General features: G+C 40.6%; 2 protein-coding genes across 7 annotated transcripts; one reads left to right on the top strand and one right to left on the bottom strand.

The window, feature by feature from the left end:
• The first annotated feature begins 15,493 nt into the window (after positions 1–15,493).
• On the top strand, positions 15,494–56,210 carry LOC128458566 (protein TANC2). 5 transcript variants are annotated; one of them, XM_053443452.1, is made up of 28 exons: positions 15,494–15,754; positions 27,319–27,423; positions 27,593–27,700; positions 34,861–35,000; positions 35,600–35,768; positions 35,858–36,178; positions 37,786–37,911; positions 37,993–38,259; positions 38,764–38,903; positions 39,690–39,921; positions 40,014–40,186; positions 40,914–40,994; positions 41,077–41,277; positions 41,454–41,588; positions 42,025–42,330; positions 43,575–43,697; positions 44,241–44,378; positions 44,517–44,615; positions 45,239–45,430; positions 45,810–45,903; positions 46,680–46,813; positions 46,906–47,029; positions 47,254–47,429; positions 47,574–47,706; positions 48,564–48,655; positions 48,808–48,942; positions 49,157–49,257; positions 51,679–56,210. In XM_053443452.1, the coding sequence occupies exons 2-28, from the start codon at positions 27,366–27,368 to the stop codon at positions 53,552–53,554; spliced, it is 5,874 nt and encodes a 1,957-aa protein (XP_053299427.1). In that variant the 5' UTR covers positions 15,494–15,754; positions 27,319–27,365; the 3' UTR covers positions 53,555–56,210. The 5 variants fall into 5 exon arrangements, with proteins under 5 accessions (XP_053299427.1, XP_053299426.1, XP_053299425.1 ...); XM_053443451.1 differs by having other exon boundaries at positions 37,786–38,259; XM_053443450.1 differs by lacking the exons at positions 15,494–15,754; positions 27,319–27,423; positions 27,593–27,700 and adding an exon at positions 30,661–31,641.
• Positions 56,211–57,383: 1,173 nt separating this feature from the next.
• Positions 57,384–65,030, bottom strand: LOC128459075 (transmembrane ascorbate-dependent reductase CYB561). 2 transcript variants are annotated; one of them, XM_053444185.1, is made up of 6 exons: positions 64,947–65,030; positions 63,831–64,038; positions 59,844–59,942; positions 59,643–59,746; positions 59,074–59,231; positions 57,384–58,941 (listed from the first exon to the last, which is right to left on the bottom strand). In XM_053444185.1, exons 2-6 carry the CDS (start codon positions 64,033–64,035, stop codon positions 58,749–58,751), a joined length of 759 nt encoding a protein of 252 aa, XP_053300160.1. In that variant the 5' UTR covers positions 64,036–64,038; positions 64,947–65,030; the 3' UTR covers positions 57,384–58,748. The 2 variants fall into 2 exon arrangements, with proteins under 2 accessions (XP_053300160.1, XP_053300159.1); XM_053444184.1 differs by lacking the exon at positions 64,947–65,030 and adding an exon at positions 64,608–64,940.
• Between the last annotated feature and the right edge of the window lie 7,059 nt (positions 65,031–72,089).

Below are 72,089 nucleotides of genomic sequence, written 5' to 3'. Positions count from 1 at the left end.
ACTATTGCACAACAAAAACCTATATGATACATGTTGATGAACTTCCAACATATAAAACCATGTGATTGATGCTAGCTGAAGATTAGCCTGAATCGCTAAGAGATGTTGTTTTTTCTAAAACGGTGGCTGTGGGGTAAAGTGAGACATATGCTGTACATATGAAGCACAAGTTAAGTTTAGTCTTAAACATATTTTAGTGTTATATTACATTATATATGTTTTATTTTGAATGTCATAAACATTGTAGAAAAGGAAGACAACCTGGGGCCAAACACCCCTCGCAGAGATGGAGAGTGCAGCCGCTGAGGTCATGCCAGGAAAGAAGTCCTTAAGAAAAGCTGGGAGGGATAGAAATATTGAGAAGACAACCCTCAAAAGATTCATAAAGCAAAAAGAGAAAGGGAAAGTTAAATCAGTAGCCTGGGGTGCAGTAGCTGAGGTAAAGAGAACATTCACAGATGAGATGGAGGAGGAGCTTGCTGACCAGTTCCATGGCCTTGCTCCAGTTAAGTGCCGTGAACTGGCATTTGAATATGAAGAAAAAAAAATATCCCTGTCCCTGCCAATTGGACAGATAAACAATGTGCAGGTAAGCTAGGGTGTGCAAGAGATCACATGAATCATAATAATCATAAATGTGCTTAATTGACCAATCCTCATGATCCTGTTACTAGTCCGACATTAGTTTTGGAATGTGTGGTTGTCAATCTAGCTGTTGGGATTTTAACTATTACAACATGTGTTGTTATGGTAGTTTTAAAGTGGAAAAAGTAAGTGGACCACTTTACCCCGTAGCTGGGGTAAAGTGGGACACAAGACCACTTTTTTTAAAACAACCATATTTTGACTGCCCTTTGTCCTGAAGACATTCTTATCATTTCCATTGCTAGAAAACATCCTGAATTAATGGGAAATGTGAAAATTTTACTGATATATATCATTTTTGCTCGCCTTGAGTGGAGCAAATGTAAAAAATCTCCCACATTATCCCGCTCTCCCCTACTGGAGCTGTTCCTGATCACATTCATAAGGCATAAATGTGTTTTGTGAGGCCACCGCTACTTTGACCTTTGACCTTTGACCACCAAAATGTAATAATTTCAACCTTTTGGTCAACTGTCCGTGTTTTTACAAAATGTGAAGAAATTCCCTCAAGGCCTTCTTGAGATATAGTTTTCACAATAATGGAACTGAAGTTGGAACAATACGAAACATTATGTTTCCAGCCACTGGCTAAGAGGCATAAAAATACATATACATATTAAAAAAAATAGAAAATAGATATGGTAATAAATTGTGCAAATATAAATCGGGATGTGCTCTATTTTCTCTTCTAGTCCGCTTTCTCTTGATCACATCTTCACCTGCTTCAGGTCAGTCCATTCACCTGTATACATGATACATATAACTCCTGTACTTTTACAAACATGTTCTGTATATAATATGATGTTTGTTACACTGCTGATAGGTTTTGAAGTCAGATTAGCTGGTTCTGGATCCAATCGGTGCTCTGGAAGAGTTGAAATCTCTCACAACGATACCTGGGGAACGGTCTGCGATGACAGCTGGGACTTAAAGGATGCGATGGTGGTTTGCAGACAGTTGAACTGTGGCACAGCAGTGAGTGCGCCTCAGCGTGCTCACTTTGGCGAAGGAGTTGGATCCATTTGGCTCGATGAGTTGGACTGTTAAGGAAGTGAACCTTCTTTGACCACCTGTCCTCACAGACCATTTGGGCAATATGACTGTAGACACTATGAGGATGCTGGTGTCATCTGCTCAGGTGAGAAGAGAATATCAATATCAATTCATCAAACCCCTGAGTTGCTGGGCCACGGACCGAGGCTGAATTCACTATTTGCTAGTGTGTCAGGGCCCAGAACCTCAGGGCCTTTCAAGGGACAGGTTGAATCTGTGGTAATTACTAAGGTTATCATTATTATTATTATTATTAATTATTAGAATAATAATAAACCCAAAATTTCACAAGCCAACAAATGAATTAGATCCAGATCTTATTTATTACCAGTAGATCAGTGATTTTCAACCAGTGTGCCGCGGCACACAAGTGTGCTGTGAGAGATCGTCAGGTGTGCCGTGGAAAATTATCTAATATCTAGTGTTGCACCGACGTATCGGCCGAACATCGGTAGCGGCAGATATTTGCCTCGTTTACCGACATCTGCACATCGGTAATAAACTTGACTTTCACCGATATCATTGGTATTTGTGGTTAAACCGCTTGGCAGGTGCTGCGGCTGGGGGAGCAGTCGCCCTCCTCTCACGCCGCCGGAGACTCGGCGTTTTTTTGGGGGGGGAGGTCCTATTCCGCTGTGCCTCAAGGCGTCAGTGGTGCGGGGTGCTTTCTTTCTAATGGACCGTGGGGCGGTGTCCGTCGCCGGTGCGGAAGGCGGGCCGTTGGAGGGGACCGGGTACGGCGGTCGGTGGCAGCGACTCTGGACGCGTGTCGGGCCCTTCTCGCGGATCACCTCAGCTACGGCGCCCGTTAGGGGAACCCTCCGTTCGCGCGGGGGGGCCCTTCTGGCGATGCGCCTCGGCTGGCGCCTAGCAGCCAGAACTGGTGCGGACCAGGGGAATCCGACTGTTTAATTAAAACAAAGCATCGCGAAGGCCCACGGTGGGTGTTGACGCGATGTGATTTCTGCCCAGTGCTCTGAATGTCAAAGTGAAGAAATTCAATGAAGCGCGGGTAAACGGCGGGAGTAACTATTGGCACTCAAAACAGGTCAATCTGTTTTAGACAGGGTTAAAAGGTCCTGTTTTAAATGATCCTCCCAAAATATGTTACAGACATTTCAATAAGACCCCAAGGAACCATATCAAATGTGATAAAATGGGTATAATATGTCTCCGTTAAATAAAGTTTAGTTAAATCAAAGATTGTTACATAAATCTGATTCAATTTGTGCTCATTAAAAGGTAAGAGTAAGAAAGGGCTGAAATAATTTAAAATAGTGCTTTTTAATACATTTAGAAATTATATTACTAACTATATGTATCAAGGGAGTAGGTTTGATTTGGACATTGGTGGGGTCCGTGGGATATGAAAGTGCTTCCTAAAGTTGATAGGTTTTTTTTGTATTCGCAATGATAATTGAAAAAAAAATCAATAAATCGGCTTAATTAACATGTTTATAATGCATATCTGAATATCAAAAGAGAATATGCATTCTGTAATGTTATAGGTTAAAGCAACTTATGAAAGAAAATGAGTCAACTTAGAAGAGTTTTCAACTTTACTCTGGTGCAACTGTAAACAACATCAACAACATTGTAAATAAATATTTTTGAAATAATACAACAACAGGTGTATCACTAAATGTACAGGTCAGTATAATTTCCTGCTGGGCATTTCTTCCTCCAGTGCCCATGAGCCAGCTGCAGGGTCATCAGCCAGGAATCACTAATACTAACATATACACAGATTAGTGTCCATTGTGCTCTTCCTATTTGAAAGAACCAAACACATGCCTACGTCTTTCTGTAACAGAAATGAACTGCTGATAGATTTCTTGAAGGTCAATGTTGTCCAGTGTCTCCTGATGGACATGGCACACTGCAAGATTGTTCAATCTGACTTGAGTCATGGTGGTTCTCAGCCATGTTTTAAGCCTCCTGAGAGCACTGAAACTTCTTTCAGCCTCAGCTGATGCAACTGGTATGACTAAAAGCAGCCTGATAAGGGACTCAACCTGATCAAACAGACCTCTCACTTCAACTGTCAATCCTCTCATTATTTCTGCCACTTCAACACTAGATTTGACAGTGTATTTGGACCTAAACATGGCTAGTTGGACCTTTAGTATGTCCCTGTTCAGCTCTGGGTACTGATCTACAATGTCATTCACTTCTCCAGTAAGGAGAGTTTCCTCCAGCTTTTGCAAGACATTTAGATCTGGTTGGTTGAACCTCTCCTCAAACTGAATGTGCACACTATCAAGCATTTTATAGAACTCTGTTCTATAATGCTCCTCTGCTGAATTGGGGATGTGCTGGCTTGCTTCACTCGTGAATCGTTTTGGTGGCTTTCTTTGGTGAGGAATCTGAATGGGCTCAATCCCAAGGGAGTCAACCATAGCCACTGCTTTCTCAAAAACCTCATGAAAGCTCTCCTTATTTCTTTTGGCATGTACAGTAGATTCCACACACTGTATGGCACTTCTCATACCTGCAACAGTTTCAGTCCTTTTTTGAAGGGATGTGTTCAGACACTCCAGCTCCTCTATCACTTCTAATGCCAGACAAAGACCAAGTACCATTTTCCCTTTCTCAAACCTCTCACGCAGACCATTTGCTCTCATGCCTGTGTTTGACCCACTTGATGCCATCTCCTCCAAGCTAGACAAAACACGTTCATACTGAGACAGCACCGCTCTGATAGCTTTGCCCCGCACTGTCCACCTGGTTGGACAAAGTGGTCTGAGTGATTTTAATGGTACCTCTGAACTTATGGCTTTGGAAAATATGTTCTTGAATTTTCCTGATTGCTTGTTTAATGTGCCAAGCTCATGCACCCACTGTAAGGAATCATTGATCAAGGGACTGGCTCTGCATGCAGACTGCGTAATCAGGTTAAGACAGTGTGCCCCACAATGCACATACAACGCTAACGGTTGCTGTCTCTTCAGTTCTGCTTGTGCTCCAGTATATTTGCCTGACATATTAGCAGCACCATCATATGTCTGGCCTCTTAACCCAGAAATGGGAATATTGAGCCTCAAGAGGACATCCTCAGCCATTCTTGCAATCTCCACTCCAGTAGTACCAGGGACCTCATACAAACCAATGAAAACCTCCCGTGGTACCAGGTCATGGTCCACATATCTAAAACAAATAGCCTCTTGTTCTGTTCCTGTGACATCTTGTGTGCCATCAATGATGAGTGAATACTGCAAAACTGGTAGCATCTGGATGGATTGTGCAATACTCCTGACAATACAGTTTCCTAGCATCTGCAAAACCTCGTTTTGCACTTGAGGAGAGGTATAGTCATGACAGCGAGCTAACCAAGTACTGAGACGTACATCATCCCTGGCTTTAAATTTCAGAAGTTGAAATAGATTGCCATCTTTTGTCTCATGGCCTCGCAGTGCTATGCCCTGCCTGGCAAGGTACTGTATTGATCCTACAATATTTTGTAGGCAGTACCTAGCATCCTCTTGTTGCTGTGCCCATGCACTTGAGAGCTGTGAATCTATTGGGCTTCCCTCTTGAGCACTAACTGTCATGGCATGATGGTGGGATTTGGTATTTTGATGCCGCTGAAAACTGGCAAGTGCATTCTTCCAATTATTAAATCCCTTTGACGAAAAGGCAGGGTCTACCTTTTTATATAGTGTGCTTTTCTTTATAGTGTATGTTTTCACACAGTGAAAACAGAGAACCCCTTTGATGGAGGGGCTATAGTGCAGCCATGGATACTGCTTGAACCAACTCTCTTGAAAATGGAGGAGCTTGTGTGGCAGCTGTTGAACTGGAATGTAATTTGGGTGAGGTTGGTTTGGTTTGTCCAGAATATCTTCTTGAATGCTGACACTCTCCCTGACCCTATCCTTGGCACTCTCCCTGCTGCTCTCTCCATTTGGATCAGTTTCCTAAGAAATCACAGTATACATTTGACCACGCTGTAGCAACTACTGCAAACACACTATTAATATAGGCCTATTGTTATTCAGGTCATAATCAGACTAATATTTGACACAATGCTGAATCTCATGACTAACATATTAATCATTATTGAACCTCACCTGTGATTTTCCAGCCTCTCTTGCATCTCCTCCAGCCTCTCCTTCTCTAGCCTCTCCTTCATCTTCTACAGCATCTCCTCCTCTGTCTCCTTCTCTATCCTCTCCTCCAGTCTCTCCTTCTCTATCCTCTCCTCCAGTCTCTCCTTCTCTATCCTCTCCTCCAGTCTCTCCTTCTCTATCCTCTCCTCCTCTATCTCCTCCAGTCTCTCCTCCTCCAGTCTCTCCTCCTCTATCTCCTCCAGTCTCTCCACTGTCTGTCACCTGACAGAAGTATGTTGATGCATGACATATGAACAGATATATTAGGGTACATACATGGGTAGACAAAATGTTCACACAATTATTATGTTTTATTCCCCCAAAATATATATGTATAAAATCACATGAGCATCTGCAATGTGCTTGTTGTTACTGTAAATGAGAGGGAAACCTTGAAGGAAAATAAAGGTTATTAAATTTAATTAATGTTTATTTATCCCAAAATTTTTTTTTAAACCATTGCTCCCTTTCCACACAAATAAAACATGAAAATAATGGTAGGCCTATACCTTAAAATGCGGATCTCTTTGGCATTATAGCCTATGCTGACTAATAATCAATATCAGTATTGTTATGGCTCTAAAATATATAACCTTTTAATTAACTTACACGTTGACTTCTAAAGAAGTCTCTTATGTCCAGTTTTCGTTTCTTCGACATCCTACACACACACACACACACACGCACACATGCACGCACAGCGCGCACACGCACAAGCATAAAACACACACAAATTTAAGTGTTACTGCAAATGACATCACTGATATTAAAATCCGTCTCGCTGACGTGACCGAAGGCAGAACTTACACTCGCAGATGCAGATATTAGCTATGCACTGAGGCGTCCTGTTGCTCCTCCTGTCTGGGACTAGCAAATTGCCGGTAGCTTTTTTTTTTTTTAACAAGCAGATGGAGTGACAGCAGGGACGGCCAATCAGGTTGAATATAGGTTTGCGGGAAACCGCTACAGCCAATCAAAGCGCGATAGTTGTTTAGAGGCGGGACTTCTATCAGAGACTTCTATGATTTTTAACCCTTTGTGTACTATAATTATTGCCTAAACAATACGGACAGCGGGTGTATTATTGGTAGGGACTACACAGTAGAGGCTGGATTTTGGTAGGGTCGGGACCCTACCGTCCCTATATAATCCTACGCCCTTGATATGTATTATATGTACTGTGTTAGTCCATAGAGTGTCATTTTGGTTGGTGGTGTGCCCCAGGATTTTGTAAATATAAAAAATGTGCCGCGGCTCAAAAAAGGTTGAAATTCACTGCAGTAGATGATAGCAGGTGTTAGCAGCCCCCAGCAACAGGATGTTAGGGACATAACCTCAGTTGTGCATCATGTGTTTTGGCCTTGTGATCAACGATACAGGCTGAACTTGAGGGTACGCTGAGGCTAAAGGTAAATCTGACGGTTTACTGGCTTGTATGGCACCACTATGAAAGCCATGCGGCCAGCTCAGTAGATCAGTCACCATTACCTCTATGCCAGATAACCCTAGTATACTATAGGAGTTCCATCTGGTTTCTGAAGCACAAGTAATTAAATATTTCACATGGAGTAGTAGGAATGGAGAGAGTCAGAGGGAGCCACATAGTTGTATAATAATAATAGCAAAAATTTACTCTGAAACTCAGTGCGAACCATTGAAGGAAGACAAGAATAGCCATATAATAGCTATAATTTGAAGGCACAGTGTATATAATTAAGCATACAGCAAAAACATTATTAATTTACAAGTTACAAATACACGGTATATCTGTGACAAACAACTAAATAAAGAAGTTAACTCATAATTTAACCTTTCTACCATGTTACCTCATTACTGCATCATTATATCCTCTTGTGAATTGCTTTTAAAAACGTTTTTATACACTTTTACTGGATTTGAGGTTTTAAATTACTTTTAAAGTAGTTTATCACCTTGTAACCCTTACTTTATTGAATGGCATTAGTTTAACCCCATTTCATTGGATTGTTTTGTTATTATTATTATTGTTATTATTATTACTGTTATTATTGATAATACTCATTTTTCAACAGCCCTTCTGAAGCCCAACATCTCCATGAATCCTCCTGTTGTAGTGACCTGGGGTCAGGACATCGGCATCACCTGTTTAATCGCAGCTAACCATTTAGATCAGGGGTGTCCAAACTACGGCCCGCGGGCCATCTGCGGCCCGCCATCCATTTTAAATTGGCCCGCCTCCAAAAAAAAATTATTAAAGAAAAATGTAAGAAAAATTAAATTAAAAAGAAAATTATAATTTGTTTATTTTCAGACTATCAGACTATTTAATTTTAATGGCACTTACTTATAGCACTTTGTAGTTAAGATCTATTTTTGAATATATTGTACTTTCTTGATTCTTGTTGTTCTGGGTTTGTACCCTTGAATGCACTTATTGTAAGTTGCTAAAGGTAATGTGATGGACTATGGCCCACTGTATTGCGCTAAACTGTCAACAGTCCGCTCCAGGGCAGGGGGGCGTGGCGCCATGAGTGGCCCGGACCTTCGTATTTTTTTCTATATGTGGCCCTCGGGATAAAAAGTTTGGACACCCCTGATTTAGGTGGAAGGTTCCTCTTCACACACACACCCAGTCGGATGGCAAAATTCAACTCAACATCAAATTCTTCCTCTGCTACCTTTAATATGGCTCAAGTGACCTTCAATGATGAGGGAGAGTACCAGTGCAAATTTCAAACAGAGGCTTCGGGTCAACTCTTCGAGTCCCTCTTCAGTGATCATGTCAGTCTCTCTGTCACTGGTAAAGAAAATTATCGTTTTTGATCTCTTTTATTTTGTTGAAATTCTCATTTTAAGTTCAAATGTAGAGATTTACATTAATTTCATCTCAATGGTACTATCTACTGTTCTTTTACAGTGAGCAGGGGTGGACTGGCCATCTGGCATACCGGGCAGTCCCGGTGGGCCGTTGACCCAATGTGGGCCGGTCTGGTCCGCTATTTTTTTTTTTTCTCTTCTTCCTCTCTAAATTCCCTCCAATTGGGCCGGCCAATTGGCTGCAGATGGCTAGCAGTGTGTTGCCAGCATCGACACATATTATTGTTCTATTGTTTGTCATTGTCAATCAATCATGGGCTGACAGGCTCAGAGAGCCCTGACAGTGCTGTCAATCACAACACAAACCAGGGTGGGGCGGGACCTCATGGCATTGGCGGGGGGTGTCGCGGGACGGGCTGCTGCTGAGACAGAAACTTAAAATGGATAATAAGAGTAAAAAACGCCCGGGTGGCACTGAGAAGCAACGGAAAAAAAAGCTGAAGTCTCTGGAGGTGGAGGCTGCTAAATGTGCTGAACTGATGGACCTATTTGGTGCCGGGTTCACCAGCCCAGCAGCAGCAGGTGCGCCGGGAGACGAGCGAGGAGGACTCGACAATGATGAGCGAGTGGATGCAGACATGGTAAGTAATGTTGGCCTGGGGCTGGCTAGGCTACATTTTTTAGACATGTCCAAAAAAAAGTAGAAAACGTTTTTGATTTTGTTTTAATATGCCGAAATGTGATATTATGGGTTATTATTGTTCAGATGATTTAGCTAAGCTAGCTAAGAGCTGCTAACGTCGTTTACTGTTGCCATAGCAACAGTAAACTTTCTGAGCTGTAAATAGAGATGAGAGTGCTTATGTGATGATCCTTAATGGTGTGATTATGTACACTAAATGATCAATTATTCTCCATGACAGGTTGTTGTGATATATTTGAGGAGTCGTTCTCCTTCTGTTTTATATGTGGACATTTGGGACCACTGTTAGAATTTGGTAAGTTTATCATGAATTTTTTAATGTATAAATTCATACTTCATAATTATAATAATTTTCAAAAGGTTTTAAAAGAAACACATCCAAAAAGTTCTCAACTCTAGGTGCAGGACGGAGGAAAACATTTTCTTTATTTTTCAGACATTATAATGTATCCATGTCCTTCTCAGGTTGACCACTTGACATGTGAAAGCCTGAGGAGTTGTTTTCCAGACACAGGTAGAGCTGGCAGGGGCGTCACCCTGGGCCAGGGTTGCAATATCCTGACAAAGCCAGTCCAGTGCCAATAGATAATTGCATTAAAATTCTCACGTAGCTTTTGCCTTCAACTGCTCCCTTTGCGAGTCTCTGTGCTCAACACGTCCTCTTTCCCTTCTGGACTATTTTGGTTACCTAATATCATCCTTATCAACCATTTCTCCAAAAGAGCTCAAGATGAGACAAACATCACAAAAACGCCTGTAGAGGCCGGTAGCCTATTACCCTTTTTAGTTCTGGATCTTAGGACATTTTCTTTCTTTCATGGATACCTACACAGACTTGCCAACTCCTCTAAGAACGAGGATACTCATTAATATGAGTATACAGAATAGTTGTGTGCAGCAACACCTGTCTCAAAGACAGAAGAAGGGAGAAGCAGGGTCATATTTCACTGACCCCCAGAGAGCAACCATTTCCAGGTCTTGTTTGGCACCGTAGTTCTCCTAATGGGTATCATCAGTTCCTGATGGGACCCATGCCATCGCGAGGCCAGTCCCAAGAGACACTTGTAAACTTCAAATTCCCTGTTGGTTTCTTTTCCAATCACATTGCTCACAGCATCGACATCCCTTTATGCACATTGCTGCCGAGGTCACTCTCTGAACCCCAAGAAGAGGCTACCGTAAATGCATCCAAAGCTTGTTAGCAGCTTGCACCAAAGGAACTTTCTTACATCCAAGTAAAAAAACAGGTTCTATTGTCAACTCGTTGTCTTTGCTTTTGAGTATCTTGAAAATGCTACCATTTCCCTACACTCCTATACTTGACCTTAGAAATGACTATCATTTGGTTAAATACCAGCAGACATTTGCCATGCCGTTTGGTTTATCTCATGGTCTAATTGTCTTCCTAGGTGCTATGCTGGTTCCTCATGAACCAACTGTCTGTAAAAGCACACACTCTTGCACCCAGTATCATCCTCCCAGATTCTACTGAGCAGTTTGTTGTCAAGGTTGATGCTTTCTTATGAAGAGTTGGGGACTGTGTCCCCCCAGTGCTCTGCAATCTACCAAAAAGTCCACATATGTACATACTTCCATGCAACATACAATATCTCTAACAGCATGCAACTATTACATTTGCAACTAGGTACTGCTTGCTAGTTGGCAGTGCTTGAGTCCACTTTATTTGTAATAGACTATACGTACAATGACAAAGTCATTTCTGTCTGCCTTCGATTCAACCAAGGTTTTCTGTATAAAACAACATTTCACCTTCTAAGAAAGGATGTTTTCAATGAATACAGAGGAAACATTTAACCATCACTTACTTATGGCATGTAACAAAAAAAGATATGATTTTAAATTAAAAAAGATAAGCAAAAAAAAGGACTGTTGTCACTTTTGAGTGTCCCCTAGAAACACTTCCATTGTGTTGTGAGTATTTGCAGTGCAATCTCTTTTTTGCGAGCACCTGTTGTCAAATTGATGAAAATATTTTCTCCGTTGGCTTGTGTTGTGTCTATTTACATGTGCAGTACATAAAAAAAAAAATTGCTTTAATAGGGAAAATAAATATACAGAAAAGACACGTCACAGTCATTATTTTCTCTCCTAGCGTCTATGTTGCTGCTGGTCTCCTCGGTAGCTACTGGGAGCCTGGTGCTGCTCCTGCTGGTCCAGGTGGTGATCTGTCTGGTCTGCAAGAGAAGACCGCAAGCGATGCCACATGGAGTCCCTCAATGTATGTGCTCACCAGGACACACTTTACATTATGTGAAACTGTTGTAATTTATTTAGCCTACTTTCAAGTCACACTTAAATATCTCAGTATCTGTGTTCCTGACTGTACAAATAACTATGTGATTTCTAGTTAGCTCTCATATTCATGGCAGATCTTCCTTGAGGATGAGGTGGAGCAGCTCTGAGAACTTTGAACTAGTGGAGTGCAAGAAGATGCAGTTGGAGCAAACCAGTGGATGCAGAGAGTGAATATATTTGCGTTCGGTGGATTTATGTATTTGTTATATGGGGAAGACAAAATCCAAGAGCAGCTCAAAATCGGGAAGAACAGGAGATGGGGCACAAGAAATGTGTCCAAGCAGAAAATATCTGAGTGCAAGTGCACAGTTTGAGCACAAGCAGGGGCTATTTGAGGGCATATGTAGGGTTTTGTTTGTAAGCATTATGAAATCTAAATGTGAAATCAATAAAGTCTGCTCTCAAATGAAAGGGACACTCTTGAATAAGTAAAGGAATGATTTTTCAAATTTTTATGAGTTTGAGTTGAAAGAAGGGGCGATTTGGATTTCAACATTGTTTTGACAAGGTTCCCTGTCCGTTTGTTGGTTTAATTTCATATGCAAAAACTACTATACCTATTTCCACCAAACTTGCAGGATGGATGGATCTTTTATATTTCCTCTATAACAACTAAACAATCATTGTATTGTTTCGTTATGGCAGAGGTATGCGATCTACTGAGTGCCATTCTAGTCTATCAAGCATTTCAAAAGATCAATTTGTTTTTTTCAATACCTGATCCAGTGTTTTTAGCCAAAATCAGACCACTTCTCATCCACATCATATTTTATTCTTTGGTTCTGCCAACACACAATTAAGACACACTTAAGTATCTATTTATCTTTGTTCTTGAATATGCAAATAACTATGTGATATCTAGTGGGCTCTCATATTCATGGCAGATCCTCTTTCCCTGCTCATGTTCTAGTCGCTGTCAGGAATCACGATGAAGACCCTGAGGATGAGGTGGTGCAGCTCTGTGAGAACTTTGAACAAGTGGAGTGCAAGAAGAGGCAGTTGGAGCAAGCCAGCGGACTGGTGGATGAAGATCATGATGAGAGAGAGAAGAACAATACAGGCCGTGGTTGTGTACAAAGCCAGGTGACCAATGCTACTGACCACTATAATACTGTAAATCTGCCCTTTGTTGAAGACTGGCTGGACATTTATGGAGAAGTAGAAGATGTTTATCAAAACATTTAGTTTTCCACTGCTGAACAAAAGCACAGGTATTAATTGACCCATTATGTATTTCAAAATAATGCAATGTGCTAGTCCTGAAGAGGTTTAAGTAAGATGTTTTTAGTGTGCCAACGATGGGCAATATAGTGCCACAATGCAGTGTGTAAAAAAACTTCCAGAAAGATCTTTTAAATTAACGAGGATAGAATGTTTAGATAAGCATTTATTTTTTCCTTTCTCTTTGTAAAGTTTAATCGGTAACGGTGGATTATCCAACATTGCACCTATGGAATGACTTCTTGATTGTAAAAATCTATAAGAATAACACTATTTTCACAATCTACAACATAACATTATGTATATTACTATAGAATAAGTCCAATAGCCTTAGTATATTTCTAGCATTTCTAACTTATGTGCGTGTGCTTTTGTTTGTGTGTGTGTTTTCTCAGCTACTCTCAAATTTGTTCAGAGTATTTATACAAGAAGGTAATGTAGTGGAAATTTATCTTGAGAAGAGAAATAAAGAGGTCCCTTAGACCGGAGTCGTCTATGAATTTGAATTATTAGCTCTGCGGAGGGTTACACAGTCAACAACAAGGCTACAGAGGGCAGTTTTGAGTGTGCCGTTCTCTCGTTCCACAGCTGCACCACCGGCTGGATGATATGCACAGTGTGTTCGCACATCCATATGAAGATGAGAATCAAGTTGTTTGACATCTTCGTTTACGAAGTGTCTGCCATTCACTGGATATTTGGCTAGGAATTCCCCATAGTGGAATAATGTCACTTAACCATACTTTGGTGACCACACTTGCAGTTTGTTTTGAGGCAGGAAAGGCTTCAACCCATTTGACCACATGTCGACCATCACTAAACAGTGAGATTTACCTTCTGATGGTGATAGCTCTATGAAGTCCATTACCAGATGTTCAAAAGGTTGAGTAGGTGGTTGGTGTGCTGCCTGGCTGGTTACAGCCACTGGCCTGCTGACATTGTGTGTGGCGCAGACTACGCATGCGTGACAGTATTATTGAGCATAGGTGGAGAAACCTTTTGTAAACCAATGTTCTGTGATCATAGATAGCATCCACATTTTACATGTATGATCGTTGCCGTAAGCTAACTTTGCATAATGAGGAAAGAAATGTTTTGGCAAACTGGGTTTGTTGTCAGGACCATACCACACACTAGTTCAGAACATATCCCCAGAGGTCTTCCATTGGGAGATCTCAGGAGGAGTGACAGTGGACTGTACTGCGGAGAGATAGGAGGACATATCAGAAATGATAAATACTGTTTGTGTATGAAAAAAAAGGAAGTGACATGTCAGATATGAGTGTGATAGCATGTTGTTTGAAAGAGGAAGTGGTAGGTGAGCCGCAGCTTTAACAGCAGCATCAGCCTTGGCATTCCTCCGAGACACCGCATCCGTAGCACATGTATGTGCAGTACATGTGCATACAGCAACAGTCTTTGGGAGCAAAATGGCAGACCTCAATAAAGGTAGAAGTAGAGGCAGAAGATTTTTCTCTTCCGGATGGCCAACGAACGAGTTCTTCTCGGATCCATACGATCTCACAAGGGATCCTGTTTGTGACGCCAAGTTTCTAATGGAAATTTATCTCAAGATGTGAAATCTAAGATCGGAGTTGTCTTGGAGTTTTAATTATTAGCTCGGCAGAGGGTTACACAGTCAGCAACAAGGCTTCAGAGTGAAACCACAAGTAGTTAAAAAGACAGAAAGCAGACAGGAATTGTTTTTAAATACCCCATATGATAATATCTGTCTTAAAGGGGATAATTAATAAAAAAATGAAAATCCACTCTCACGGTGGATGAGGTGTTTGAGTCCACAAAACACTTTTTGAGTCTCAGGGGTAAACAGCATTGCAGCCAAATCCAATACAATTTAATTGACAGGGGATTACTTCAAACAGAAAAAAACAACAGAAAAAAATTATAAAAAGCCTCTATATGTCTTCAAGCCTCGACATTAAATTTGACTCGAAACGTCGTCCTTTACATCATGTTTTTAACCTAAATGTCCCCTACCGGAAGTAACGGCGCTAGCGGTAGTATCGATGCTACCTGGCACCCTGCACGTGACCTTGGGCGAGAGCTTGTGCGGATATCAGAGGACATTTAGGCTGAATGACCTTGTTTAGAGTCATTCAAATGTTGGACTTACACTCACACTTGGATGACACCAAAGGAGCAGTATGGAGGCATATTTTTTTTTTATACGTTTGAATAAGGCGTACCCATTTACTTTAATTGTATTGGATTCGGCTGAAACGCTGTTTAACCCTGATACTCCTAAAGTGTTTGTAAACTCAAACACTTCAACCACCCCTCCATCGGCATAATGGTGAGTAGATAGTGAGGGAATTTTATTTTTCGGTGAACTATCCCTTTAACCCACCTTTTTCCCAGTCACTCTTACCATGAGTCAATGTGATTTGATTTCTTTAATCTTCAGTGGGGTCACTTGTGGCCTCTGAGCTGAGACCCTTTCAGTGGAAAGCACCGGTGCACGTTAGCCTTTGACCACTAGATGTCCTCCTCCTCATCATGACAGCTGCTGGCTCAACTGTCGCCGGGGATCCTGTTGTTGTCTGTCGCGCGCGCACACACGCACACGTACAAGCAAACTGCGCTTCCTGGCCACGCCCCTCTCGTGAATAATTCATCAGCTACCGGAGGAGGAGGCTCGTGCCCCCGGAGCTTCTCTGCTCGTGTGAGGGTTAATAATGGTCACCACATCAGCAGAGACACAGACACACAGAGACCCGGGTGAACGGTAATGAATGGAGAATCTGCCGCACGCACAACGACCCCGCTGGTTTGCACCAGAGATTTACAAAGGAGCGGCCGAAGGTCTGATATTAACCCGACCCCAACCTGTTATCTGCCGGCCTCACATTTTCCTCACCGCCGCGGGTCTGCGGGGAAACAAACACTCACGGTAAGCACACTGAGCGTCCGTGGGTTTGTCTGTGTGTGTCCCTGTGTCCCTGTGAGCAAAGGAAGTCGAGATGTATATTGTAGTAAGATGGCTGGTGTGCGATGTGCGTGTGCATGTGTGTGTGTCGGTGTGCATGTGTGTGTGTCTGTGTGTGTGTCCTCACCTCTCCCACCAGTGCAGCCATTGTAAAAAAATCAACAACCTAATATTGATAATGATTTAATTATGATAAACAATTACAATTGCACTCATTATCATTGTTGTTGTTTAGTAGTGGTTGTAGCATGGCCCCTGGTAATGGATGAAATCATGTAATAATCTACTGGACTCTGAGTCACTGCAGAGATGTTGTAATGACAGTGTAAATCCTACTTCATTAGCACAGAAGCACATCTACATTGTGCTATGATGATGTTACAACCTCTACAATGTAAAACACAAACTGTGGCTTACCAGTTAGACACCAGGACACTGCTGTGGCTGTAATGGAGGAGCAAAGAAAAGTCCAAAGGAACAATTTAAGATGGGAACGACCGGGACATATCAACTGTGTGAATGTGTTCGTTAATTATTTTACTTTGTCCCGTTGTCATTTCTCCTGCATGTTGGACAGGATTCCATTTCCAGTTGGTTTTGAGCCAACTGGTAGAGAACAGTAGTTGAAACAGAAATGATTTAATTAACATAGTTTTTTTCAGGCCGATGACTCTTTGGTGATGGTATGACCTACTTACCTATACCTACCTACCTACCTACCTATACCAATTAACATACCTACCTACCTACCTACCTACCTACCTACCTACCTACCTACCTACCTATACCTACTAACCTACCTACCTGCATCCATCCAACTGGAGCGTGTGGGTCTAGGAGACGGGGAGGTGTAGCTGGGTGAAAAGTGAACATTTGAGGAGGTCTGCTGAGGGTGGGAGTTTGAATAATGAGACACAGTTTGGACATTTGTTTGGTTAAGGTGTTTTAGATAATGCTCCCAAAATGCTAAATGTTGCTCCTTTTAGAGATTGTTCAAAGCATTTGTATATAAAGGGAGGCCATTTGGTTCAGGACCCCTGAAGACCATATGCTGCTGATGATGTTGAAGGCTCATGATATGATATATCATGATATTTTCTCATCATAACATGAAAATAAACTTTCTTAATGACATCTATATGCATCAGGAAAAATTAATCTAGAGATAGACGGGACGTGAGGGAGGGAGTATGACTTTGAACCATGAATATTGAATGTGCCTTGCAGATCAATTTTGATGATTAAATCAATTCAGATAAAAATTATGTAGGTGTGCTTTACCATCCTGTAGCTAACAGAGGATGAAATGAGTAGTTGATATCCTTGATCGGACAGGCTTTTCAGGAATGGTGTGCGACCAGGGGTAGGCAGTCAAGGCAAGGAGTACTTTTTTTTAGTTGATGGGATGGAGGGTGCAACAGTGGATAGAACCCAGATGGCATGACCCCATTTATTATCCTAGATTTTCACAGTCTACCTCAAATATGTTTTCATATAATTATATGGCTTAAGAACCACAGCAAAAATACAGACACACTATTCAGCAATGGAAGCATACCTTCTCATATCAAAGTCACTTTTATATCGCAACTAGACATGAAAGTGTTCTCAAATATATCTGAAATTGGACTTAAAAATGTGTAAATGAAATCTAGTTACACTGGTGCCTATGAACAAAAACACACTTTCTGTGAAATTACCAGAAAACACATTAGACGGATGAAAGCAACTCTTGACATTGGCAGCCAATAGTAACAGACTCAGAAAGCATCTACATAGCTACATAGCTTTTTAGTTGTCGAGCTATAATATTATTGAATATCGCTAGCTACTTTTGCATCTTGCTATAGCAGCTATTTGAATGCAGAAACATTGCTCTGACCAAGATGCATCTCACTGGCTTCTTTTCCTAGATAGTGGTGGTGCAATTGGCTGTAATCTCATGTTAATCTGCCTAACCCTGTAGTTCGTAGTCTGGGTTTAACACTGCCCCCCGCCATGTCAGTCATTCGTTTAATGTGATCACTCAAACTGCATCATTAGTGCTAATTAAAAGTATACAAAACGTTGCCAGGAAATGTAATGTGCATTTCCCCCGTAGTTTTTTAAAAGTTTTATAAATTCCATAATGACTGTAGCACATTCTTGCCAAAATCTTCAAAATATTTTCTCAAACGTGCCTAGCAGACTCCATCTGGTCTCATCTTAAACCCAGTACACTAAATTTGAGTTTATAAGCAGGATATCTATTAAAAACTAGTGATAACTATTAGAAAAAAATCCATGATACCAGTGTGCAGTGCCTTTGTATGAGCGCAGTTTATCACTTGGGCTTCCTGTGGTCTTGGAAATGGAAAGCACATGATTTAGTGTACTGGTATCATATTCCATATGGCAAGGACGAGTGAGTGTGGACCACCTGGCCCGTGTCCTTGATGTTCTTTTGATCTTTCAATAGTGTGAATAATTTGTGTGTGAATAATTTTTGAGACTGTCCTTTAGCAGTTTGCAGTCCCAAGCAGTTTAGTTGCCATACTCTCTTTGTGGTAGTGAAGGTTACAAACACATATAAATATAGAAATATATATACTATAATCTGTAAGCAGCAGTCAGATGCTAACTTTTTGGGACTTTCAAGTTTTAAAAAGCTAGGAGGCAGATGTGTTAAATAACCCTTGAACACATTTTCTTATTGAGGTTTTTAATGATTCTTTTTGTGACTGTATAATCTGCTAATTGCCAATTACATTGATAATTTCAAGGTATTAGTTTGTGAAAAAATGAACTGAGTCAAATTGAGTAGAATATTGACCATCGGCTAATTTGAGCATATCATAAACAATAGTCGGACTTGCTGAGATGTATTTTTGATAAGAATCTTAGGACAATCAGAGGTGAGCAGCAGATAGTCCAGTAAATATGTTCAATTACATGAGGATTATATCAGGTTTGTCAGATGTAGATTTTACATTAGTAAAGATGGTGGACAAGCTACTGTATGCCAGGCTTGTCACATAAGACAAGCTTTAAAGACATCAAAAAGTGTATAAGTGATAATCGTTTATAGAAAAGGAAAGGGGAAAAGGTAAGCATGTCAGTTAGCCCTTTGTTTTTTTATCTCCAGGAAGTTCTGAAGCTTTGTTTTTGAGGCTACGAACACACACACACAAGCCTGTGGACACACTCACACACTCCCTTCCTGTATGTAGGCAAGCTGAGGGAGACCTGAGCGATTGCAGGAAGTCAGGATTGACTTCTCTGGGGAAGAAAGATAAGAGTGTGTGTGTGTGTGTGTGTGTGTGTGTGTGTGTGTGTGTGTGTGTGTGTGTGTGTGTGTGTGTGTGTGTGTGTGTGTGTGTGTGTGTGTGTGTGTGTGTGTGTGTGTGTGTGTGTGTGTGTGTGTGTGTGTGTGTGTGTGTGTGTGTGTGTGTGTGTGTGTGTGTGTGTGTGTGTGTGTGTGTGTGTGTGTGTGTGTATGAGTGTCCACTATTGCTAACACACAACCAAACCTAGCATAGCAAAATGATTCTTGGTAGATAAGAATTCACACAAATAAATTGTGTGAATGATGCTGTTGATTTCCTCGACTTATCGGACGCTGCACTCACCTGTGTGGTTGTTAAAAACGGAAATCCCTTTGAGGTGTTGAAGAAGGGGGCAATCAGTCAGTGCAAAAGCTAGGTTGACCTAATGTAGAGGCAGCATGAAGGGCAAAGCATGCCTTGGATCACCAGAAGAAACTTGTCAAGTTGTTTGAGAAATGAAAACAAACACACTTAGACAAACATAACATATTACCAGGGAACAGGTAGCACAGGTTGGATCATTTGAATTGATTTTGCATCAGCAACAAGTAATTTGCATTATTGAAGAACGTGTATGCTGATGTACGTTCTCAACCGTGTCCCTAATCCTCTCCTGGAGACGCTCTAGGAAACTCAGGTAACAACCAAATCAACTTGGAGCCATCCCCTTGTGCACCATGAATATCAATAAATTACATTTGAATCCATTCAATGGTTGTTGAGACATTTTAAAAGAAAAGTCCAAACTGTCAACCTGATTACACAAGCCATATATAAGTGATGTTAATCAACTTTTTTCTTCCTTAGTTTGGCCTATATTGAGGCGTATTTTTTTGTGCCACAAATCTGATGAAGATGTAATGGGATGGTACAAATTTTCTTTACACAACACATAACTACTACAGTGTATTACAAATATATTTACAATGTAGAAATGTTCTCATCAATAGTCTCTGGTGGCCAAGCATTCGAATGGTGACACAAACATCTGTGGCATTTCTGTGATTCAGTTTCTTTTAATATTTTATCTGGCATATAAGCAGATATGAATATGCTGCATCTGCAATAATTATGTTTATATATCGGCTTGTTTGATTTAGCGCTTGGTCTGGACATTGCAGGGGTCAAACTGTTCTTGCAAAACAAAATACAAATGTTTTATGGTAAACTTCAGAATATGTTGATTAGTTAGTTTTTTGCAATAGTTAAAATATGTTTTTTTAATGTAATATTAGCAGTGAAGTGTAAGAGAGGAATTTGGAAATGTAACTGAATACATTCAAAACAAGTTAAATTTGCAAATAATTTTAGCCTGATTGGTTAGAATGTCAGTTGGTAACAGTGTGTGGATTTACAATGGGGCTACTTTTCTCTCTGTAGATATGCTAGCATGATTCTGACCTCCAGTTGGCATCACTTCTTAATAATGCCTGCAATAATGACTGCACTGTATGGGGTTTAATAATTTTACTTTGTCAATGCCACACTAGTATAAGGATACAGAATTATTCCCTGATTGATTTGTCTGTCTGGAATTAACAAGTTCAGGTCAACAAAGACCTTACAACATGACTGTTGTAAACTGGATGTTCTACTGGACAGATGTGTGAACTGTTTGGTCATACTGTAGGTGCTTTTAGAATTGGTGACTGGAAAGGCAACAGAATGTTATTTGTTAATATGAGGAATTTGTTTTTAGCATTCGGTTGCTCTGCTAACATTAGCATCAAGCTAAGCGCTACATGTATGGTTATCCAACTTGTTGTTCTGTGTTACTTGTGTCGGTATCAAACAAAACTCTTGTGTGCTTGAGACAGAAAAAGTTGGTAGAGGTCAGATGGAGACGTAACTGACAACAGATGGTGTGTGTGTGCATGTGTGTGTGTGTGTGTGTGTGTGTGTGTGTGAGAGAGAGAGAGGGAGAGAGACATGCAAACACCACACTTATCTCTCGTTCTCTTTCACACATATGGACACACACTCAAATGAATGAGCTTCTCACCACATCGCCCCTGAGTCACATTTACTGGCATCAGAGTGACTCAGATCACATTTCCACATCTCCCTTTCTTTTTCTATGTATTTTTCCTTTTTTTGTACAAGAACACATGACTTAATTAGCTAAACTGTACCTTTGACATACAGTATTACAATTACAGTATTATATATACATATGTGTGTGTGTGTGTGTGCGAGCCTCCATGCAAAAAACACTTTGGGAATAGCAATGAAGTTGATATGGTTTATCTTTTAAAAGTAACACATTATTGGGAAGATTAACTCAGCAAAGTTATCTTAACCTGCCAACTCTAAACTCTCCAAAATATAATCCAACTTCACTGATAGATGTCACATGTCACCAGCAAACATGACACACATGTTTTGGTCTTGTCCTCGCTTACTGGATTACTGGTCACCCATTTTCAAACACCTCACTCAGGCTTTCAATATAATGCTGACAACATGTGCAGATTTTTTTTTAAAAATATGACCAGGTTATCATTTAATCGGTAGGATAACAAAGAATATTATTGCATTTGTATCTTTGTTAGCACAACAAATAATACTGTTGTAGAGGAAGTATTTTTACCCTTTAAGCATCTCTACGGTTTAAGAACCTCATGATGTTCCGAAATTTAAGGAGAGTTACTACTTGAGGGGATCATCTGGAAAATTTAGTCTATTTGTGGACCCATGATTAGGTACATAGTTAAACAGTTTTTGGTTTGTTTGCTCTTTCCTGTTTCTTCAAATCCTCCTTTTCATTTAATAAAAATTCCACCTATTTGTTATTATGTATTTTATTTTGATCTCAAACCTTGTACTGCAACCTGTACTGGGTCCTAATTGTTCATTGTTATACCTGTTCAATGAATAATCACAATTATGGTGAAAACAATTACGTAACATTACACACAATAATGTAAGAGTTTGCTACATTATTACGGAAAAGAAAAGACAACATAAAGTAATGAATACTACAATAACATCAGTAATGAAGTACGTCATTCAATGAAATAACTACATGTTAGGTATATGCCATAAGATATAATACATTCAGTCTGTTATAGTTTTATTATAGATTTTAACCATTATCATTCAAAAAGTTGTAATATGATTATGCATCAATGCCAGTGAAACAGAAAAAAAGATTCATGAATGAAGTGACCCACAACCAGAAACAGATTTATACAAAAATTGTATCAGCCACTGTCTAACGTGTCCAGTGCCTTTATAAAAAGAAACTGTCACTATTTAGAGTGAGTGTGTATGTGTGTGTGTGTGTGTGTGTGTGTTTGTGTGTTTGTGACTGGATGCTTGTCATCAAAGATAAGCACATTGACACACATTACACACATGCAAATCTAAGCTAGCTACTGCTATGCGTACGTAACATCGAAAAATAACACGACATCTGGCCGCTGCAGCCAGAAGCTTTTGTGTGACCCTTTCTCAGACAAGGATTATGCTTATTCCTGACGAGCCATGCAGTTACTTCAGTCATTCAAGTTTGAGACATCTGCTGCTGAGTCTGGTTGTAGTAGGAAATTATGTTTATTTTTTTTAATGAAAAATTATTCTACTTTCTTCGAGAAGTAGTTTAAACACTTAATGAAGTGTTGTTTACTGTCAACAGTGGCTTATCTGACACACACATACACACACACACACAGAAACACACACACACACACACACACACACACACACACACACACACACACACAGGAAATATAGGGAACAATGATGATTATTAAAATGGATAAACCTACCTTGAGGATAGAGGATAAAGTAAGAAAATAAAAACACTACTGTAACATTTTAATTATAAAAAATATACAGTAAGTGAATAGAAAAACATACGAAGGCAACTGTATACTAAATAAAAAGCAATTTATGAGTTAGGACTACGGAAAATTACATGCAAAACAAAAAAACACACATTTAACACTGACCACTTGTGTGATCTAATACCAGGTCTGAAAGAGCCACAGTGAGTCTAGGTCTCTTTCTACCCAAAAGGGACTATGTTTGCTATCAAACACTGAGGAGGGTGGAAGATGTTCATAATGGAGAGTTGAAAACATCTCTCTCTTTCTCTGACTACATGCAGAGGGTCCATTCGACATATGCTAAAATGAGATAAGACTATAAGTTCAGAGGGAAATTCTTGGGCCAGCTTGCTCCAAGATTACAGTACAGAACAATATATAGTAGAATTAGAATGCAGTGACAAAAACAATAAAGAATTAAGTATATAATATAAGTAAAGATACAAATAAAAGTACAAGTGTATTTTAAATAAAATCAATATACGAAGTGTGTACAGAGTAATACAGAACCAGTGCCTATTTGTAGATATCAATAGAAATGAGAATAAGATAAGCATGAGCAAAGTTCCATTAGACAGAGAAACTATTCTTAATTGAAGTCGCAGTAAGTAGAAATTATATAAGAGTTGATGGAAGAATATAATTAAATGTCTTAAAGACGTGACCACCTATCATATAATAAATTCTATTCCCATGAGCAAAGACGTAACCGCCTGTCAGATGATAAATGGGTAAGGTTCTGAGACGAACCTACTAATAAGCATATAATTTTAGTCTTCCAACATCCTCTTTTGCAACTAGTGAATTTTGTTCTGTCAAGCTGAAAACATTTGCATTATCCTCAACAGAGTATGGGATATTGCACATTATATTGAAATATATAAAAATAAAATATAATTGAAATATATTCAGTCTTAACATAGTCTTTTAAATCTGTGTAGGACGGTGCTGGCGTAGAAAATGGTAAGTTCAGATTCATTAAAAGTGGCCTTTCCTTTAGGGATCTTTACAGTTCCTGGTCCAGTCCAGTTTACTATAGACACCCAGGTATTTATACTCCCACACAATCTCCACCAGCTCGCCTGTGATGGAGAGAGACAAAAGCAGGAGTCCTGGTTCTCGAGGAGTCCTGCACCAGCTCATTTGTTTTCTGATGTTTAGCTGCAGACGGTTCAGTTTATACTTGTCCACAAACTGTCTATCACCCTCTGTCCTCCTCACAAATATAGCAAATACCTATGTTTGTGTCTGTGTTGGTGTACGAGGAAACCAAAGTCTCTGTGAGATTGAGGGGGAGTGAGTGTACTTCATACCGTCCTGGACATCCTTAGCATCCAGTGTGAACGCAGCTGCCACTGAATCTGGCTCATGATGTGCTGATATTCTCTGCACAGTCTGTAGCCTGTGTTCCTTCACCTTAACAGAGAGTGTCCTGCGTGATGTGAGAGAGGGCATGCTTTGTTCTTGCAATGGTTAGAGTACGGAGTGTCTAAGGAAGGAGGACCAGAGCTCTGTAAAGTTCGAGAAAAGAAATGTGATCCCTTTGGTCAGGATGCTCTCAGCAAGTCCTCTGCGGGCCTGTCGAGGGGCTGACAACTCAGTACACCTTTTTTCAGCTGTCCTGATGAAATGAAGCTGCTGCTGAGCTCTTTTGTCCGTGATCGTGGTGTTAGGTGACCAGCTCAGATTCAAGGATATATGTAAGGCCACAGACTCAAGGCCATCCACTAGGGCTGGATGAAAAAATAAATAATCAACAGCAAAAAAAATCCAATAAGTTAAGTATGGCTTTCCTAGTCTTGATGACCACTCAAGGTGCTTTTTTTTACCATTCACACACACACACACACATTCATAAAGTGCAACTGTGCAGCCATCAGGGGCAATTTGGGGATCAGGATCTTACCCAAGATGTGGAATGGGAAAGACTGGGATCGAACCACCAACCTTCTCGTTAGAGGACTAGCTGTACTACCCCCTAAGCTACAACTGCCCCAATATATTTATATAATGCGTATGCATTGTGTAAAGCACTGCAAGCACATGATCAGCTTCAGATTTGTAAAGTTCTTTGCTGTTTATCCAGTCTTGGTCTATCTCAGACCATAAAAAAGAGTTTATAACAACAACCTTGAATGAGGACCAAGGTTCAGTCTTTAAATTTGAAATAAGTAAGAATGTGACCTTTATTTAGATAATTATCATTATCAATTGATATGAATAATCTTATCTTGATACATTTTCTGGCTGTATCGTCCAACCATACCATCCACCCACAACACCTTACTCTCATTGATGGTTATGGGCTGAAAACAGGGTGCCCATTTCCTTGAGTGCAGACGAGCTGCTTAATTTGATCAGCTACATCATTCTTCACACAGACTGAGCTGTCTGTGTGAAGAATGACGTAGCTGTTGGTATGTGATAATGATCTTGCTGTCGGCCTCTATGTGGCCTCATTATAGTTGTCAATATGTCTCAGGATATTGTGTCATTTGCAAACTGGAATATGAGCTTGTGGTCCAGGGTTGATGTGTAGTGATGTCCGTACAGTTTAGTATTCAGACAGCATCCTCAGGGCTCCTGTGCTTAGCATGTGTTCAGCTGACATCCTGTTACCCAGCCTCACCACCTGTGGTCTGTCTGTTAGAAAGGCTATAGTATCCAGTCAGAGATCGATGTGGGTATACAGAGGTCGGCCAGGTTCTCATAAAGCTTTCGAGGTTGGATTGTGTTGAAGGCCAAGCTATAGTCCATCAACAGCATTGCTGTGTCCAAAATCACTCACTGATATCACTAACCACTATATAGTGACTTCTATATAGAGAACTATATAGTGAGCTTATCGGGAAAAGAAGACAAAAATGCTTTAGGATATTACTCTGCGCATTTTGCCTGCACGATTTTGATGTATAACAACTTCTGCTGATGGAAAATCCCAAAATAATTTTGTTATGTTTATTTTACACATAGTATTGGTATTTTTAAATACTTCGCTTGTTAAATGGCCATCTTTGAATGTAGAAATAAACTTGTTTGTCTCAGTTTGTGAGACAAACAGCACCTGAAAATGGCAACTCACTAGTGGTCTATATAATGATGTGTGGGTAATATCAGACACAGCCTATGTGTTTGTGGGTGTTTTCATTCAGGTCCGAATTGTTCACAGCCGTGTGCTGGGGCTACGGCAACATCCATTGACCTGTTCCCCTCTAAGGCTGGTGGGTCGTCAGGGGTCTGTGGTCGGTGTGAATATCACAGTCGTTTATCTGAATTCAACAGGGTGGAAGTAATTCATGCAGGTGTTTAGCTTTTTGGGTACTTGGATAGTGTTTCCCTTTATTTTTGTTCTACATCCACACATCTTTTTTTGTTTTAATAACACAGTAGGCATTTACTACGAGGTGCTCCGGAGGGCATGTGCAGACTCATACAGAAGTAATAACCATGATGCTGTAATTAGCAATGGTCGACAGAGGGCGACAGAGGTTAGGGTTTGCTCGGGCAGCTTTAAATGCGAACACCTGGTGGGATTTAATAGGCAGTGCTATCCATTATATATTTTTGAATTTGGTTCTCAGATTCGAATGAGGAAAATTTTTGTTCGATGTTCAATTGTTAATTTCTTCAATTATTATGAAAAACAGGTAAATCTTTCCTGTGAGATTGACCTGTTTTACAGTTTTAAATGTTATTGTGTCCAGGCCTTTACAGTTGTATAAGCAAAGGGATAATTTGAATTTGTTATTCGTTACGCTTGCACTCTTCACAAATGTTGTGACTTTTGATCTGAAAGTCTCCATATCCCACCCTCACAAGCTCTCAGTTTCTTATAGAGAAAAACATATACACAACAATTTTTCATCTAAAATCCAACCTCTAAAGCTAACTGATCAATAAGTTATATCTCTTTTGGTTCGTCAAGTTTGAGAATTTGTGTCATCCGTTGTGTCACCAATTAACATCACAAAACTTTGGGGGCCCCAGACAAAAGGGATATGTGGGGCATACATCAAACCAAAGCAAAGCAGTTATGGGTTAGTGTGTATCCGACCATGGTGTCGGTGCAGTCTCTGGTACATAACCTATCATAATATTTCAGGGGTTTCTTTAAAAAATGCATGTTGGTTTGTTGGCAGCAGGTTTAGACAAGGAGCAAGAATAATATATACAAGGGTATAAAATCAGATTTCCAACATTTTATTGTTGATGATTGAACTATACTAAAATATAGTCCATTTGGAAGGAGGCTAATGACTAATGTGCTGGAGTGAACTACAGCAGCAAATAGAATTGTTACTGTTAATCATCGGAGTAATAATTAGGAGAGTCAGGGTTATAATGACTGTGTGTGTATGTATATCACTTACCCTCTCCGTCTCTCTTTTTCCAGGGACACGTGACAAGAGGACTGTGTGCAACCTGTTGTTGTGAGCAATCATGTTCCGAAACAGCCTGAAGATGCTACTGGGAGGCAAAATCCGCAAAAACAACAATGGTCAGTACTTCTGCGTCATTGTATATTTTGTGTACACTTACATGCTAAAAGCTGCATGTTCTTTTTACTTATTGCATTTTTCTCAGTTTTGATATCTACTCGTTGCTGATATGTTGTTCTAGTGCTTTCCATTATTTTATACAATCTATTTTGCTCTTGTCTTCAACAGGGGGCAGCAGCATTGAGTCAGAGGGGTCAGAGATCAGGATGATGGAGGGGTTCACTCGTTCTCTTCCCTCCTCCCCCCTCCTCAACCTCCGGCTGGGCAAAAGAAGTGGTAGGGAATATCAATGTCAAATACAGGAATATACTGGAAAGTACATTCAAACAACACAAACACAACAAAATATTTAACATTTACATAGACTAAATCCAGATTTTTAATCAGATCTGCAAAAAATTACACACACTCAAAAATATCAGTCACTTCTTTTTTTCATCAAGAGTATGATGAATTATCATATCTAAAAAATTATGAAAACGCCCTATCTCGGATTGTTAAAGAAAGTGAAAATAAATTCCTGGAACTACCCATTGTTCCAGATAGGCACCAAAGGTTAATTGGTTCTTTGCTGACCTAATACACATCCTCCCTTCAAGTTTCCTCGTAATCCATCCAGTAGTTTCTGAATATTCCTAACAGACAAACAACGATGAAAATGTGTATGTAATCATTTTTAGTGTAATTTCCTGAATTAAAGATGCTTATTTATATTGTTATTTGCACAATAATGTGCTAAGCTTTATTGTCTGAGCAACATCATAAATGTATTAACAAATGTGCAAGTAGCAACTTCTTTAGGCTCGCCATCATTTCTAATTCTCCTATTCTAGTTATTTATTTGACAAATTGCTTTGTTGACAAAAACTCCTGTCATCATATTTTTGTGTTCGGTATACTTTTATATCTGTATCCCATAGCACTTTTCTAGTCTTGATTACAATTCAAAGTGCATCGCAGTACAGGTTTTGGCCATTCACACACACACATTCATAGTACATCCTTAAGCAGCACTTTTTCTATTAGAGGGGCACAACTGCACAATTTTAGGTTCAGTATTTTGACCAAGGACACTTCTGCATTCAGAAATGGGAAAACTGGGTTCAAACCGCTGTCCTGGTGAGAAAAGAACCTGCTGTACCCCCTGAGACACAGGGTCTGAATATTTTCAATACCCTGGGATACCTTATTTTGATTTATATTATCTTACATTAAGATGTAGCACTGATAACACAGGATAAAGTGAAAACTGTGCAATCGATGTTTCTGTGCAAGGTCATGTTAAAATATCTTATTAACTTTTGAGAAATCTGAGTGGACATAAGCGTATAATTGTTTGCGTTTGTTCAGACACATTAAACCGAACAGAGAAAAGGGTATATGGCTTTATTTTTTATGGTTCTTTTCTCTTCCTGTCGACCACTCAAAGCACTTCAGGCCACATTCACCCATTCACACACACATTCATACAGCACTATGACATGCTGCGCTCTTTACTTCCACACACCATGCATACATTGTCAGCACAGCTGTAGGATTTTTGGATCAGTATCTTGCCCAAGGACACTTTGGCAGGCTGACCGGAGGAGCCAGGGATCAAACCAGTTAATGGACGACCTGCTCTTCCTTCTGAGCCACAGCAACCCACACAGCCTTAAAAGTGCTCCAAAGTCACTATGCTATGTTTCACTAATGAAATAGAACTCACTGTGGAGTAGACAGACCTCAAACACACTTTAAAGACGTGTAACAGTTTGAACCTCAAAGAATATATTTATTTGATATAGTGGTCACAATAAGAAAAGTTTAAGAGATACAGTCTGTAAAGATTCTTTGTTGGTTGTGGCGTCATTGTTTTATGTGCTAGTTGTGCCATAAGCCTCACAAGAATATCCACCCAATGGAGTCTAGGTTCTGGTTGAAAGGGAGAACAGAACCAAGAAGAAACCATAACAAGCATTCAAATAGTTCCTAACTTTCTCTCTTTACCACACACACAAACACACTCACACACACACACACACACACACACACACACACACACACACACACTCACACAGCTGTGACCTGTTACACTGTGTCTGGCACCAGCGAGGGGGTTGACCTATGACCCTACATTTGATCATCCCTAGGTGCCTTAGTGAGAGAGAAAATGCAGAAATGTAACCCAACCTCCTGCAAAGCTCTCCTCTTCGGCTCCTCCTTTTTCTCCTCCTCTTCCTCCTTCTGGGGTCTGATTTGACACACTTTGTCTAAACATTACCATGTGGAGCCTCCTGACTCGTTTTATTTTCTGTGCTCTCTGTCAAAACAACCAAAACAACAAAAAACAAGGCAGCTTATTAAAGTCAGTATTACAAAATTGTCATTACACAAGCTCTAATTTCAATTCCAAGCACATATTTGAGCAAATTGATTGATGGCATCTTGTTCATGTAAACTCCTATGTCATAGTAATGTACATTTATGTTAAAACAGCTTTCAAATGCACTCACTGAAAAATGAGCTATAACTGTAAAAATGCAGTAACTGCAGACCATTCAGTACTTATCTGTAAAGCTGGTGAGATAGCCTTAGCTAAACTTAAGCTAAATCTACTAGATCCACTATTACCTGTGATTTAAAAATATCTACTTTTAATGAACTGACTTCAGTTTCTTATTCAACACATAATAAAACGAGGCAGTAGCGAAGTTTCATGATGAAGAAAAACAAGCTGAACTCCTTCTCTAGGTAAGACTAGCATATCTTAGTTTATGGGGATTTTGCTAGTAAAGGCATTTATTAGCAAAACATTAATCTCACTCAAACTTTTAGCTTTGAGTGTAGAAAGACATTTGGTTATCTTCACATCCAGTGGAGGATATCCCTCTCTACATTTAATAATCATCTAAACATTAAAAAATGTACTGATGTTCAATTCAAAATCTTCTATCTAGGACCTCTTTCTACATTTTTCGCATTTTTGGGGCTAAAGTGGATTATAATAGTCCATGACTGTGTTCAGACACTCTTTTGTTCTTCCAAAACTGGAGTCTCACTTTGGCTGCAGTGTTTCTTTCTTATCTGAATCTTCCCTCTGTCTTTCTCTTTTTGGCTGTGCTTTTTTTCTGTTACAAGACAGAAGATCGAGCTGTGTTTTTTAACTTAGCCCACATTTCTTGACATGTACTCTCTCCACCCGGCTCCTCCTGCAGTCCCTCTATTTCACTCTGAGTGTGTGTGTGTGTGTTGGTTGGAGGAGGGAGGAGGTTCAGACGGGGGAGGTCGCCTTTCCGAGCAGATATGGAGGCTCCGCAGTTGAAAGAAAAACTCTTCTAACAAATGGAAACCTTACTTGTTGCTTTCCTTACCGAAGAGGACGTCCTCTCTTCTTCTTTCCACTTCATGCTTCAATTGTTCTTCTGGTTCTTTGCTCTATTTTGGAGGAGGCGCTACCTGTGAATGAAAAGGATTGCTTTTTTGGGGGCTGTAAAGGATAGCAGCCAGTGAAATACATTGTCCAGATCTGCTGTGTGAGTTGCTGTAAAGTTGAAGAGCATGTGCTTGCCAGTTTTACTGGAAGTAACAGCAGTGCATTCACTGTTGATATGAAGATTTTGGCTTTTACCACTTTTCATATGTTTTACTCTTCTGTGTATTTAAAAACCACAGTCATTCTGCTTCAGAAGTTGGCGTTAGAGTGGACTTGAGTGTTTTTTCTTTTTCCGGAGCTTCTCTCCCCCCTCTTATCTCTCCATTCCTACCTCCCTCAACTTTCTGTCCCTCTCTCTTTTGTGTACTGTGGAGAAGGAGGAGCTCAGGACCAAAGGGAAGAGGACTAGGCAGTGATGTTTCAATGTGCATCCATTGCCACGGAAATTAACTCAGTTGACTCTGCCCTCTCCATGGAAGCACTGTGAAACAATCAGAACCCTGCTGCCAGCTAGCTATGGACTGCACAGATGCTATTTGGAAACCATGTGCCTGTTCTAGAACCAAGTGGTGTCGGCATGAGCGGTCCTCCAACCACCGTCGCCCATGGAGGCTGCTGCATGGCTGCAGTTGTGGCAGAGGTGTCATGGAAGCGGATGTCGTCAACCACGCCTCCTCCCTCCTGCGGCGTTTGCTGTTATATGTTTGCTGTTGTCTGTCCAGTGAGGACAGCACTGAGCTGCGACGAAATTGGGTGGCTCCTCCCAATGGAGCACAGAGGGGAGGACGAAGAGAGGAGGAAGGTGAGAGTGAAGTTATCAGCAGACAAAACAGAGTTCTACCTGGAGAAGAATTAAGTGTCTTCGTGTCTGTATTAAGGGGCTGGTGTCTTTCAGTAAAACGATTAAGCTCTGGCCTACACATTTTCCAGATTCAATTACTTACTTCTAATATTTATAAAGTGAGGGGACTCAAAAATGGCATATTTGAAAAGGATTGTCAAAACCAATGCAGCAGATTCCAAAATATCGTGATTCAAAATTCCCAATTCCCTTAATAATATTGTAATGGGCTCCACCCCTTTATTGCCCCCTCCTATCAAGGGTCACATCTAAAGTTTAGACGACATTTTGCTAAAGTATTGATGGAGTGCCACTTTGAGAACACAGAGCCATTATTATTAAATAAGCCATTGCAATCAGGAACACAATATTGCAATTCTTCTGCGGTTGGTGAATTATGCCAGATTTTAGCGATTGCACAACTGACACAGACCCAGCTGGGAGGTGTAGAATCAATACTATTATTTATGAGCTGTCAGCAGTCATTTTAAGTGTAATATAAATTATCACATACCCCAGGCCTGTCATTATTTAACTTAATAGTGAATGTAATGTTCTCAACTATAGACCTACCATAGCACTTTTCTAATTGGGTAATTTGTCTGATGTTATCAGTAGTAGATTTGATTTCAGGTGAAGCATCCAGCCTGTGCCGTACTGTATTGCAGAAAAAGCAGTATTCTTCAGATAGAGGAACACTGAAAGAAAAGTTTTATTTAATGAGACTGGGCGCAAGAGAATAAAGAAGTTGTAAAGTCAGAAAGAAGGAATGAATTGAAAAAGGATGGAAAAAAGACAGGAACAAGGCACTGACAGAAGCTTTAGTAGTTAATGATAGAAATGGAAAAAGTCTGTTTTATGTATCTGATCTTTCCATTTCTTTTCTTCTAAAAACAACTCACAAACCCTGTCATTGACTGACCACACACATATGCATATATGAGCGTGAGCACATGCTCACATACAGACACATCCACACACACAGTGTATTTCCAGTTCGCTTTGTGTTGCTTGGTTTTATTTTCAGTCTGCGATGCTCCTCTAGTATTTAGTCCACAATTTATAGCCATAATTACAGACTGTCAGAGAAAGACACAGAGTATGAGCTTTCAGGCTGTGGCTTACATTCTTGTGTGTGTGTGTGTGTGTGTGTGTGTGTGTGTGTGTGTGTGTGTGTGTGTGTGTGTGTGTGTGTGTGTGTGTGTGTGTGTGTGTGTGTGTGTGTGTGTGTGTGTGTCTGCATGTCGCTGTGAGTGTGTGTGTGTAGGCCTGTTTTGTTCCCTCTTTAGGACATTTTACATATTGTCAGGACCTCAAGGGGACCATAGGCCAGTCCGTCTGAGGCAAAACTTAATTTCTGAGCTTCTGGTTAATGTAAGGGGTAAGATGTGAATTGTGGTTAGGTTAGAGTTGGGCCTGAATTTATTGTTGCAAAGTCCTCTTGGCATATTTAGGTCATGCTAGTGAATATATATTATATATATATATATATATATATATATATATTAATATACTGTTTTACACACTTGCACATGCTTGTGCACACACACACATACGCGGTGAGTCTTCCAAGTGCGCTTTGTGTTGTAGCTCATGATCTTTATATGAATGCATTTTTACTTCTCTCGTGATGTGTTTGCTATTTTTTCCATAATCTCCTCTGATAGGACAGCTTTATTTTCCATTTCCTGACTGGACTAATCCAGTTTCATGGTGTGTGTGGATGAGGGGCTCCAGGTCACCAGAACAATGTAACGTAGACCGAGACAGCAGTAACTGCTGGATGACTCGGATTACTTCCTAGGTTGTTCAATTGGTAATTTATGTGGCTCAGTTTGTGTTTGACCTTAATGTAACTTGACAGCGAGACTTTACTGGAGAGTCATACACTGGCAAACCTCATATTAAAGAGATATTTTTGCTTATTTGCTTTTGCTGGTCAGTGGGCCACCAGCACTTCTTATGGTTACAGATGTCTAGTTTTGTCAGTCTCCTGGAAGTTAAAAACCAATACTAACATGCTGATATATTTACTCGACTGAGGCTGATATAAGTGTCTTTAGTTTTGCAAATATTTATTCATGAATGACATATTTTAACAAATTAAAATGTACACTAAATTATATTGCTTTATAGAAAGTAAAGTGATCACCTAATAGTACCTACTGGGCACCAAGCAGCAGCCAGACACAGTTAGTGAACAGCTGATGAACATAGTGGAGCATTCAGCAGCTACAGAGACGGATCTTTCCCTCAGGAGTTGTGGAGTGGATATTTAGATAAAATCAAGTGGACAACAATACAAGTGAATGCAATTGTTGTTCTTCATCTGCTTGCATTCATATCCGATTAAAAAGGGCTTTTGTTATTGTTGTAATCAAAGTTCCACTGAGTGGTTGGTGGATACATTCATTATTATTGTAAGTTTAAGAGACCAAATTTGTAGATTGCTATCAACAAAATATAGTAAAAAATAGTATATGTAATAAATAGTGTATGCTTTGCATAGTATGAGGAGTGTTTCTTTTAAAACTTTATTAAGGAAATATGTGGCATTTGACATTCTCGCTTCTTGTGCACATGAATACCATGGAAAAAGTGTTTATGACTTTCAACAACGGTTGCTTTTGTATTGACTGTGTGTGCAAAATGTCTCTTTTGGGCCAATGTCCGTCACATGACCTGCAGCCACCATATGAGAATCACCTCATGGGATCGCCCACTGCTCCTGGGCTGTTTCTTTGTGCAAGCATAAAACAGAATGAAGCAGTTTTTGATTCAGACAAGCAGCACGATGGTGGAGAACTCTCGCCTCACAGCAAGAATCCTGGTCCGACCAGGGTCTTTTCCGTGTGGAGTTTCTTTTCTCCATGTGTCTGTGTGCCTTCTTAGGGCACTGGGCTTCCTCCCTCAGTCTAAAGACTTGCAGATTGGGGTTAGGTTATTTGGAGACGTTGTTTGAATGTGAGTGTGAAACGTTGTTTATCTCTGTAGCTGTTCCCAATGATACACTGGTGAGCTGTCCAGGGTGTGCACCTCTTCTCGCTCAATGGCAGCTGGGATTAGATCCAGCCCCTCCGTGACCCTCAAAGGATAAATTGTAAGGTGCAATTATTAGATTGATGAATACAAAATGTTTTAATCCTAATACAATCTTTTGGCTTTTGTTTCACTATCCAGGTGAGGACGAAGAGTTGGGACCTCCTCCCTCAGTGGACGAGGCGGCTGATGCTCTGATGACCAGGTTGGGCTTCCTGCTGGGGGACAAGATAATCAGTGGAGAGCCGGGGTCCCCTTACCTAGCCCAGGACGATGCACAGGTGAACTGTTTCTGTTATTTGTTTCTCCCCTTCACATATTGTATACTTCTTAAAAATATACAGTCTGAATGGGCGACATTCTTGGATAACACAAAGAACAATAAAGTTTATTTTAGTATTTGTAAATAATAATCGAATTGTTGGGGTGACAGAGATACTTTAGTCAATCGCATTTTTTTGGAATTATGGAAATCAAAGACATGAAATAACTGCAACCAAATTTTGGTTAAAAAGTCCACAGATATTGGTTTTTCTTTAGTTTTTGAAATTTTGCGACAGTCTGTTAAAAAAACGTCATCAAAGCTATATCTTGCTGTGTTCTCACATCAGCTCCTCCGGATATTCTACAAACTTTCCTGGGAGCTGGCCAGAGATAGTCAGGAGAAAATAGCATTTACACCTACTGCCCCTCTGGATAATGTCTGCAGGATCTCTAGGGTTTAGTGCATGTCTGAAAGCAGCTGAACACTTAACTCTAAACTTTTACTCTATTTTTTGAATAAATGTTTTGTATATTTGATTTGTTTTTTATTGTTGCTATCAATTTTCATTTCATAAACATGAGAAATTGAGGATACATTCTGGTGTCTCTCCAACAGAGGATCTCTCCTTCCTCCAGTCTGGCCAGTAGCAGCACCTCCCCCTGCTCCACACTGCAGCCCCCTGCTGGAGGAGAAGGCAACAGCGACAACAAGCATGTCTCCTCCAACAATGCCTCTGTCACCTCCCCCACCTCAACACTGGAAAGCAGAGACAGCGGCATCATAGGTGAGATACTGTGTACTACTTTTTATTTTTTAAGTTAGAGAGAGTTAGTAAAATTATTCACTTTTTTCTGTCTTCCCTCTTTCTAACAGCCACGCTGACCAGCTATTCTGCAGAGTCAGCAGCAGAGCAGTACAGCAGCTCCAAATACCCGGGAGATGGTTACCATGGGAGCAGCCTCCACCTCTGGCCAGCAGGTGGCCGGCCGGTGGTGGTCTCCACCTCCTCGTCCTGTATGGTGGCAGTGGAAAGCGTTAACGACCACCTTCTATACAGGGTGGACGACAACATTGCCGCCTCAACTTACAGCCTCAACAAACTCCACCCGGACCGAGGCTCTGTCGCTGCACGGTCTTTAGGCTCCACCCACTCCATACCTGTCTACCTCATGCCCCGCCCCAATTCAGTTGCTGGTAAAATGTTAAATTTGATAATGTGTTTTGGCATGTTTTGATGTGTGCTATGATATCTTCCATAATAATTATGTTTCCGCTCTGGGTTTAAAACAGGATGGTTCACACATTAGCTACACAATAAGTGTGCTCAACTTTCATTCAATCTTCTTCCTCATTATTATTCTGTCTGTCTTGATGGCTTACATTCTTTTTCCACCACTGCAGTTTACGATAACACCATAAGAACTTTATAACCATATAAATAACATACATAGTGATAATACATAGTTTGTCTTCAAAGCTAGTTTCTGCCATCAATTTAATGGCAAAGTTACTACAAGTATAGGTTAATCAGAGTCATCAGACAATAAGTCATAGAACGTGTGTTAATTTAAATTATGCAGCTCTAAATAGCTAAAAGTCTTAATTTCTTTTGGCAATCAGTAATTCCTTACTTTCAGCTCCTAAAGCTCACTTAGTAGCAGGTGTTTAATCTGTATACAAACCATCTCTCCAAGTCTGCTGTTTGACATGTGTAGATACAAAGCAGCTATCGCATCACTTCCTCCCTTTTTTCCTTCCCTTTCCTCTGTGCCTCATAAAAACTGAAAATCATGGGCACTTTTGGAAAGGAAGGATGTGACGCTTCTCAAAACACACACATACAGCACATACACACAGGACATGAGGCACAGCCAACACTGACATGTTTTGTGGTGTTAGAGATCAGTAAATGGATTGACTGGATCAAGCTCTCGGTATGTTTCCATCTTGTTTTGTGTGAAGTCGAGAAAGCTCAATTCATCGTCGCTTTGTTCGCTTTCAAATCTCCTTTGTAATAGTGGGAGTGATAGTTAGACTGCAGTAACCTGGAAGAAAAGGGACATCATAATGTATCGTCTTTAATAATTTGAACTTGACCACAGATCTAAAGTACTTATTAATGTCAGTGTTGTTTTAAATACTGGGTTATGTTTGTGGTTGTATTCTTATTGTGTGTTTTTTTTTGTTCATGCAGTGGCTCTGTAGATTTCCCTTACAGCACTAAGATAAGATAAACTCCCCTTACTTCACAAGATGTACATGCAGGAACTATGTCACCACGAGGTTGCCCAGTGAGTAGCAGCAAAAACAGGAAGTCATCGCTCCCACTCAGGAAACTGTCCGGCTAATAATTTAGCTTCTACTCAGCATTTGCAGCACAGGGAACAGACTTATAAGAACTCTGATTTGATAATTCTTACCAAAATTCAGTGGTGAGAAACGAGATCCCAGGATTTCCTAGAAGATCTCTCCTGCTTTAATATTACTGGAAAAACTATGTATATTTATAGAGTGAAATGATCTGTAATAATGTCTCATGATCATCTTGATTCAGTTTTCCTATAGCACCATCAGAGAGATCAGACGATTGGCAGTGTGTTTTCTCACCTCAGAAACAGTGTATCCTAAGGAATTAAATCTTACACAAGTATAATCAACATCATTATATCTAACAATTCTATGGTTAAAATCACATGTCCTATATGATGAGAAATCAGTAAAAGATATATTCCTGGGAAACAATTATTTTTAAATCCTTTAACCTTTTCTTTACTTTATTTTTCATCAATTTCTATATGCAGCCACTAGTTCTGCCCACCTTGAGGATCTGGCGTATCTGGATGAGCAGCAGAGACAAATCCCTTCAAGGACATCCCTCAGAATGCCCAGACAGAATTCTGGGAGTCGTAGTCAACAGGACCACAGAGGTAAACACAAGCACATGCTCTCAAACACAAACACAACACTCATTTTAACAAGCAGTATAACAATACTCTCTTCCCCTGCAGTTCGTTTTACTCCCTCTCTCAGCCTGAAGCCCCTGCACTTTGAGGTTCCCGGTCTCTCATCTGATTGGCTGTTCACTGGCAGGGAGTGGCTCTTTCAGGAAGTACATGCCTATCTCTGCAGCGATGACCCGTCAACCAGTCGGGGCGTGGTGATCTTCGGCAACATGGGCTTCGGCAAAACAGCAATCATTGCCCGACTGGTGGCGCTCAGTTGTCATGGAAACCGAATGTGGCCTACTGCTGCTCGGAGCCAGAGCACTCCAAAGCGTAAGCAGAGACATCCATAATATTAGCGAGACAATGATTCAAAATCAAATAAAAGCCTGTACATAACCAATTTTATTGCTGAATGAGGCCAAAGCAATTCTCCTTAAATTTTACCTATGCAATTCTCCTTCTCTTTTGCAATCACTTATCAACAGTTAACCTTTTTTTACAGTTATAATTGGTTTTACTTTGACATAGTTGAATCATGCATTATAAATTGATATATTTTATATCACTGCTTTTCCGTCAATAAAAGCAACATCTCATGAACTTGAGGGGGATTTTGTGGAATTTGGGCTGGAGTCCAAATGAGATGCTCTCCAGCAGTGCCCCAGTGAGTTATTCCAGTCATGAGGAGAATCCTATTCAGCTTGTAAGAACCAGCTGAGTCATCATGCAGAACCCAACCTTCCAGAAAACATCTGCCAGAGAGAAAGTAGGTTGTGTTTACATCTTCACTGACATTTAAAATGAAGAACATTTTTCCATGCACCCTCCATCCAGATGTTGCACCTGTTTCTCTCTCCAACGATTCCCTGGGAAGAGGAGGAGGAAGAGGAGATGAAGGAGGAGGAGGAAGCTGTCCAGGAACTCCAGAGTTGAAGAGGAGACAGGAGGAAGCCCTGAGGAAACTTGCAGGACAGGTCATATTTCCACTTTACTCACTGTTGGTTAACTTTATAACCCAGAAAGCTGTCATGGAATAATAATAAGAGTATTCAGTCCCTCAACTTAGCTGCACAATACCCTTAATGTGTTATCACAATACTTGGGTGTTGTCTTAATGTTATTGTGATCAGATATAATAGAAAAGGCCAAAGGGAATTTCATTACATCTGGCAAATCATTTGCTTTGACACAATGACATTAGATCGTGCAGGTCAAAGGTAAAAGTCAAGTGACCTCTCAAAGCATATTCTTGTCTTTTGGAACATGATAGCTGCAAAACGCCCCTTGGGAATCAATTAAACGAGGCCAAAGGCCTTGGGGAACATATGGTGTTTGAGGAGTATTTTGAAGATATCCATAGATGCAGGGTTCAACCTGTGACACAGAAGTCTCCAAATGATACTTGGAATACATTGGCTTCGTTTCTAGATAGTTGGAGGGACTGGGGTAGGGCTACATTATTGTCATCACGATAGCAACGTGCATAATACACTTATCACAATAGACGCCAAAAAATGCGATATACGGTGTTCCTTGTGCCACACAGTCAATATATTTGGCCAATTAGACGGAGCCCTGCTGCCGGCCTAGATGAATAAATTTAAGACATTCCGATCATTTATAGGTATTTCTGAGAGGAGGAGGCTACGTGGCAGTTTTTCTCGAACTGAAACTTCAGTGGCCAGGAAAGATCAGTAAACAAACTGGTCATCCAAAAACCCTTCCATCATTCCAGCATTCCCTCTGCTCTGTGTTTGCAGGTAGTCTCATATCATTTCTGTCAGGCTGACAACAGTTACACTTGTCTGGTTCCGGAGTTTGTCCACAACATGGCGGCAATGCTAAGTCATGCACCTCAACTGCTGGCCTATCAGGAGCTACTGCACCGGTCGCCGCAGCTACAGAGCACGCTCAGTCTACGCTCCTGCATTCAGGATCCAAGCTCTGCCCTCCAGAGAGGAATACTGGAACCACTCGAAGCTCTCCACAGAGGTGCACACAGATTCTACTGTATACTGCAAACTTCTGTCCTGTTAAACGAGGGACTGTATTTAATTTGTCGTGGTCCACATTGTTTTTTTCAGAGAGGAAGTTGCATGTGGAAGGGGCAGGGCTTATTGTATTGATTGATGGGCTAAATGAGGCAGAATTCCACCGGCCAGACTACGGCAACACACTGACTTCCTTCCTGTCCCAAAACGTCCCAAAATTTCCTCCTTGGTTGAAGATCATCACCACTGTCAGGACCAGTCAACAGGTATTCACAGAAACACACACACACACACACACACACACCTTTTTTATTCAGCTGTATTATTTTCACAATAGAATGTTTATCCCAGCAGCCTTCATAATCACCAAAGTCCCTTCTGAAACCTTCTAAAAAAGACAAACAACCTTTCTTAAAGTAGGTCAAACAAACAACAATCAAAATCAAGACCCTTGTCAAGCTTTGTATATCTCCATGGAATGAAGTGGTGTATAAATGGCTGTGGAAAGAGTGATACATGGTTTCTTATGAGTTTGCAGGGTGTTTCTTTAACCTCTTCCCAAACTAAAGCATAACACGAGCAAAAAACTAAACATAAATGAACTAGCAAAAGTGTAAGAAATTGATTCAACTATTTGTTTACTCTAATAGAGTTCCAAATGTTAGCTTTACTTGCTCACAACGTATGGTAGCAAAATGTAGCAGACCGAAAAGCTCATATGTTCAGAACAGTTATTATTTTACCACAGTATGAGGCTGGATCTAGATGCTGAACTACACGTTACACTAAATTAACCACAGAACAAAGGTGCAAGGGTACTTTTACATTAAACCTTTTTCAGCTATTAATGATAACCTTAGTAATGTAGCAATAGTAAAACCTTTCATAAAGCACATTTAAGCTTGAAATAACATCTGTCTGATGCACCAATATACCAATACCATTAGGGAGTGACTTTGCTGACAAAATCTGTTTGTCTCTTTATTCCTTCAGGACATCACTTGTTCTCTACCTTTTCATCGCATCTCCCTGGACAAGATGGAGGAGAGCAATGCTATAGATCAAGACCTGCAGGTAAAATGCACAAAAACTGTCTGCGTGTCTGTCTGTCTTTCTACCCATCTATCTGGTCCTCATTTCGTTGTTTTTCTGTTAGGGTTACCTGATGCAGCGTATCCATAGCAGCAGCGAGATCCAGAGCAACGTGTCGCTGAGTAATAGCCGTTTTGATAACGCGGCACTCACCAAACTGATCAGCCACCTTAAGAGCCTGAGCAAAGGCTCATACCTCTACTTGAAACTGACACTGGACCTGATAGAGGGTGGATACCTGGTCCTGAAGAGCTCCAGCTTCAAAGTGAGGCTGGGAGGGAGGGGGAAACCGGATCAAAGTCAAGGAAGATGACGATAAAGATGATTTACTACTCATTTGATACTTCAGATAGTCTCGTAGTGATACAGGATTATAGTGACTGAATTATTTCAGTGATGAAAAATTATGAAAAATTATTTCTGAACACTGTGTGTTGGTAGGTGGTTCCTGTCAGTCTAGCAGAGGTCTACCTGCTGCAGCTCAACATGCGGTTTCCCACCCAATCGTCTTTTCAGAGAGTTCTGCCGTTGCTTAACATCACTGTGGCATCACTGCACCCACTGACCGACCAGCAGGTAAACACCATCAATGTGTGTGAGCGTGTGTGTGCCTGTGCGCGTGTTCGGTGTGTGTGTGTGTGTGTGTGTGTGTGTGTGTGTGTGTGTGTGTGTGTGTGTGTGTGTGTGTGTGTGTGTGTGTGTGTGTGTGTGTGTGTGTGTGTGTGTGTGTGTGTGTGTGTGTGTGTGTGTGTGTGTGTGTGTGTGTGTGTGTGTTTGTGCTAGATGGTCTGCAAATGGTCTGTATCTACCATAGGCAGCTGGTGAACCTGGTGTGTGTTCATCTGGTTGTAGAGTTCACTTCCCACATACTTTCATCCAGCATTATATTTTGTGTGTCCTAAGCCGGAAACTGTGATATCTACTGTGTTTTGTATTGTTGTTATATATTTAACATACTGATAATGAAACAATAAACTGGAAATATGACTGTTCCTCCCCTGTTCTCCTTCAGCTGTTTGAGGTAGTGAACTCTGCCGCTCTGACTGGAGGAACGCTGCAGTGGGACGAGTTTTCCCAGCGTCTCGAGCAGCTCTCGTCGTTTCTCCTGAGGCGGAGCGACGGAAGCTGGATGCTGAACCACGCCTCCTTTAGAGAGTGGCTGGTTTGGAGGGAGGAGGGGCAGGACGACAGGTTCCTCTGTGACCCCAGGAGTGGTCACACTCTTTTGGCCTTCTGGCTCTGCAGACAAGAAGGGAAGTTGAATCGACAGCAAACTCTTGAGCTGGGACATCACATCCTGAAGGCTCATATCTACAAGGTTAGTGCACACAAACGCACGTTGAATTACGAAAAGACACTTCTTCAGCAGGGCTGTACAGTGAGACAAAAAATCGAATGTCCCTGTAGTGATTATTTTTATATTCAGATAATAGTAGCCATTGCTTGTTACTTCTTCCTCTTCTTGACAGTGTTAATCTGGTCCACGTCTTTGCAAATGTTAAGTTCTAACAACAGCTGTTTTGTTGTGTGTTAGTCAAAATCCTCTTACATCTGAGTATGAGGTACCACTGTGCTGTGGATTTCATTTGTAGACTCTCTACACTGTTGATCATCATTCTTGTGTTGGTGGTAAAAAAAGGTTGGTGGTGTTTTGAGTCTGTTGTGGGGACCAGTTTAGAGTGTTTCTGTGTTTTTCTGATCGTCTCAGACTTTTCATAAATGCATTTGCAACAGAAAAAGCTGTTTTTTTAAGTAGAAGATTTGTCTTAACTTATCAAACTTCCAATCCTGTTCAGAAGTACCCTGTTCGGTGTCGCGCTCACTGTTGTCCATGTTTGTTTGTGTTGTTTTTACAAAAATTCCCTGTCTGTGCCGTGTGGAAAACATGAGATGTTGAAGTTTTCCCTATCTCGAAATGGATCTGCAATAATGTTTAATGGTGTCTTTCCTGACCCACACTGCATCCTTACACCAAGTTTTGTGGTAACCCGTCATAATTGTGTGTTATCCTGCTAACGAACACAGAAAAATGCAGATGATAACAGAACCTCCTTGGCAAAGATAATTATCAAATAGCCTTATTCTGAAGAGGAACATGTTTCTGGATAGTGTAGAGGCAACACAATCTTAATACAACACACTTAAAATGTAAAGCCAGAGACCTATACATATTGAAGAAAAAATGTATATGGCGCAATATGATCTACAGCTTGAATAAAATGCCAACAAAGACTATGAAGAGGTCACTAACTAGCAAACAAGCAAACACGGATGTGAGCAAGGCATGGTTAAAAATACCATAAAAGTCGATCTCGTTGTTTCATGATAAATAAATGTTTTGTCACACATTTGGTAAACCTCATGCTCGCATACAGGAAGCAAACTCTGGAAACATAATTTCTGTTTGTTTACAACAGCGGCTCAATTAGAAGTGAGCACACTGTGGACAACCTCATTTAAATGTTAAACATTGTTACTGTGCATTTATTGTGTAAGTATTTAATTTCCTATTGATACCAGAATCACCAAATTGACGGTGACAACAATCTATTCTGTCTCCAGGGTCTGAGTAAAAAGCTTGGGATTTCCTCCTCAGTTCTACAGGGGCTGTGGCTGTCCTACAGCACAGACAACCTGAGCCCTACTCTGTCATCTCTTCGCAACCTCTACACCCCTAACATCAAGGTAAGACACACACACACACACACACAAACACACACACACACACAGACAATCGTTTCATGATTTCCTTTGACTGTAGGACTGTTAAAGCAATTAAAAATTTATTTTTTGAGTACTTCACACCACAAAGCAATATGTTATCAACCAATGAGGCATATTTGGTTGCTTTAAAAAAATCGCCAGTATATAAAAGTAGAGGCAGAAGTCACTTTTCAGATTCTCCTAAAAATCAGGACCAAAGGAATGCTGTAAAAACAATCAAACCTCACATTCAGTCCTACATACTTACTCTAACCTTAACCAAAGTTACTACTTGCCTAACCCATACCCTTACTTTAACCTAAAGCAAACCTTAACCTATAATTCAAATATTCTTCACCTTAAAATGTCATTATTTATGTTATGGGGACTTGTTTATCCCCATAAAGACGACAAATTCCCATAATGTGACTGTGTTAACGTATGTAGGTCCTCAAACCAAAGGTAACACACAAACACATACAGATACACAAAAGCAGGTTGTCACTGCCCTGTCTACATTTCCAGGTGAGCCGGTTGCTGATCATGGGTGGAGCTGATGTGGATTACCATAGTGGCGTCCTTAACAACGCCCCTCTTTTGTGTGTGCACTCCCATCTGGGCCACACGGATGCCGTGGCACTGCTGCTCGATCATGGAGCTCAGGTATACAAAAATAGTTTTTCTGATTTTGTTTTATGGTTGTTTGAGACTATATAGAAAGATAACCCTAACCCTCAAGAAACATGATATAACTTTTTTATATTGTAGTGCAAACTTATAGCCTCTGTGATGTATTTCTAGGTGGATTCTCAGTCACATGATGGTTTGACTGCACTGGGATTTGCTGCTGCTGCTGGACATATGGACATTGTCATCATGCTGAGTCAGCAGAGGGCTAAGGTATACTCTACCATTGGGCCTACTACATTTATTTTAACATCAAAGTCTGGCTGTTTGAGTACATATGTGTCAGACTTGCATTTGTTTACAGGTGTGTTGAGGTGGAAATATTCAGCCATTGACTTCTTATTTCATGTATTTGATCATATAAAAGACACAAGAGAGAGTTTTAACTTGTTGAAAAACATTGTATTAAACCTACAATGTGCAAATGTACTTTTATTTCACCCAGTGGTGATATTAAGAATGACACCACAAATCACACATCGGATGTGGGGACATGGCATTTGGCAAGCATATAGACTACACCAATAAACTCCAGGATTGCATTATTTTTCTATTAAAAAAATGATATTCCATCAGACTTCTATGAAAGATAATGTTAGCAAATTGAAAGTTCTACAAATGGATCTATGCTTCAGTCAAAATTCTTGCTAGTCACGTCTGACCGTCCTCAACTTTTCAACTTTGATTCTCAAGAGCTGGCTCAAGTCACATTTGATGCTCCGAAAAGCTCTACTTCATCCCTGTCTGTCTTCATGCCGGCTCATTTCTCTCAGTTGGAAACCTTCCTTAGCAAAAAAGAATATTCTACTCAAGCCTTTGTCTTTCTGTGTATTCAGGTGGGTCATGTGGATAGCTCCGGTCAGTGTGTGTTGGTGCACGCTGCTCAGCGAGGCCACCTCAAGGTGCTGGACTTCCTGTTGAAGCGTGCGGACTGGAGCTGCACTTCCTGCTGTGGCCAGCGGGGAGCAAGCAAGACCCATGCAGTGCAGCAAGCTCTGATTGCAGCAGCCAGCATGGGCCACACAGAGGTCAGCACACATTTACAAACACACACCCTTATACAGCCCTAGGAACGTGTGTCAGTAACTGTGCCACACAGAAGTCAAACCCATGCACGCACACAAACACGCCCTTAAACAGCCCTTTGTGTGATTAACTGAGGACCTCCCTAAATGTCCTCACTCCAGAAGGCCTAAAAGTCACTAAAACTTGTCCTCAGAAAGATAGTATTGATGTGTGTGACTCAAATATGCATGTAAATAAATAGATGTATTTGTAAAATATGAACATATTAATCAAACTTAAACAGAGAGACGGACACTCGACAATTCTACAACAAGAATCCATATAAACCTATTAATTATTTATCTGTGTTTGTCTGCGTGTGTGGTGTGTGTGTGTGTGTAGATGGTGTCGTATCTACTAGATCTTCCAGAGGAAGATGAGGAAGAAGAGGAGAGACCTGAGATTAACACATCTGACACTCTATGGGGAGAAACAGGTACTACAAAACCTAATGCAACTGCACAAAATATGCTTTAAAACTGCACCCTACATTTGTGTTTTTGTTTTATTATAGAGGGACTAGTGCTTTCTCTTGTCTTTCTCCTATTGCAGACATATGCACTGTCATTGCATGGCAGAACTGTCTGTTGAACCATATTAAGGCCATATTGAAAATAGAGATCAGAGAATAAAGCAAAAACGTTTTTAGGAAATTTAGGAAATAAACATCAGGTAGAACCTGTGTTGGCCAGAGTTACACGTCCTCTAACTCCACAATCTGAAACCAATCTCATGTTTCGTGAGAAACTACTCAAAACTCCTTTAAAGGGAAAGTTCATTATATACTCACCACTTTGCCGATGGGGCGGTGGGGGAAGTTTTTGAGTCCACAAAACACCTTTGGAGTCTCAGGGGTAAACAGTGTTGCAGCCAAATTCAATACAACTGACGTAAATGGAACACCTCCTTCAGATGTATAATAACAGCAGAAAAAAACACACAACATGCCTCCATATTGCTCATGTGGTGTCATTCAAGTGTCCGCAAGCCCCGACATTCATATTTGACTTAAAACGGCGTCATTTACACCATGCTCTTAGCCTAAACACCCTCTGATAGCCTTCTTGGAGGCGCGTTCACGCTGTTGCAGACACACTGGAAGACCACACACACCCTCACCCAAGGGAACGTGCGGGGTGCCCGTTCGCATTGATACGTCCACTAGCATAGCCAATTCCAGCAGTTCTTATTTCCCCACATCTCTGTTTTCAGCTCTAACAGCAGCAGCAGGAAGTGGCAGGCTGCCTGTGTGCAGGCAGTTGTTGGAGCAGGGTGCTGCTGCTGAGCAAGGCAACAGGCGAGGTGTGGCTCCGCTCTTCAGTGCCGTGAGATATGGCCACTGGAAGGTATGCCCCCCGAATGCACACACAGAATAAGGTCTATTTTGATTCCTGCTGTTTGAATGTTGAGTGCCTTTCTCCCTCTCTCTCGTGGTCAGGTGGTGGAGTTGCTACTGAATCATGGGGTGGATGTGAACATGATTGACCAACAGGGTCGAACAGCTCTAATGACGGCAGCCTCCGAGGGACATATGCCCTCCGCACAGCTGCTGCTTGAACATGGTAACCAACCGCACCATACCATAACAACAACAATGGCTGCAAATGGAACAATTTTTTTTTATTTTCACTAAATAAATCAAAAGCCTCTACGCCTGTGCTATCTGGATTAATTCACACAGTTTAATCAGTTAGGGGTTGAATCCTGCTGCAGTCATCTGACCTCAACATTATCTCTAAGCTTGATGTTCACGGAGATGAATCTCTTTATATCTCTCTGTTTCTAGGATCCTCTCTGGACCAGAGCGACAGAGAGGGGTTAACAGCGCTGAGCTGGGCATGTCTCAAAGGCCAGATCCCCTTGGTCAGAGAGCTGGTGGAGAGAGGTGCAGCCACAACTCATGCTGACCGCAGTGGACGAACACCTCTGGATCTCGCTGCCTTCCGTGGTGACCCAGAAGTGGTGTGTGGATCAGAAGCAGTTGCCATTACATATACAGTATACCTGCCAAGCTAAAGTGTGGCAGTCCCTGCTTTACCTGTCCTGCAGAGTCTGCAAAAGTTAATGTAGCTGAGCGAAACCTGTTTGCTTCCTCTCCTGTGTTAGGTGCAGTACCTGGTGGATCATGGCGCATTGGTGGAACATGTGGATTGCAGTGGGATGCGTCCTCTTGACCGAGCGGTCGGCTGCAGAAACACTTCCGCTGTTATTGCTCTGCTCAAAAAGGGAGCCAAGATAGGTAAAAACAGGACTCAGTGTTTATGATCCCTATGATTCTTTTTGTTTGTCTGTATCAATTTAACCCCACACTCACGAGTTATATGAAACTTAGAAATATGAACAATTAGAGATTATTAAGTGCTACTGTAATGTTTTAAATAATTAACATCACTCTTATTTTTTTATTATAAGTTCACCTTATTTTAACATGAATTTTAAAAAACCTTATAATGTTTTCTTTTACCACCAAAACATGTTTTACTCTTACAGTGACATAATGCCACTAAAACGTTAAATATGACTGTTAATTCAAAAGGAGAAAGTTCCCCCTAAAATGTGGATAGTCTGCATTCCTATTCTTTTGGAAGACAAATGTGTTAATTTGTGGTTATTTTTCTTCAACAATCCATTTTCTGGTAACATGCACTGTTTTTGTGGGTTTAGAATCTCCTATTGACTACATTGACGGGTGACCGTTAGTGGTTGCATGCAGAAACGAAGGTTGTTGAAACCATGAAGTGAACATAATAGATGTGCATCAGATTAGTCTTTTGGGGATTCTTATTTTCTTAATGTGTCACATTCAAGAACATTTTTATTTGTATTGTTCACGTTGCATACCTACAGTTGAATTCAGGAAGGGACTAAGTAGGTTAATATCTATTTATTTATTTTCATTAAATTATTACACATTTGTGATTGGTCGAAACCCAAAATACCTGAATTGTGTTTTCAATAAAAGGTTTTTGAAAATGTAGATAAAATGAAAGGTACTTGCTAGCATTAATCTCTATTTCTGTGTGTGTGTGTGTGTGTGTGTGTGTGTGTGTGTGTGTGTGTGTGTGTGTGTGTGTGTGTGTGTGTGTGTGTTTGTAGGGCCAGCAACTTGGGCCATGGCAACATCTAAACCGGACATCTTAATGGTTCTGCTCACTAAACTGATTCAGGAAGGAGACAAACTGTACAAGGTAAAATACACAAGCACCCGCAAACTTAAAAACAAACCAAACACACAAAAGTTTATTTGATACTGTGTGTAAAAGATACTGCAAATATAATTTCATGATTCAGAAGTACACTATGTATGTGTGTATGTCTGTGTGTCTGTGTACATTTGTAGCAAGGTAAAGTGCGAGAAGCTGCTCAGTCCTATCAGTCAGCACTTCAGAAGTTTCCAGGAGACGAGCTGAAGACATTCAGACAGCTAAGAGTGTGTGTGCTGCTCAACCTGTCACGGTGCCGCCGGAAGATGAATGTGGGTCCCTTTCTATCTCTCTACAACACTAATGTGTTTCCTAGCATTGTAGGAAACACATCACAATCCATTGACTCCATTGACTAAATATAACTTATAATTTCATTCGAACCCATGACATGTTTTAGTTTAATGATTGTTATGTTTTTATTAAACGCTTCGCTCTCAATCTTCTGCCCTCCATCTTGAACAGATTACTCTTTTCTTATTTCAGGATTTTGACCTTGCTGAGGAGTTTGCTACCAAAGCACTAGAACTGAAAGCTCAATCCTATGAGGCCTTTTATGCCAGAGCCCGGGCCAAACGCAGCCGCAGGTAATTATAGCAGCAAAAGAACAAGGTGCTGAATTGAGCGACCTGACCCTTAGCAAATCATGAACTGTTAAATGTATTAGTTTTTCTTTTGTAAAAATGTATATAAGTGGTTCAAAGACAAAAAAACACATAAAGAACAAATGATTTACACCATGTTTTAAAGCCTAAATGTCTGTTGATATTATCATACGAGGTGCATTCAGGGGCCGTTGGAAATGCTAACTTCTGCTAGCTTGGCCACTTCTGGTGGACTATTTGGCTTAAAACACGGTGTAAATTATGTCGTTTCAAGTCGAATATGAATGTCAGGGCTTGCCGACACTTGGATGACACCATAGTAGAGGTATGGAGGCAGGTTAGTTTTTTTTAGAAAGCTCACTTATATCTTCAGTTGTATTGGATTCGACTGCCACTAATCCAGTATAACTCTAAAACTCTCAAACATTCAAACATTTCACCCATCCCTCCATCTGCACAGGGCTGAGTTGAAAATGAGTAAATTAGCATTTTTGGAACTATTCCTATAAGTACGGAGACTGAAATATGTACTGCCAAAGAGTCTTTATATAACGTCAGACTTCCGTGGATGTGTATTCACTAGTTTCACAGCTCCTGTCCTTACATCCAGAGAAAGAAAAGTGGTCCTTGCTGGCTCATAATGTTAAATGGAATAGTAAATAGCCTATATTTATAAGCAGTTTCGTGTCTCAGCAATTGCTCAAAGTACAACTCACATCCACCCATTCATGCACATATTTATACAGCACTTCTTTTTGACTAATAACTTTGGGTTGGACCACTGGCACAAGTACGTGTCTACATCCTAACTGGCCACAAATACCAAGTATCTCCCATAGCAGTACCAAACCATTTCTAAATTGCTGTTTGTTAGCTCGACTTACGTAGCTTAGCATAGCCAGTTTCAAGGTGTTGCCATAGCAAGGCACTACAGAGAGCTGATACATTTGCAGAGAGGCTATGTGCTCACATATTTAGCTTTCCTCTTTGTAGGGGAAAGCGGGGTAATGCAAGACATTTTTTATATTTGCTCCCCTCTAGGCGAGCTAAAATTATATATCAGTAGAATTAACACATTTCCCATTAATTCAGGATGTTTCCTAGCAATGGAAATGATCAGAATGTCTTCAGGACAAAGGGCAGTGGAAATATGATTGTTTTGAAAAAAGTGGTCTTGTGTCTCACCCCAGCTAAGTGGTAAAGTGAGACAGACCAGAGAAATCAAGGGGGGAAAGTGATCCACTTTCTTCTTCCACTTTAAAGCTACCATAACAACACAAAATCCTGACAGCTAGATTGACAACCACACATTGCAAAACTAATATCGGACTAGTAACAGAATCATGTGGATTGGTCAATTAAGCACATTTATGATTATTATGATTCATGTGATCTCTTGCACACCCTAGCTTACCTGCACATTGTTTCTCCGTCCAATTGGCAGGGAAATGGATATTGTTTTTGTCTGCGTATTCAAATGCCAGTTCACGGCACTTAACTGGAGCAAGGGCATGGAACTGGTCAGCTAGGTGTTTCAAGTGTTTGCTCACTTTACCCCACAGCATTTGTCTCACTTTACCCCACAGCCAATATATTAGAAAAAACATCTCTTAGCAATTCAGGCTAATCTTCAGCTAGCATCAATCACATGGTTTTATATGTTCGAAGTTTTGGCACAACAGTTGTTTAAGTTCAAAGCAAAAAAAAATACTTTTACATGCAAAAAACACGTTTTTGTGAAAAAAACATAATTACCACAGCACCAGCACCAACTTCTGCTTCATGGCAAGGGGGGGGTGGGAGGGGCTTGAAAACATAATGGTCACATGACCACAAATGTGTACCTTTGCCTAGATACAGGGGTGTCTCACATAACCCGATCTCTCACATTACCCCGCTCTCCCCTAATACTTAAACTTAGTCTAGGTGGCAGGTTAAGCTTAGGCAATTCAATTTCGTATTAAGCCGTATAGCTAACAAGCTACTTACTGGTCAGAACATACACTAGAAACTCTGTTGTACTTCTGAAAACACCCATGATCAGAGGTGGATGTGGTCTGTTGTGATCATGCCCAAGTGTTATGAATCATTTTTGTTAAACTTTGAACATTGCACAAGGTAACAGATCAAGAAGGATTTAGTTTTCTTACTCTTTTGGATTCAACACAACCTGAATGAACCATTTAGTTGAAGGACTGTTGGACTGAATATTGAGTTGGAACAGGATCAGATATTCAATCAGAAATATGAGGAATTCCTTCATTACCTTTTGTTACCAAATGACTACAACGAAAAGTTTGGGCTCCCAAAATTCTCTGCATTTATAATGAAAGCACACTGTCTTTTTGTTAATCTTCTTGAATAACTTTTCTGACTCCGCTTTTTCTCTCTGTCATCATTCAGACAATTTCATGCAGCCCTGGAGGACCTAATTGAGGCCAGCCATCTGTGTCCATCTAATCGGGAGATCCAGCGTTTGCTGTCCCGGGTCAAGGAAGAGTGTCGGCAGGATCCTCAACAACAAGAGCCTCCCTGTCCTTCATCACACCATGCTTATGAACATAACGTGTCCATCAACGAGGCCAGGTGCAGAGATTCAGGTTGTCTGCAGGTGCATGACAAGGAGGGGCTTCCAGAGGAAGAGGAGGAAGAAGAAAAGGAAGAGGAGAGGGTTGAAAGGGAAGGAGATCCCCCTCCACACTCCTCCTTCCACCCTCCACCTGTGGTTCAAAGTATTGACATTCACTGTCGGCCTGCGATGTCATCACCCTCCTCCCTCTCCCCTAGTCACCTGTATCATCACCTCCCAAGTCCCATCCACTCTCCTTCCTCTTCAGCCTGTCATTCAGCTCCTCATCCTCCTTCATCCTCCCTTCACAATTTCAGTCCTCCCTCCTCACCAAAACAGCATCAAGCCAACCCAATGTCAGAAAGTATCACTGCATTGTCAGGGATTGGTGTGCAACAATATCCACAGTCCTACTTAGCTCTCCATCACTCAGATCAGAAACAGGGAGTGCAGCAATACCACTTTTTGTCTGATCAGAGATCACTTAAGAAGCAAAACCCTGCACAAGGCCAATGGCTTACACCAGCCAAAGCCCAGGTTGTTAGAACCAGTCAGCCTAGTTCTTCAACCCACTCCAGCATGGTTTTGGGAAGTTCAGCTTACTCACAGTTTGCCTATCTGCCTCGAGAATTGGATGAACTGGGAGACGGAATTTGCTCCAGTCTCCTAAATGTCAGGCCTAGCCTGCAGGTCCAGGCTGGTCTTAATTATGTAGCTTCATATCCACTTGATGATTTAGATGTTGGCTTGACTTGCCAGTTGAGACCTGCATCTGGCTTTGGGAGAGGAGCAGGAGGGGAAATGGTGGGGAACAACCGGTTCGCCCAGGCCCGTCAGTTCAGCCGCAACCAATCCAAAGCAGCTTCCTACCCAATGGAAGTTACAGAGGCAACAATGGGGCTGCCTGAAAGCCTTCCATCATTGCATGATTATCAGTACCATGATCAGGGTGGGCTGCGACGTCCACTTAGCACCCATCCAACCTCATCCACTGTCTCCTCCACCAGGCCTCTCAACCAGAGTTTCAGTATCTGTTTCCCCACCACCAGCAGCAGCCTCGCTGGTGGGCAGCCAGCTAATCATGGATCAGGCTTCAGGACCTCGGCCTCCACACAGCACATGGATTTACCTTCAGATCTTGCCTCTATTGGAGGGGTTACTGGTTATCATGATGATCTCTCTCTGATCTCTCCCCAGTCAGAAATATGTATGACAGGAGGTGGGACTTATCCTGGGGAGGGAGGTCGGTCGTCAAGGAGCACTCCTTTTATGGGTGTTATTGACAAGACAGTGAGGGTGCAGCAGCAGTATCAGCAACAAGCTCCTTCTAATTCGTCATCCTGTCTCAGCCCCTCGCGCTCCTGGGCTGTGTCTTCAGTGGACACAGTGGTTACCCCACCTGGTAAAACCCTACCCAACCAAGGAGGCTTCAGTCAACCACAGCCCTCCTCCATTGCCTACCACAACCGCAGCAACAACAATGCCCACAATGGTCACAACCACCTCGATTACTATGAGGTGCTGCCAAGTAGTGGTTCCCAAGGTGAGAGCTCGATGCAGGTTGCTAGTCACAATCCCTCTTACCTGGACGTAAAGCTGGCCCGAACATTGCCAGTGATTCATAGCTGCTCAGACAGACCAACTGAGAGAAAGACAGGACCTACCTCTCCTGTCAAACCAAAAAGACCCTTTGTTGAGTCCAATGTATAGAGAAAGGTTTAAATGTTAAGTCAGACACAAGGGAAGAAGAGGGTCAATCAAGATTGTACAGAAACATTCCAAGATTCACAGAAGATATGGAATATGTAAGGTTGGGCTATGCTTGACACTAATTTAGAAGTTTGGTGTGTTTTTCATATTTGCTGTTGGTACTAAATTAAGAGGGAATACAGTAATAGTTGTGGGCCATACACACCCAGGTCCACTGCTGCAAAAGTATGTATACTTGTCAGATTGTTTCAGAAAGATGAGCACTTCATGTAAAGCATTTCTTCTTCTGTTAGGCTTATTTGCAGGTGGTTAACATACAAACCTGATCTGTTGCATTGTTAACCAGTCAAAGACAAGAACAAGTACAAATGGAGGGAGGAAAACATCAGAATTCGAAGAAAATTAACCTTTTGTTCTGAACTGACATAACAAAGCACAATGATGAATAGCAAGATTATAGAAATTGTAAACACAAAAAAGACTGAAAAAAGTCCTCATTCTTTACCTGGTTATCTCTGGCTATCTTATGTTTCTGGAAGTCCATATTACACTGCTCTGGAGTTTCTCTGCCAAGTTTATGTATGAAACCCCAGGTGGTTAAGGTCAGACAGGAGAGACACAAAAGCACCACTTTGCTATTGACGCCAATAATGAAGATTTGCATTTCAAGTTTGAAGCGCTTAAATGACACAATGACTGGAAACCTGGACACATCCATGCTCTAGAACTTGTGCCAGGCAGATGTTGGTCAGTGACCCCGACCTAAGCCATAGTTTGAGAAACTAGGATTATGCTGTCATTGTATGAGCACTGACTTACTGTTTATAAAACAAAAGTAAGTGATATTTATCTTTTTTAAGTTATGTCTGCGTTAACCTATATGGTGAGTGTTTCAATTAGGATATGTTGTTTTATCATTTGGAGTAATTTTCACTAAGAACAAAGGAATGTTTCCAGTGGACAAAAAAAAAAAAGGAACATTAAAGTACAGTTTTGTTCAGTTCTGGGTTAAGAACTCTTCTTGCTGGAACGATATAATTAATTTACAAAGATGAACCTGAAACAATGCCTTTAAGATTTTTCGTATGTTATTACTTCATGTAGGATTTTTTATTTTGTTTTTATCAATAAGGTTTTTTGTATCCTGTGGTGACATCATTCCCAAACTGATTTACCAGGGACTTGATGTGCATTGCCATGGAAACAGTGCTTAAAATTCCCATGAAGTGCCCAATGGCCCCTCCTACTCTCAGTAATTCCTTGAACAGTGATTGTCCAGTCATAGCTCATCTAACTTGGCAAAACATGTCCTATCTATGTCTGGATTTCTCTTTACACATTGAAACAAGTGCGAATGGAGCTGTAGTAAAATCAATCCTCTACATTTGAAGTCTTGTGATGTCTCCCTTTGTTTTAGCCTTTTAAAAACAAAAAAGCAAGGAATGGCTTGATGTGCAATGCATTTATCTGCTGTAGTGTAAGCTGTAATCCAAGGACATCATTTTTTCTCACTCATAGAGTCCAGTAAAGCTAAAAGTGCTTTTGGCTTTAGGCCTTTGACCAAAATGTTTTTGGCCTCTTGAATGGATCGAAAGTTGAACTAATTAGATGTCGGAAGTCAAAGGTCACTTTATCATGTATGTAGCCATCAGTTGCATTTTAAGTCCCATATACATTATTCAAATTCCAAAACAATTCCAAAAAAACCACACACACAACATTTTCTTGTATGGCATATTTTCAGCTTCACATTTCACATCGCATAATAAACAGTTGATGACAGAACTGGGAAGCCTGCATTAGGTTACCTTTGTCTAAGATCAATAAACCATTGTTTCAACAATTATTAACAATTATTTAAAGACAACTGATTGATTATCTGCTTTGAGAGAATGGAAAGCTTGGCATGTGTAGAGACAGTAACAAGAGGAAGAAGTGAACAGTCAATCAACGCTAGTTTTCAAGAGGTTATGACCGATAAACTATATTCAGAAAATGGGACTAAACTTTGAAGTTTCTATGTATTTTATGCACACGAATGCCTGTTTTTTTTTTGTAAATTGAATTTACGTTTCTAATGAATCAGCAATTCTCTGCCAGTGTTGCTAGTGCCGATGTAACCTATGACCTTTAACTTCTCTGTCAGTCTCTATGACCACTGCCCTTTTCTCTTTCTCTGCTCAGGAGTCATTAAAACAGTGTGTTGTGCTTTATATGTAGGATTTCATCCCCAACCTTAGGGGTCTCAAGTTTGAAACACCATGTTAGAACAGAGCAGGGTCAGTGGTCCCTGTTAGTCGTGTTACATGTGTGCTTTGTCACTGTGTGTAAGGTCATATTTTAAACCCAGGACTGTTACATCAGCATGTACATAAATATTACGCATTTAAAATGTGTTTAATCGTTTCATGTGAAAAGGTTGACACCTAGAATTATAGAGGGATAATGCGGAATGAAAGACAGATGTGTAATTGTATCTCTCGGGGATTGAAAGGGGGAATAATTGAGCTTGACTTGAATGTTACATGTGGTTACCCCAGATACATTCACATTTCCCTATGCTCAGCATATAAATGTCATTATATGTATGCTCTACCTTACATAAATGAATATTGAATATGAATATTAAAAAGCACACCGCATTTGTTAATGTCAACCCTTGAACCTGCTCATTGATGCCTTCTCTGTTTTGTGCATTTTCATTAAAAATATGTAGGTTTTGTCACTATCATGCAGTGGCCCACTGGTTAGTATCTAGTTGTCATTATAGGTTTTACGATTGTTTTTGGTTTAATTACATTCACTCATACATCTACATTTGCTAACGTAGCTCTTTTTGCCTTGTGCCATATTTAGTGAAATCCACTGAATTCAACTTGGGTTAGTTCTGTAGATTTCTTTTAAGGTTTTAAATTTGCACTGATTATATTTATCAATGTCAACCATTGTGCAACATTAAGGTAACTATTTTATAATTGAACACATCACTAGCAAAGTCATGACATGGAACAGAATTAGAATGAGGGCCAGACAAGAGGACACTGATTAATAATGAAAACTTTCTATTCAGCATAAGGGACATGTCTGTCTAACCAATTTAGGGTTTATTTGTTCAATTCCCCCACCATAACAGCAAGGAACAGGAGTGTGCTTTATTGTTGAGTGTTGTAAATAGTTCACCTTGTGTTCCAATTTCTATGTATGTTTCATGTAAAGTTCTGTCAGGGCAAGTTTCCTTTTAGTGGTTAGTTTGACTTTTTAAATAGTTTGTCTGTAACACCTTGGTATACTGGTGCACCAGGGACATTAAAACATTACTTTTAATGACCGGCTGGAAAGAACCTTTTTGAATTTGTATTTTGAAGGAAGAACTTAAATGAATTAATGGAGCCTTTCTCCAAACCAGTGGTGCAATATCAACCTAAACCTGACCTAACCATCAGGACAGCCAGGAGAGGAATCTATTATTATACCCGGTGGGCAGGGTGCCTTCTGTTTGTTTTTACAAGTATTTGTTTTTAAATATATATTATTGTTATTATTATAAGGGAGAGTTCATATTTGGTTTATACAGTGCAGGAACTCCTGACAGTGTTATTGTCACAGAAGTTTGCACATAAAAATGTGGCACATGTAACAATGTCAGGATGCTGTTCTTGACTTTCCATTATCCCTGTAGGTAGTCTAGGCAGTAACCACTGGATGGTGCTACACATCTAATTTGACCATATGATCCATGTTCCCCAGCTCAGCTGCAGCAGCCTGTGGGGTCACCCAGCAGGAGAGACACACAGTATCAGAGAATGTTTAGGAACAAGACTAGACTTCATTATACACTGTTTCACAAACACACTTTATTTAGAGATTTTACAACGACAATATGACAAGTCTACAGGTTATCATTGAGTGTATATGAGAGTATAGCCCAGGAGACATGCTCTGAAGGCCAAAGTCAGCTGCCCTGGACATTTTACTGTAGGAGGCTGGCAGAAAAGGCTAAAAATGCTGTGAAGCCACCAGTAAAGCTTTCATAAACATAAAGTAGGAGTAAAGTATTACCCATTGGGATGTAGCTGTATAGAATGGAATGCAAAAATGGAAATACTTCGTTCAATTAAGTAAAAATTAAGGTTGTGTAGAACTGATTCTAGTCGTATTTGAGTAGTGTTATCATCTGCGGTCAAATACAGTGATTCTCAACAATTGCACACTTCTGAAGGCACATATTCAATTTACTGTTTAATACAATATTGATATAAAATAAATAGACATTCCTTGTGTAATTTCCTATTAAAAAAATGACAATATTAAGACTTAGATAAAGACAACATTCATTATGGGAGACTGGCCAACGCTCTATAAAAGCATTTCTCTAGGCACAAGGGCTGATTCCTGAAGTCAAGTCAAAAAGCCATAAACAGCTACACTTTTTAGAATTTGCATCAACACTAAACTGAAAGGGACAAGCCAAAGCAGAGTTCAGTAAACTAAGGATCAGGAATCTCTTGATTCTGGTCAGGATGCAGGACTATTAGAGTAGTGGTAGACGTAGGTAGCAGAGAGTTCTGCTAGCTCCAGATGGTATATCAGCTTCGGTTTATGTTCTAACCATTTCTTTGGTCTCTATTCAGGTTAGAGTGATAATGTTTTCAAGCATAATTTACTGAGAAGTATTCTCTCTTGGTGCCTGTAGGGGGAGATAAATAGACAGAGTGTAGCCACTGCTTGCTTTCACCTGACAAACAAGTCATTTGGCAGTAACAGGCACACTCAGTCAAGACAATAGTTTTTTTTTAAAAATAGCGTGAGCTGGGTTTGAGCCTCAGCTTTACAACAGATAGAACTGTGTGGGAAGCCATTGATATTGTAGGAGTTTGATTACTTTTGCCTTAGGCAGTTAACCACTGCAGGTACAAAGGGACGTTGCCCCTTGCGTCCACATGTTGAGATGACAGCAGCTATGGAGATGCCAAGTGAAGACAACAAGAACCGTGATTGGACTGCCTGCTACATGTACTATAGGTTTTTACTATACTAATCTTAATTAAAGAAACAAATACTTTTTGGATGAAAGTTGATGGATCGTTAAGTAATACGCAAGATCAGAAGAGATCCTTGTTAGAGCTTCCTGTCCATATTTTTATTGACTTCACATAAACTATACGCTGGAGGCGTCAGATGTCAGACCCAGAGATCAGGGTGTGGTGGGTGACCCCCCCTCTGTCAGGGTCTTGAAGTGCACAGATAGGGACTCTTCCTCTGGGTTAGGTGGGCGTCTGAACTCTTCCTTGGAGACCAGGTAGCAGAGCAGCACCCCAAAACACAGCAGCAGGATCCCCAAACTGTTGGCCAGCATCCCCTCTGGGGAAAACAGAGGATAAGTTGGCCTGGGCAGAGAAAGAGAGAAAAGGGATTCAGAAGATAGAGTCAGAGACAGATGTACAAAATAGATACAAAATATAAGCATAGATAAATCAGTTTAATGTAAAATACAGTAGTACAGTCAAAAGCACACGTACATGATGCTGAAGAGGAGTTTCTCTGTGATGCCAAGCATACTGGTCCCTATGGCCATAACTACCAGAACCAGACCACAAAACATGTGGATGGGGAGGTATGCGGCACGTAACCATAACGACGCAACCGGAAACAGGAAGAACAGCAAACCCATCACCCACTAGGGGAAAAAAATGAGTTTTAAAGTTATAATCCTCATTACAAATTCAGAGAGAACTTTATAGGAATCATACAGCAGCAGTGCAATGTAGAATATCCAGCAGGTCAGCAGCTTTCATTTTCACATTAGAATGGGGACCAACTGTGATCTCAGTGACTTTGATTGTGGCATGATTGCTGTTATGTTTCTGGAAATGCTGAACTTATTCAGATCTTATTTATTCAGAATGTTGCCTAAATTAAAAACCATCCGATGAGTTCTGCCAATGGATCCAGACAGATTGGAGCAGACACAAAGGCTATGGTAAGTAAATGGCTGTTTGAGGGTCAAGTCTTTGTAGAGTTAGACATTCAGCTATGAAGCTTAGGGTAAGGCGGATAATTCCGTTCATATGTGTGTATGTGTGTATACCTGCAAGCAGAACAGGACTAAGGTTGCCATGCCACACCAGCTGTGAAGAGAGTACATGTCTGGAATCTTTGCTGCTCTGTGGAAATCAAACACAGCTGCAAAACCTACACACACACACAAATACACAAGAAGTTACACAATGGTATAGGGAGATATTTTCTGGTGTTAGAAAAAGGTTTATAATTTGGTTATATATCTCACCTATGATGCTGATGATAAGAGCAAGCAGGTGAATGATGCCATGAAGAACCTTTACATTTCTCTTCGACTCATTACGAAATACTCTGTAAACCAGAATGGCTAGAGAGAGATATAGAGAGAACATCTTTACAATATACAATAAATATACTAATGAAAATGACTAAATACATTGCATACTACTGAATATACACAAAATATCTGTCTGAAGATGTGGTGAAATACGCAAAAGAATTAAAGTCGGTGAGGGTTAAAGGGGACATATTATGAAAATTCCACTTTTGTAGTGCTTCTACACTTTAATTTGGGTATCTGGCATGTCTACCATCCCGAAAAACTCTGGAAAAAGAAACTACCACAATTTGATGTAGTTCCTCTATGTCAGAAACGATACGCTAGAGTTTGTCGAGCTAACGCGCAAACTAGCGTTAGCTCGCTGCTGCTACCCGTCAGAGTGGCCGCATAAACATGCTGATCGTCGAGGCGGAGACCCGGGATACCTCTAAATGTTGACTCAACAGTGTGGAAGGATGCTGCTGCTGCGCCAGCTCCAGCTCCCACTGCTCCCACTGCGGGGCTGCGCTGGGGAGCTGGGGCGCTGGGGCTCTCGCAGCCCGGCTTCGGCCCACCTGACACTGGTTCAAAACGATATGGTTGTAAGATTGTATCTTCGTCTCCAGTAGCCTTTTTCTACAGAGGTAATGAATAGCTAAAAATCGGGATGCTTGTACCTCTAGGAGGGAGGAGGAGTGAGAGGGGGTAGGGCTCTCAAAACAGGTCAATCTGAGGAGGGCTGTTTTAGACAGGGTAAAAAGGTGCTGTTTTAATTGATCATTGTGGTATTTTGACCAAAATATGTTACAGACATTTCATTAAGACCCCAAGGAACCATATCAACTGTGGTAAAATGGGCATAATATGGGTCCCTTAAGGTCTCTCTGTCTGGCCATCTGAGTTAGAAAGGAAAGTCCTTAAGCGTAGACGATAAAATGTACTGTTGGTTGGGCCTTTATCTATAACCTGACCTTGGTACTGCTTAGAGAGAGAAGGGAGTATCTGCTAATTTAGACAGGCACGATTATCCTGTACAGATATAGTGTAATATACATTATATACTTAATATATATAGTCACATATACAGTAATGTGTAAGGATGGTCAAAACTCCTCAATAGTAAGCAGTAGTTTAAAGAAATTTGATAACGCTGGTTTGATTATATACTGTTTACTGTAATATAAAATATGAGAGTATGAGGACAAAAATTTGAAATCTTGTAACATCTTGAAACATTGTAGCAACACACATAATTCAATTCATATTTCAAATTGTTAAAATTTAAAAACAAATGTCTATCTTGTTAGTTAAAGTGTGGGACACATCAAAATGTGAGAGATAAAAATATGTCATGATTACTGCACAGGAGTTGCTTTACTGTGAGCATCTTCAGATGCATAATTTAACCAAAAGTCTCCCAATGTATTTTTCTTCACCTGGATCAAAACATTGAACTCTACATAATCGCTAATTGTGCATATTTGAGCATTTTATTTTGGCTCCCAGAGCAAAGGACTTTGTAACATTATCACTAAGCTGCTTTGCACAGTTACCATATGCTGTTTACCGAGTGAGTAGAAGCATGACTCATACATTTGAGCAATTTAAAAGTTCTATTCTTAAGTGTGAAGGTTGAGCAAAGACAAACCGGAAGCACTGGTGAATGTTTCAACAATTTCTGTGCACATGACCTGAGACAACAAAAGAAGATATCACAGTGGATTAACAGTGAGGGATGTGTCTCTGACTGAAGACTCTGTCCCCGGGGTGTTTCCCTCTCTTATTTACCAATTTCCCCACTCTCCTTCTAATGTCCAGCTGACCTTTGCTTTTATTGCTCTAATGTAATCTCGTGCTGTAACAGACAGCTGCTCCATTGAACCAGTTGAACTAATGTGGTTACTCTCATTAGCAAAAGTACACGGGGCCGCAGGCACAAAACCAAAGAGGGGGGGAAAAACTGTTATCTCACTCTGTCTGTATTTCAGAGACTTACGACATCATCAGGGTTTGGTTTCTGTTTCTGCAATCTATTCAACTATATGTTCTCACTGTACATAAAACATGTTTTTACACTGTATATTAGTCTTTACTCCATTTATATATTTTTTTTAATAGGTCCCTATAAGTATTGCATGTTTATTTACAATAACTTAATTACATCTATTTTTGCCTGCCCTCTTGTTTGGTATGTCTAATGGCTTAGCTAAATTAAATACTTATAACTACTCTTTATATTTTGTATTTTAATTGTTGACACAACTATCGTATAACTTCGAGAATTGCATGAGTGCACCCTTGTTAAACGCTGCTCAGTTTTCTGACCGTAGTTTTCTGTGCTTGTGAATAGATTCCCTGAACAGGGTCTTGCTGTCAAAGCTTGACTGGAAATGTCAGCAAACACAGAACCTTTCGTGATCACAACCATTCTTCTTTCTGTGTAAATCCGACTTTATCTGGGAGGGGTTGATGACTGTCTGGGCAGTGTTAGCCTAATACATCAGGTCAGTAACACAATGCCTGAGGCACACAGAACACACACGCACGCACGCACGCATGCACGCACACACGCACACACACACTTTCAGGCTGACTAAAATAGCATCAACATTTTGCTGGCATACTTCCTGTTTAACCCAGGATATTATCTAGAAATGACTTTTCAAAACCAGGATTACGAGCTTTATTCAAGACCATGTGCGTTTTTCTGAAGGTATTAATGGTGTCAGCCTTGTGCAAGGTAGATGGAAAGGCTCCCCACCTGCAAGGATTTATTTTTAATGTACAATAGCTATGCCAGTGGTATAGCTCTGGGAATGAAAGTATAGTTCAGCATTGGTCCATAATTAAACATTTTAATAATCTTAACATGGATGGATTACCGTGAGATATGCTACTTACATTCAAAGTCTGTACTGTACGATTTTGAATGAATGAATTACAGGTTAAACGTCACAACCAAGCAAAAGAGATAAGCCTATTTGGATTCACCCCTCTTTTATAGAGTAAAAAAACTCATTAAAACCAGACTTATCAGAGGAAATAGCATTTGATCAATGTGATAAGAACTACCTAAAATGGAATTTTGTATTTAGTGTGTAATTTGAATTCTTAGTTCAGTCCAGACTATATAAAGATAGATACCAACAGATTCGACTTCGCCTCCTCCATTTTATGCCACGCAGCACCACTGCAGACAGGTAGGCTCACAACGCCTCCCCTCACAAGCAACTGAACCTATGAACGCTCGTTAAAGGTCACAACACTGAGCTGGTGTTGCCAGCATAAAACTAACTTAACATGGCAAGTGCTGCTGCTGCTGAAGGGCCTTCCAACCAGTTTTAGGCAAACATTATAAACCTCAATGGCTGTTTTGAACTATTTTGCTTACGAGGCAAACGACCAGTAAAAGGCTAAGGATGTTGATAAGCAAACATTGCGACAAAGTGGTGACACAACAACCAACTTGGTTAAGCATCTTAAAGACCAACACCCTAGTCTTTATGACAAATTTTGAGAGATCAGTAAAGCTCCTGTTTCAACAACATTGAAGTATTAAACATATGAAGCATCGCATTAGCTCATGCAGGACACAGAGTCATGTGCTCAGCTGTCATAAGCCGTCAGCTACTGATCATATGGATCATAAAAACATTGGTTATTCCCTGACTTTACAAGAAGTGCCATAAACAAGTCGAGAGTTCAACTTGTCCAGAATGATGAAAATCCACTCAAAGCTAACAATTTGAGCACCGCTGCCTCAACCACTTGCTCGTCATCACAGAAATCTCACGTAAGCATTCAAGTAACTGGCTGATGAAGAAACGTTATATTAAAAAAGCAACCTACAACTTACTGAAACTTTTTTGTCAATAAATCAAATCCGCACTTCCAGGGTGGGAATCTTAATCTGATGAGTGACGCATGTGGACTCACCGTCGCCTTGCAGGAAGACCATACCCAGCACCATGCAAAGAGGGTGCAGGTTGAACTCCTGCGCTGAGCCATCCCAAGCAAAGCCTCCATGGTAATGACCCATCCACACACCGGTCAGCACCACAGATGCCAGACCCAGAACCTGTGATGCTCCCACCAACCACCCAAACATAGAGTGACCGGGACATGGAGCAGAATCATCCATGATCTGAAGGAGAGAAACAGAAAGAGCAGTGCAGCTGATGCCTTGGGCTGTATCATTTGCTGAAATGAATCTAAATGTATTCAATTAGAGAGCAGAGGTAGAGAAATCAAGCTATGGTGAATGGGTATATTGTCTCTTCTATACTGTTGCATCAGTTGGATCAATGTCAGTCTTTGAGTGGGCATAAGTATATTTTAATTTATTTTACTCCATGAAATTTACTGAATTAAGAAAGAGAATTTGCCCCTGTAACATAGATAACCGCACACATGCAGGGACAGTAATAATCCATGCACTTCTTTTACCTTGCACTTTTCACCTGTTTGTATTAGTATGCACTTATTTTAATGGGTTAATCTTGTTTATAGACTATAATATAAATCCATTCACATTTTTCGCATTGAGATGTTGTTGGTTAAGGTGGAAATAATTTCGACTTATTTACATATTGTTGACAGTTTATCGATGTATAAAGAATCACAGACCATATATTTCAACATATAAAGCGTATTTTTGACTTTGTTTTATCGATAAATTTCTTGTCTCGAGGAGTTTAAACAGTGTAAACCTACGAAGACATGGCAGGAAGTGCGGCCACATTGTCGCAGAAGAGCCACTATCATAACCGCACTGAAGAGAATAATCAGCCCAACACACGTCAGTGACACACCGGCATAACTACAGGGTTTTCCACAGCCTGACGTTGCAATTACTGATGTGATGTTGTCTCAGCGCCTACACCTGTTACATCCCGCTGTAAGGACCCGCCATGGCCCGGCGCTGTTGCACTCTCACTCAAACGAGCGCACTTCAAATGTGCTCAGACGACAGGGACATTAACATTAAAAACACAATGCGCATGTGGAAAAATTTGCAGGAATAACAAAGAGCGGATGGTGTTAAATACTCACTGCGCTGAGTGCTACGCTCCACTGAGGAAGTCCTGGAGTCTTGATCCGCCTCCTCCCTCTGACTGTGTGTGGGTGTGGGTGTGTCGTGTGTCTGTGTGTGTTTTGAATGCCCTTCCGAACAAGCCCAACCCATGTGCCGGCAAGGGAAAACAACTTAATCAACAATGACCACCACCTCTACCACCACCGTCATCATTATAATTTTTGTGTTGTTATATTATATTATAACATATGAAACAAATACATATTATATCGTATATACAATATTTCCCCAAGCCAAAATAGTATAATGTTATAATATTATTTGATCTGAAATGGAGTCGGGATGTGGGCAAACGTCACACTAACATGACAATAGGTAGAGTTTCTGATGACTAACAGCTCCAGTTTAAAGGTGTGTTGCCTTGACAACAGTGGAGAGGGTAGGGGGAGGAGGAGATGTGGAGAGGAAAAGTAGGAGGAGAAGGAGGACTGGAGTGTCTGTCGATGAATCATGGCTTCTCATTAGAGAAGTAGCAGGGTCATTTAGAGAGGTTAGCAACTGTATTAATGAACCCTCAGCTGAACACGACAGGTCTTAACAATAATATCCCACTACCACTGACAGGACCACCTCTGCTGATGTAACTACCAAGGATGTAGAGGTGGTATATGAGGGAATTTGGAGGTAAAATCAGCCTTTATATTGATATCTGATTAAATAAAAATAAAAAGTTCAGCTCATTTTTGCCGCTCTCCCTAACAGTTCTTTTAAATTGTTATTAAGATAATCTTCAGTTAAAACCTTCAGAGATTCTTGGACAGCATGTGGACCAAATCCAGAGCTTGCCTTGGGCATGAGTGAACTTGTGTCTACTACAGGGCATGAGTGCCCTTGTGTCCACTACAGGGCCCCAAAGTGTGTTTGACATGTGTTCTTTTATATCATATTCAAGTATATTATGTCGAATGTAAGTGTAGCACTTGTCTGGAGCCAGTATTATAAAAGCACTAAACATCTACCTAGATTCAAAGGAGAGGTTCTGTTCGGGTCTGGGTCTTTATGTGCACTGTATCTCTAAACTACTTTACTACCTGTCCACCTGACGGTCTGCTGTCTTCTTGATAAGCAAATCAGGTTCTGTCTGGATCATATGTTAGGCCACAACGCATTTATATGTTTCCCTGTGGAAGAGTGGGAAACGTCGTATCGATTCCTTGTATGTCTTGAACATGTTAAGAAATTGACAATAAAGCTACTTTATCTTTATCTTTTATCCACGATCTGGGTTTAGCTCGCCATCTCTGCATTCAGATTCACAGGATTCTGATTCTTCTAGTGTGCATAAAAAAAAAATCTACACAAAGTGCAGAATAATCAGTGTCTATTATCTTATTCTATTTCTTACATGAGATCTCATTAACTTATTTTCTATATGTGTAACAATTACCTGGGTGCCCTCAGATTACATTGAGATGAAAGGGCAACATCACAGTTACCACTAGTATTACATCAGAACTTCACTTTTTTTTCTGTATTATGTTATGTGATAACTCATTACTATATCATGTCACTATACTTGACTTAAACATGAGAATAATTTACAGTGTAACTTGAACTTCATTTAAGATATGCATTGGCTATTCAGATTCTATGGCCCTGCAATTTACTTGCATACCAAAACATTGCTATCCGCTACTAACATAAGCTGCGTGGCTGAACCGTAAACAACTTAGCGCCGAGCATCCTATTACATTCCAAATCGCAACGCTGACTAGCTGCGCCAGTCAGTCAAGACATTAGCTGTTAGTCTCAACGTTACCTCCACGATATAGTATGGGGGGTTAACATTTAGTCTTTCCGTCTATAACATTAAACATGGTGTTAAATATGGCGACGCCTGCGAGCTAGTTCTGGCAGACAACTCGAGCTGCGCTGCGCCAATCATATTACATACATCATGTGACATACATCATGTGACATACCTCAATCTCCACAACCATCTATAATACACGTCTATTTAACCAGAGAGACATTTCCCATCAACCCCTCTTGCTCGCACTGCTGCTGCAGTATTGCTACCTGTTGCTTCAAACCCTCCACCACCTCAGCATCCACCTGTAGGCTCCAAAAGGGGGGTTACAAGTATTTGCTCATCACTCCCATCATTCCTGTGTAATCATATGGGGGAGTGATTAAGTTGGAGCCTAGACGCCAAACACTAAATCTGTTGTAATAAATGTATTACATGATCGAACGTGTCTGACTGAACTATGATAACAGGCTGCTAAAGTTTGTTGGAAACATTGATAATCACTATGTTATTACTCCGATTGGTTTTAAAGAGGTAATCTTTCAAATAGCAGTATTAGTTCTCTCCCAAGTTCGCTAGCATGATGCTAGTAGTGACTAGCAGGGACTAGCTGAACGTGTTCACTCACCAGAGTTTCCAGTATTGGATAATTATATCGGATCACTTCAGTTGACTCTCTCAAGTTGGACGTCTAGTTGGAAAATAACTCCATTTTGGGGAGTTCCCTTGAACGGAATGCATAGTGCGCCCCCTTCTGGCAATAACTTTGACCACTCCTGAGGTTAGTAGCCTTAATTTCATGAGGGATACATAAGCATCCAGGTGTGCTGATAATCAAGCACTGTCAATAGTCATAATATTGTAAGGTCCCAAGGCCACGGGGGCCTAATCTAATCTAATTCTGCTTTGGACCCGACGGAGGGCTGGGCTGTCCCTGATCATCTGCAACCTTCATTAGATATACCAAATCTTGGTTACAAGCCATTTGAGAAATGTGTATACTATAAGGTGAGATTTGTAGTGTCGCGTGTTTTATTATCCCAAATATGAGAAGAGCCGTTCTCGGTTTGGTTCAAAAAGCATTTATTTAGAAGCAATGAAAAGGTATGAAAAGTTACAGCAAAGCAATGGGCACCTAACACACTGCCCCGGCCCTCTAGCAGCACCGGACAGTCAAGAGTCGCACCACACCGATGGCGGTGGTAATATTTTATAACAGTAGGTATGATTTGATTGATAAATAATGAGGGGAGTCGAGAATTGGTTCGTCCTCGATGGTGCGCAGGCCTAGCACCAGGCTCTTGGCACTGGAATTAGGAAGCAATAAGGAGCGGCTCCCAGTCTAGCTCCTCCTCCGATAGTTGCTGGACAAATCTTCATATAAACAAGCCTTGACTCAGCTGACGCCTCGTGGGTCGGAGTTGTTGTTCATTGGAGTGAAGAAGATGGTGTTACTGCTCTATCGGCTGTATGTTCTGTTTGTGTAAACATGCGCATCCTCCAAACAAAACAACGCCTTTCTATCTTCCCTCCTAAAGCTAATGAATTATTTCTAAGGCTTATAAGCACAGTGCATTCATGTATGTGTGATGTTTGAATAAGCTAACGGAGATATGCTCTAATATAAAAAGTTAGGTATGAGAACAAGTTAAAGTACAGGTATTGTATGCCACAGATTTACAGTTCCCACAACAGACAGCGGCTCTTGTCAGACCTATTATAAAGACAGGTGTGAGACTGACCAGCGATGTGAAGCACACACATAGTCTTACTTCAAGATTAACACCAAGCAGCAATGGTTATTATAAGTCATGAAAATAACCACCAAAACAACCGTACTAGGCAAACTCTCTGCCCTTAAACCTAAGGGAAGTGGACGATTAGCTAAAGACCCATCAACTAAACAGCACTGATAGTTTATGAGCATCTAGGATGGTCTGAGAGGGTAGATGGAGACCAATGGCCCAAAGCCTTGATTGTTGAAATGAATGAGAAATATAATGGCAGCCCGTATTCACCTCAGTTGCAGGGAGGTTCTTGTTGGCGATTGCAGCAGCAGGAGTAAAGAATGAAACCCTTATGGAGACTGGGTTTGCACTTCCCAACATTTTGTACTGGATTGTGGTGACATCGGAACTCTCTGAGGTGGCGTCATAGATTGACTGATGGTGCATGCATTGCCTGAGCAGGGTGACAGGAATGGTACGATGGTAAGATACTACTACTTTGTACTTTGTCTTTGTTGTGATGCAGCAGGTAACTGGTGGGCGGACTCTCTGGTACTTGGGCCCGGTGTTCTCCCTGCTACAAAAGCCCATCCTCCTGGCTGAGACGATCTCTCTCTCTCACGCACCTGACTTTAATGCATAGTCGTTGCCTTGTTCTCCTCCATCCAACATCCTCCCCGCATCCCACCCACGCTTCAATCATGCATCCACACACCCTCACTACTGATTCCACTAATGAACAAAACTAATTACCTCATTAGTTTGTGTTATGTTCGTTGTCAAATAATTTAATTTAAATAAATTACCCATTTTTGGCTTTCACCAAGAATATCCCTCAATGTTTGTCACAGCTTCTGAGCTGGGCCTTGACGGTCACCAACACGTCCACTTGTGGTGAATCCTGCAGAGGATCATCTGCTTTTTTCTCGGAGAAACTCCAGAGAAGTTCTCTCGTACCACTCCCCTGGAGATAAATGAAGATTGTCGGGTGTTCAGTGCATGTCTGTAGATATCATATGTAGGGTAACAAGTACCTAAAAAAATAAATTAAAAAAAAAGCATTTTATCTCTTAAATAAGGGGAGTGCAGATGAACATTCTTGCAGCACCCATCCTCTCCTCTTGTCGGCACTGCAGACATTTCAGTTAATGGATCATACTAATGTGCAGCATATAGTAAAGCAGCAGGCCTTCATGGTGTTCACTCCAGGGTCTGGGGATCTGATGGGGGACTAGATACTAAAGCCCAACATGTGAGACACAGGATGATGGAGGAGCCTCCCTCCACATTCCCAAATGCAAATCAAATCTAAGCAGGTAAAACTGTTATTAAATTGCGGAAAAATGCTTTTCTGTCATTTTCTACTAGGAAGCAGCATGTTTGGAAATGCATTCGTTTAAGGCACAGAGAATGGGAGTTCTATGTGTGTGTGTGTGTGTGTGTGTGTGTGTTTGTGTGTGCTTGTGCATGTGTGCGTCAAACTTACATACACTGCTGTATGTGTGTGTTTTGTCTGACATTTCTGACTTGTCCTGTGACTCATAGAAGCCTGAGTCACGACTGCTCCTTCTGCTGTGTGAATGTGTGTATGTGTGTTTGTGTGTATGTGCATGGTACACATCTTTTCTCATCAATATTTCTCTCATTCTCTCTTAAGGGGCCGAGACTAATCCAGTGGTTCTCAACCTTTTTTCAGTGATGTATCGCCTTTGAAAAAAAAGATTCAGCCGGGTACCTCCTAACCAGCGCAAAGCATTTTTGGTTGAAAGAAAGATGCAATACACAGTGCTGTGCCATTAGTGTCTGATTTTAATAAACCTTGTAACTAGACACTTTCTCTCTCTCTTGAACTATTTGGAAATAAAATGATATGAAAATAACTAAAGACTTATTAAAAAATAAATAATTATCTCAATTATAAATAAAGATTTGTGAACATAAAAATAATTATCAACTTAAAGTGACCTTTTTTTGGATCATAATAAAGTTGTTCTCAAACTGAACTCATGAACTTTATTAAAGATAAACACTTCTTCACAAAAAATAAATCATTAATTTAATTTTAAATAAAAGTTTAGCTCAAAATATTTTTAAAAAAAATGTATCATCCTATATCTTCTTTATGGATCGAAAAGAATACTTAACGATTCTTAAATTTACAAACTGATAGCACTTAAGATTACATTGTTGCATTGAGCTGAGTGAGTGCTTTTGCATTTACATTTTAATGAGAAACTTGTGCTTATGCTTCACTGAGGATCTTTGTCAGTCTTGGTGGCAGGGAAGCAACTGCTGTGATCAAGCTCTTCTCAATGCACAGTCTGTTTCTTTGCTTTGTTTTGATCACACTCATTGCAGAGAAGGAGGCCTCACATAAATGTGTGGAGGCAAAGGGTAGTAGCTGCTCCAAAGCTTTCCGTCCCAGGTGTGGGTACTCCTGCTTCACACACACCCAAAACTTTGTGAGTGTGGATGTGGCAAACTTCATCTGGAGGCCATTTGAGAACTACTGTTCTAATCTAATCCCTTTGAATTACGCCAGGGAATTACACTCTTTGCCCCTCAGACATACTTTTACCTTTTTGAGTGACACTTGATATTGTACATCTACCCACCCGGCACCATGTGGACACACAGAAAGAAGCCCTGATTTTAGGCTGGAACATGAAAAATGTGTATGTGACAACTGTTCCCATATCTGTCCTGAGAAACAAAGTATAGAGCTCACAACCCCTTTGTTATCTCAGGTTTCTATTGTGGAGTTGCAGGGCAGTCAAGGTATTAATTTGTCATTTCTATGATCAACTTTTTTCCGATACACTTATTTGCTTTCATGTAAGGGTTAGACATTTTACACGCTACACTTCATTCGGAGGCTGGACTGGTTCCAACTGGGTGGGGCTTAGAGACGAGTGCGATCCCGAATGACTCATACAGGGGAGGAAGTATGAAAAGGATGTTTCAATCAGATATTTCTTAGAATGGACTGAGTGAAAATGTCCACGGAGTGACTATTTTCGTACTTTGTCTGTCTGTCACACTGTAGTTTAATGCATATTTCGTGAACCGTTCTATTGCAAATTTCCCCAGAAAGTGCAGTGCAAAGTTTGGTACGATTTGGACAGGCGACAGTTGTGTAGCAGTCAGTGACCATGGTTTTAGTAGTTTAATGTAAGGTTTCTATTTAGCCAAGATCATAAAGGGATGTTTTTTTTATTTCAGATCGACTCCTTTAGTGGCTTTCAACCCATTATATTAAATCTTATTCTCAATTCTTCAAAAAAACTTTTGTAATTTCATGGTGCTTGAATCATATTGACAATCCACATTCAGACTCAATCTAGCGAATTTCAGCTACATTTTAGAGAGACAATATCTACTTCTGGTGAGATTTAATTGGCAACATTGGGCCTCATTTACTAACGGTGCGTATGCACAGATCTGTTCTTGAACCGTGTGTACAAATGTTTGACGCACAATCTGGGATTACTCAATATGTTCTTCTTTAAATTTGTTTGTACTCTGGAAACAAATTCAGAACTTCCTCAGACCATGTGTATGCACTATATTAAAATTACTTTTTTTAAAATAAAAATAGTAGATAGACAGCAATCATTTTACTT

The sequence above is a fragment of the Pleuronectes platessa genome, chromosome 16 (assembly GCF_947347685.1).
Source record: "Pleuronectes platessa chromosome 16, fPlePla1.1, whole genome shotgun sequence".
In the NCBI taxonomy this organism is placed as follows: Eukaryota; Metazoa; Chordata; class Actinopteri; order Pleuronectiformes; family Pleuronectidae; genus Pleuronectes; species Pleuronectes platessa.
This window is presented reverse-complemented; position numbering and strand designations above follow the sequence as displayed.

Bases quoted from the DNA above. Each gene is read 5' to 3' on its own strand.
- LOC128458566 (XM_053443449.1), top strand. From the start codon at position 31,356: ATGGACTGCACAGATGCTATTTGGAAACCATGTGCCTGTTCTAGAACC. The intron at 45,904-46,679 runs GTACTACAAAAC...CTCTGTTTTCAG, and splicing joins CACTCTATGGGGAGAAACAG to CTCTAACAGCAGCAGCAGGA. The intron at 48,656-48,807 runs GTAAAATACACA...GTACATTTGTAG, and splicing joins AAGGAGACAAACTGTACAAG to CAAGGTAAAGTGCGAGAAGC.
- LOC128459075 (XM_053444184.1), bottom strand. From the start codon at position 64,658: ATGATAGTGGCTCTTCTGCGACAATGTGGCCGCACTTCCTGCCATGTC. The intron at 64,039-64,607 runs GTAGGTTTACAC...TCTCTCCTTCAG, and splicing joins GCACTTCCTGCCATGTCTTC to ATCATGGATGATTCTGCTCC. The intron at 59,232-59,642 runs GTATACACACAT...TTTTTCCCCTAG, and splicing joins TAGTCCTGTTCTGCTTGCAG to TGGGTGATGGGTTTGCTGTT.